Source organism: Mytilus edulis, chromosome 1, assembly GCF_963676685.1.
Source record: "Mytilus edulis chromosome 1, xbMytEdul2.2, whole genome shotgun sequence".
Lineage (NCBI taxonomy): Eukaryota > Metazoa > Mollusca > Bivalvia > Mytilida > Mytilidae > Mytilus > Mytilus edulis.
In genome coordinates, this window is record NC_092344.1 from 7,609,786 (window position 1) to 7,681,874 (window position 72,089).

The following is a 72,089-nucleotide window of genomic DNA, read 5'->3' on the forward strand; positions in this document are numbered from 1 at the left end:
ACCCCATGGGTCTAGGACCTTTGGTTATATAGTAAAAGCTGATTTTGTCTTTTCAGAAACCTAAAACAGGGGTTATGCCCCTTAGAAAAAGGTCAAATCTCTTCAGTCAAAATATAACAAAGTTGCGCATTAATGACTCAAAAATTTTCCACTATTCAACACTTCTGTAAGTATTAAGGTTGCTCAGATTATCCCATAACAAGGTGCTACATCAAAGGGCAAGGTCAACATACAAATTTGACCTTGAGGTATTTTTCAAAATCACATGAATTAATGATGAATGGTGAAGATCCTAGGTGTCTACGTCTTACGGTTTCTAATTTTTGGTGGCCAACCGACACTGGTTAATTTTCATAGGGGCATAACCCTACCAATGAGTCGTTGAATCTTTTGGATTCAAATGTAACGAAGAACCAGCGTCTGATCCTGAACAAATTTCACCCTTCGTTTTTTTTCTACCTATTACGGTTAAGGTGTTGGAACGATAACCAAGTTTTTTGGTTTCGGAGGGATTACTCCGAACCGACAAAATTTTTCGACTCAAAGGGTGAGTTCCAGATAGGTATTCATGACTTTTAGACAAAGTGTGAACATGAAAGCGACATGTCTTACAGTTAAGGCGGATAACTTCGTCAAAGTTTGGCGGAAAAAAATTAATAATAAACAGAAAAAATACAGTAAGGGGTTTCCCTTTTGAAAAAGAAAAGACCTTAATATATAGAGGAACACAATTATTTCATATAAATGAAGGGAAAGATGTCCATAATTTCGCAATAAACTAAACATGCATACTATTATTATCGATATATATTTAAAAAAAAAAAAATTATATTTATTGTTCAGAAATATAATGAAGCTGAGAGAAAAGACACGGAGAAATATTAATTTATAGCTTATCATTATGTTGTCAACATCTGCCTTATGTCCGCGTTCTGAACTGACATGGCTTCGTTTTTATGCATCCTGCACTGCCGGTCGGAAGAAGACCAACAGGGACACTATTTTTATTCACCAGAATCCCCAGTCACCCTTGAGAGTTGATTTTAACTTGCCAATGCTGTACGCAAAATTGAAAGATGACACATTTACTGTTCCTTGACCTTTAAATTTTTCTTTTCAAGGTTATCAGTAAGTACCAAGTCCTTATAGATGAATATTCAGCGACTACATTATCAAAACACCGATGATTGTGACTTTGTTTATGAAAAGGATATGGAGTGGAACGATACTGTATTAAATCTACACGACTCCTTAAATCATTTTGTTTACAGCACAAACCTATGGCAGTTCCTAGAATTAATTTGTCGAGTAACCTCGCCTTGTAACATCCATCAATACATTTAAAAACAAATAAGGTACATTGTAGGTCCCACCTCCTGGAAAAACCCAAATAAACAATTTTTAAAAACACAAAATCGTCATAGCGTTATTCTGACAGGTCACTATATATAATATGTATCAATCTTGTATTGTATACATTTCCTGGAGTTAACCAATACAAGGTAACTTGTCTTTTTTTATCATCAATTTTTATTTTTTAAATTGATAAAATGCATGTCGAATTCTATGTTTCAGTAGAGAATTTTAAGTTTTTGACGTACTTAAACGTAACAAAAATATGTTCATTGTTATCTCCCGTTGACCATTTTAAAACTTCTGAATTAAACAAAAATCGTATATTTTGACGTACGTAATACACCTTAACTTGGTTGTTGTAAAATTGTGTTTGTCGCTCTTTCTCCGTTTAGTTCAAATTTATTTAATATAGCGTATTCCACGAGCGAGACTCAGAGTATACACTTGTCTTATACAAAACGGCCAAATTTTGTTCGCATGGGCCACAGGTATATACTTTGAAATTTTCTGGCTGGAATAATTATAATTTGTGGGCGAAAATTTGAAGGACGTCGAATAATTATTTTTAATGCATTTCTTAGGGGAAAATTGAAAAGGGGGGGGGTGTCACTGCGGCTCTCAATATATACAGTTACAAATGTTTCATGTTTTCGTGCAAAACGAATTTCTGTGGTCAACCAAATTGTTAACATAGCGTTCAAAGAGTATACGGGAAAATGAGTTTTTTTAACATATATATTCTAAAAAGGATAAATTTTATGAAAGATAAAGGACCTTGTACAAGTTCAGTAAATTAGGTAAATTAATATACATGAAAGTTGTGATGTTTTACTAATATTTGGGCATATTAAAATATCATGATTATCTGATTATTAGATCGTTCTGGGAGTTATTTTATTTGATTGCCTTTAAAATGAGTAAGGGCTTTACTTTTTTTTTTGTCTTATTGATAACCCAGCTTTTCTTTTTTTCAATGAATAATCTGTGTCGTGTGTGCCTTAACCTATCAAGAAAAGTAGTTTGAAAACTTGGCCAGTTGAAGGACGCCTCCGTGTGGGGGAGTTTCTCGCTGCATTGAAGACCAATTGATGGCATTCGGCTGTTGTCTGCTCTATGGTTGGGTTGTTTTCTCTTTGGCACATTTTCCATTTCCATTCTCAATTTCATTTTCCTTGGAAAGTTCATTATGGAAAGTGAAAAAAAACCATATCACTGTGTTATACATTTGCCATGTTTCATGTTTAGGATTCCTTAAATGGATGTAGGTTCAAGAGTGCCAACAGGAGTGTTACGAACGGACAGACCGACGGACAGACAGAGGGATTGAAGGTATCATTATGTTACCATTACCCCTCGAAGCATTGCTGGGGGCAGGTAAAAAAAAAAAGAAGGCTGTCTCGTGAAGAGAAAAGTTCGGCGTTTCGACAAAAAATTCCAAGCCGACATGTCAGTTATCAAATACAAGATACGGTATCAAATTACGCAGAATGGGTTATAATATCTCTAACATTTATGTCAACGAAGCATGGATTGATTCTAAGATTGTGGGACCCTTTTCCCACCATCAGCGCATAAACTTTAGAAATTGACTGTCACATGGCATTGTTGTACAAGCTAAGCTGTCAATCAAACCGATACATTAACATGACAGGTGAACCATGTCGAGTAAGATTTTTGGAAATAGTAATCTTTATTTTTTTTCCTGTTGTATTGCCTTAAATTTTGGAACTAAGTTATGCATAAGTGACAATCAAAGCTGCATAAACCAGCATATTTGATTTGTTTAAAATTTCTGTTGTTTTAATTCGGATAGCTATCAGACTAGTCTTATATGCATGATGATTTTATTAGTTGTTAGTGGCCTTGAATTAGCCGTCAGTACTCTTAGATCTGTTCCTAGTGTCTTTATATTGTTGGAATGTACAAGTACCCGGCCACATCCACTTGTATTTTTGTCCATCTGATGAGTTTATATTTTTTCAAGTGATTTTTATAGTTTGTTCTTATGTTTTACTGTTATACCACTGTCCCAGGTTAGGGGAGGGTTGGGATCCCGCTAACTTAAATTGTTTAACCCCGCCACATTATGTATGTATGTACGCGTACGGTGCCTGTTCTTAGCCAGGAGCCTGTAATCCAGTGGTTGTCGTTTGTTTATGTGTTTCATATTTGTTTTTCGTTCATATTTTATTATATAAATAAGACCGTAAGTTTTCGCGTTTGGATTGCTTTACATTTTCATTTCAGGGCCTTTTATAGCTGACTATGCGGTATGGGCTTTGATCATTTTTGAAGGCTGTACAGTGACCTATAGTTGTTAATTTCTGTGTCATTTGGGTCTTTTGTGGAGAGTTGTCTCATTTGCAATCATACCACATCTTCTTTTTCATAAATCTGCTTCATGATCATACAGACTACAAGAAACTTGGATATATAGCAAAATCGTGGTTCTATGGCAGTAGATAAGTAAAAGGGGCGGATCCAGAAATTTCAAAAAGAGGGGTTACAGGATAAAAAGGAAAAAAAACCAGTTGTTGTCTCCTTTTTTGTAATCTTCCCGTAATCTTTCGAATTTTCCGAAGAAAAAAATATCCAATCACAGACCCGCACCCTTGGTACAGCCACTGAGTAAATTATTGTAACTTTTTATCTGTTGTGCATAGTAAGCTTGGATGGTCTGCATGCAGGAAAACTACCGAGTATGACATATAACGATATTTGACTTTCTTCTATTCAACTGAAATTGATGCACAGAATTCCATGACCCTGACCTTTGACATTTTTAGGATTTAAGTTTATTTTCTTTCTGAGTCATTTTTTTTTTATAGATAATACATATCATTAATGTTCATTTATATTTTTTCTCGATGTATCTAACAATTATTGTGTTTCAAGTCATGTAATCATGAGACAAAGGTTTAAGTTATTTAACTTGTTTATTCTAAATTAAACTTGATGCACATAAATGTTTTCGTAGTGACGACGTGAAACTTGCCACTAAATATTAATAATCAGACTGAAATCGAACTGAAAAGTTAAGATTTTTCAGTTTATACAGTTCAATTTTCAGATCACAGTCCTTGCTGTCTGAGTCTGTTTAAGTCTCACTCACCTACATGAGTTGGTATACAAAAAAATTAAAAGGACCCGTCCTTACTCAATTAACCACAAGGACTGTAATTTGAAAAATGGACAAGAAAGATTTTTAAATATTGACAATTTTATCTTTTAAGAACTAAATTTAAACAAATCTTGACTTTATTCTGCAACCGTAGGAACATCTTGTTCTTCATCAGGATCATTTATAAATCCAGCCCTTCTCTTTGCAGGTCAAACACATAACTCAACCTCGCACGACGTTTAACCTTTACACTTGTCAACCAGTCGACCTATTCATTTATCGAATTTTAAACATATCGACCTGGCAAATTGTCGACCTTAACACTTGTAAACATTGTGGACCTTTTTAGAGTCAACCTGTCAACCTTTCTAGTGTCAACTTGTCGGCCTTTTAACTTATGAACTGTAATATATAAACCGATTTACTTCCGAAGTTAAACCGATTTACTTCTCCGATTTCCCGATGGAACTACAGTATCGTTTATCTTACTTGACCTGACCTTATGAGGTATAGTCAGATAGTTCAACAGCTTTCTGAACATATCGAAGCAGACCTATAAATTTTGTATAGTGAGGTCGATAATTCCCTCAGTCCCGAGAAAACGAAAGACGGATAAAAAAGAAAGGAAAATATTGACTTTCAAAAACAAAGAATACCAAAAAACCTTTGTGGTAAATCTTTTTTCTGTAAATGTGTTATATTCTTACTTTTGTACACATTTTACTTTCGTTCAGCTAAGTGCATGTCCATGTTTTTGATAAGGAAGCAACCCTTTTATTTTTAGGGGAGGGGGTACCTGGATAAATTTGTTTTATTTCTAACATTTTTGGAGAAATTTCGATTGAGCCTATTTTGTCATTGCTTGCCTGCGTGATTTTTTCTATATTCCAAACAACATGTTTTGCAGCCATTTTTGTTTTGTTAATCGATCATTTAATTTTTCGGGGGATGGTGGGGGGGGGGGAGATATTGATTCGGAAATTTTGTTTTGAAAATAATAATGGGCAGAAATATCTTCTTTTTAAATTCACAGCACGCCCCCCTCCCCAATATCGAACGGTCCTTGCTTAGTACATTAGAATTAAAAGAATATTATCCGACTGAAATTTGACATGCTGAAACCGGCGAAGGGAGACAACCACAAAATAATTTATGTCTAATAAGTCCGTATAATTGTAAGCCTAAGTCACTTGCGTTTACGTACGTCAGTTTCGTTTGAAACTTAAAATTCTCTATTACAAGACGATTTTAAATGAGTTTAATGTAAAATTTTGTTTTAAAGATTTTAAGAGATTAAAAGTTTACTATAGTGAATTTGCGTCAAGAAAATTTGAATATTAAAACGTCAATCGAATTATAATACAAGATCTAACCAATAAGACTAATATGAGAAAATAAACGTTCGGTTTGAATGTTTCATCTCATGAGTTTTACAATAGCATTAATAGGTGTAAAATTCGTACAGATACAAATCATTCGTTGGCTTCAAAAGGAACTACTACAGTAGTTATAAGTTTTCAATTATCAATAAAATTCAAATTTAATGTAAAAACTGTAACTTGCCTAGCTTGTGTTAAAAGTGTCAACATACAATTTCCTTGCATTTAAAGGGGCACTAGATGTTAAATTCATGTTCACCGATTTTAATCAAATTTTCATATTTATTTAATAACAATGTAAAACATTTATCCAAACTATTAAAAGTCTAAAATAATCAATTTAACATGGCACGGGCATGCTAATACGTAGCTTCATTTCGTGTGTATTTTTGTCCCGACGCCATCTAACTAATTATCGAGTTAACTTCTAAAGTCATCCGATGACCATATAAGCGATGTAAATATAAATATAGATATAAATAAATTAAGAAACTCGTGTTGTTGGATTATTCTAGGTCTACTTAATTTCATATTATAGATGAAAAATGAATGTTTATTATTGTTTTTTTTACCATGTTTACCTGTGAAAGTATGTTTTATGTGGATCGTATCAGTCAATCAAATGGTTTACCTTTGTTTCGGTTTCAATGTTGACATTCTTTTTCTTTAAATAACTTTACACATACAATTCACGTGTTATCCATCTCAAGCTAAGGGGTTAAATTGAAGTTCACATGAATACGGATGCAATGAGGTCGTATTATTCACTTGCAAGTGAATAATTCATAATCAATGTTTTTTAGTTTATTTTGACAAAATTAAAGCATACGGACTGCTAAAAGCGAATTATTGTTTCACTTTCATAAATGATTGAGCAAAACAATTAATATATTAGATTTTTTATATATCTCGTAAATAGTGCCCCTTTAAAAGCGAACTGGTACGCGGAAGTTTGGTAATACTTAACATGTATTTACACTCTGTGTAAAAGGCAGACTTTGCTCTCCTATTTCGTTTTTATTATTTATTTATTTTTTTAATTTGACGAATCTTTCCACAGGACTTCTACAGTGATCCCAAATCATCAAGGGTTCATTTTATATAACTATTAGAATAAAATCGTACTGATTTAAATGCACCCATGCGTATGACCTATTTTGTTTATAACTTTTACCACCTTCTTGTATACAAGTATTCCTTTCTGACCAGGCCCACATATTGCTTTTCTTGCATGCTCAAGTTTTGTTCTTAAAGTTTTACCTTTAGGATGAAGAGTTGTATTATGTCAAATATGTTTTCCCGATTATATGTACTTATAAGTATACGAACGTTTTCTGGTTTTTTTTTCAAATATAATGTTGAATAATAAAAACCTTCGCGCTTAATAGTAAATGTAATTTGAAAAATGAACTTTAAAATGAAAAACATTTAATGCAAATGACACGTGAAAAGAAAAATGCGTAATATCTAATGCATGATGCAAAGATTTCACAAAACTATGGTAATGACCATACCCTAATTTTCCAAATACTCTGATGGACCATCACACATGCACAATTACTAAGTTTAAAGTATATTTTCAAATATATAGATAGACAAGACAAGACAATAAATTATTTGAGTCTCACCTCTTATAAAACATTTACATAATATTACAATTTCCAATACAAAACAAGAGCCACTCTAAAAAAAGTTAAGAGAGACTATAAAAAATGATATATACATTTATATATATATGTCGTGTACATTTTATTATTTTGTACATGTTACTACTTGTACAAATACTTTGTATGAGTAATTACTTGTATGATGCCATTATACAAGTTATTATCTGTAATTACTTGTGAGAAAAAGATAATAACTTGTACAACACAATATCTTTGAGTTGTATATGCTTCTACTTTGTTATATTGAAAAACTCCTTTCTTTGAGTTAGTAAGTCTGGATTGTTTTGTCAATTTTCGGGTATTGTTTTCTTTTATTCTGTTTTCTCGAATTATTTTGTGTTTCTTAATTTTTTCTTATAATACAGTGTATGTATTTTTGAAATCTATATTGTGTTTTTTTTTTTCTTTTCTTTATTTCAATTTCGTATTTTGTACTTAGTGTTGTGTTTTATTGGTTGTTGTATGGGATATAGAAGCACCTGGCCACGTCCACTCTGTGTAGTATTTCTTATTGTATCCTTTGATGAGTTAAGCCCTTTTTAACTGATTTTTATATTTCGTTCTTATGTTGTAATGTTACACCAGTTGCCCAGGAAAAGGGAGGGTTGGGTCAGGCTAACATGTTTAACCCTGCCACGTTATGTATGTACCTGTCCCAAGTCAGGAGCCTGTCATTCAATGGTTGTCGCTTGTCGATGTATTACATATTTTCCGTTCATTTTTGTAGATAAATAAGGCCGTTATATAGTTTTCTCGTTTGAATTGTTTTACATTTGCCATTTCGGGGCCCTTTTAAAGCTGACTATGCTGTATGGGCTTTGTTCGTTGTTGAAGGCTGTGTTTTTTTTTAATTCTGTGTCTTTGGGCTCTTGTGGAGAGTTGTCTCATTGGCAATTATATCACATCATCTGTTTTATATTAGTACTTTTTTTGAAATGTTAGAAAAATTAAGACACACGACGAACGCAGAGTAACAACATAACCTAGCATTAGACATTGAACAAATTTAGCATAACAGCTAGTTGCCACTTAAATAGTGACTACTAGTGCAAAAGTTGTTTTCAAAAATAAACCATGATAAAAAGTTGCATATGTAATATCATATATTGGTATTAAAGGTTTATACCTTAAACATGAAAATGGAAAGTGGAACCCTTACTAGAAACTATGAAAACTGCGATGATTTGAACTTTCCAATTGCCATCTTCCCAATTCTCAGCCAAATTAAAGTATTAACAAAAATACCGACCTATAAGACTGCAATGAATATGAAAGGGAAAGAAGTTCAAAAACTTGAAAAAATGAAATGCTTGAATATATCAACCAAATGAATTAAAAGTAAATATTTTTTAAGGAAGGTATGAAGTTCATGGAGATGTAAAAACGGTATTATGTATGTCTTGAAAACATGTACAACATAGCCTTGTTACAAAACATGGCATTTTGTAAGGCCATAATCTAGAAGCCAGTTTATTGAACCCATTGATTTTAGTTTTAAAATTTAATCTTGTCAGAGGATTAAATGCATTATGAGTAAAAGTGACGATTTTTGACTACTAGTAAACCTAATGAACTGTTTTTAATTGCTGAACTCTTTATTCGTTTCTTCATCAACATTGGTCAGTAAGCCTCCCCTTTCTCCTTATAATCCATATACGATTTTGCAATGTTATCTGCAGAAGTTACTATTTTATTTTCACAATACAATATCGGTATTTGATCTTCAATATGGCTATTATTATACGTCATCTTTTTCAAATGTACTTCGTAACATAAAATGTAATTTCCTTTTCGTGACCTGATACTTAATCATAACACTCATCGTGACATTTGGGGTTATACCATGACATATAAATAAATATTTTAGAAAGAGTTGTAAATTGATAAAAATCTGAAAACTTGTAAAACTAAACTGACACAATATAATACATAAGAACAATATGAAATTAAATATGAAATAAAATATCGCAGAGAAAAAGTTTTGGCCCAACAATGGCCAGTCAGTGTAAATCTGTTGTTTTTTTGCTTTTTTTATATAAAAATGCAATTACAGAATATTTTCATTAGTATTTTAAATCATTAATCTCGAAAGGTATAAATGAAATGTAATCCAAAATGTGTGAGTGTGAAACGGTTATTCCATAAAGGAAATGCAAGCACGGGAATATCGTATCAATTGGGAGATATATTCACCGTATGGAGGTGCTGCTGGAATATTGCTACTTAGAAATGGAAAGTTCACAATTGGAAAGCTGAAATCATCTCTTTTGTCGTAAAGTTTCAGAATTTTTTTTTGTTTGAATCAGAGTGATCCTTGAGAAAGTAGGAAGCTTTGACATCAACTTTTTGGAATTTTGGATCCTCAATGCTCTTCGACTTTGTACTTGTTTGGCTTTATAAATATTTCGATATGAGCGTCACTGATGAGTCTTATGTTGACGAAACGCGCGTCTGGCGTACTAACTTATAATCCTGGTACCTTTGATAGCTAATTGACAAAGTAATCGATGAGTAACACACTTTACATTCAGACTGTTATAATTCTGGTACCTTTGATAACTATTTAAATGATTTGTTTAAATTTCGTGAATTATCATGATGGTTTGACATACATTTTGTAGTTATAGATGAGTTATATATTTTGTTTTTTGTCCATGGATTTATGAGTTTTGAACAGCGGTATACTACTGTTGCCTTTATTTATCAAACACTTTAACCTCCGACTGAATCTGGATGTTTATTTGTAGAAAAAGATTAAGTCTTTTATTAGTTATCTACGGAGAAATGGGAAAACATATTTCAATTTTTGGATCCAGATGATATATTGCTGGCAAAACAAGCTTCTGTTCAAATGACATAAACATTCATTGTAGGTTTGACACAGTTATTTATGTCTAAGCAAAGACAATACCTACAATAACCTTTATTCAGATACCTGATTCGTAATTGCCTATGAGCATCACTATAATAAACCAAATTTAGCCTCATTGAAGATTAAATACCGGATATTCTAGCGTGAAAAAGGACGTTTATGGAATATTAGGGAAAGTGGGGGAGGGGTGAGGCTTACTGACTAACTAATGTTGATGAAAAAACGAATTTAGAGTTCAACAAAGGGAGCGTTGTCAGCAGTCAATCTCCATTTCAAAACTCAAAACTGGACTTAGACACTTCAAACGTTTCATTAGGTCACTAAGGCTATTAGTTGCTTGAAAATTATCAGTGAAAGTGGACGAGCCTGGAAAGATATTGGAAAGTATCATATTTTCCCGGAACTGATTTTCAATGCTTCAGAAGAAGACTGAAATTGATGGGTGGTAAGTTAGAGCCCATGGAGTTATGATATGGTTTTTTTAAAAACAAAAATGACCTCCTTCAGATTTTGCATCTAGTCTTATGTTTGTAGACCTGCTTGTTCAGCGGGTTTCGAGTTAACTCAATCTTGTGTTTGGATTGTTTCATTGTTGCAACATATTAGCTCGACTTTAAATGTCCATTTTTACGTAATGTTTCTGATAAAGCGAGGAGGATTGCAAATTTTGAAAGAAGTGTACTTCTGAAGATCAAAAGAATTTGCATATAGGTTTGTAGGAATCATACCATCTAGTTTGGAGACAACAGTATCAATTAATTGATATTTGCTGCTGGACATTAAGCAACCAACACTAATTAAAAACAGTTCATTAGGTTTACTAAAGTCAAAAATCCTCACTTTCACTCATAATGCATTTACTCTTCTGACAAGATTAAATTTTAAAACTAATATCAATGGGTTCAATAGACTGGTTTCAAGATTATGGCACTAAAAAATGCCAAATTACAAGGCTATGTTGTACATGTTTTCAAGACACACATAATATTAGATGTCTTCATCTGACGAAAACCTTTTGTACGACTTATTTTTACATATCCATGAACTTCATACCTTCCTTAATTTTTTTTTACTTTTAATTCATTTGGTTGATATATTCAAGCATTTCATTATTTCAAGTTTTATGAACTGCCTTCCTTTTATAATTTTTACTTGGAGTTCGGTATTTTTGTTAATACTTTAGTTTGGCTGAGAATTGGGAAGTTGGCAATTGGGAGGTTCAAATCATCGCAGTTGTCATAGTTTCTAGTAAGGGTTCTGCTTTTCCTTTTTGCAAAATTCAGATTTCTAAAAATGTAAACCTATCATATCCCTCTGGTATCTTTCTCCTCTCTTTCATATTTTGCGTCCGTAAAAATATTACATTATCCCATATATTAGTTGGCTTTTGCCTGTTTTGCTATAAAAGTACATATGTATATGTCATGATACACCTCTAACTGTTCACGTTGTATGTTTTGTTTAGGTATCAAGTCACGAAAAGGAAATTATTGTTCATGTGACGAAGTACATTTGAAAAAAATTATAAATTATATAATTTTCTAGGAACCAGAACATTAATTATTCAAAGAAAATCTTAAGATTACAAAACGGAATAAACAACTTGAATGGTAGTTATATAATATGATGAAATTATCTGGTTATACCCATAAGAAAGTTTATTATGAATTACAATATACGTTGAACCACAAACGTCAAAATCAATCGCGTAGTGGAATTAACTATTTGTGGATTCTTATAAATTCTATTTATAACTTTTGGACTAGTTTAAATCTCGGTCTATTTCTGAAATTTATTCTTACATACTTTTGATTTTTTAACCCTGTATGCTAACATTGTCTATTTTTTTAACCCTGTATGCTAACATTGCCTAGGTAAATGTAAAATTGTTTGTATGCACATTGAACGACAAATCTATGTGACGTATACAATTTTCTGACGTCAGACACACAAATCATGAATGTGTTTGTAGATGGATGTTTTTGTGTTCTGTTAAATTGTTCCTTTTGGAATTGTTATACGATGATGACTGATGTACCCATATTTTTACTATTTCATTTACCGTGTCTGTTTAGTAAACGCATCAATGTAAATATAACGGAATTTGATGAGACTGTCATCAAAGTGAGAGGGTTAGCGCTATAAAACAAGGTTTACTCCACCATTTTCTACATTTGAAAATTCCTGTACCAAGTGAGGAACATGACAGTTCTTGTCCATTCGTTTTGATGCGTTTTGTTATTTGATTTTGCCATGTGATTATGGACTTTCCGAATTGATTTTCCTCTGAGTTCAGTATTTTTGTGATTTTACTTTTTAAAAACAGTACTAAACATGGTAAGCTTGAAATGTGTCGACTATATCAGTAAGTACACACTTCACTAATATTATATCATTGGTATATGTATAAAACTAAAGATCAATATTTTAAATCAAATAAAAAACAGATATAACAAAGCTCTGTTCATTACCGGTTGATAGGTTAAATAAAATTTTGGAGGATAGCAACACAATTTCATATAACAGTCCAAAGTATGAAATAGTTCAAATTATTATGGCATATTGTTATTCTTAACTATTTTCAAAAATTGATCGCCCTGAAGATCATAAAAAACATTTTATTAAAATAAAGTATGTCAATAAAGGTTTTGATTTTGTAAATATTGCCGGTATATTTAACGACCATTCTGTTTGACAATACTGAGCTACTCTTATTTGTTATATTTACAAGAAATCTACCCGGACATTTGTGTTATAATATAACCAATTGTGTAAAGATGCTAATATCAGTGAAAATACACCTACTTCATGTAATTGTAGTAATTCCGCATACATTTATGGACCCATTTCCCATGTTATAACAGGAGATCTTAACATAGTTCAAGACCGAGAGTTAAAATCATTCCTCAGTAAAGGACCTAAATATCGTCCCCCGTCAGTTATTAATTGGAATGAGTGTCGTAATATCATCCACGACTCACTCCGTACTTACTGTTTGAAATGGATAGAACGGGAAAAGGCTGACAAAAAATCTTTGGACTCTTTCTGTAATTCAGTAATGAATATAGTTGATATACGTATTCAACATTTTAAAGAACATTTTGTTATTAACAATAACCACAATAAACCTATTTCTCGTATCAAACATAAACTAAAAGAACTAGCCAAGGAATTTGTTTTTGTCCCGGCCGATAAAGCTGCTAATAATATTACTATTGTTTGACGTAAATTTTACATTGAGGTTCTGAAAAAAGAAATTACCAATTCACCAACATTCCAACTGACTCCATTTTCAGAAATCGACATCTGTAACAAACATAAACTTGTAGCTACCGCTTTACAAGCAGAACCGAATACAATGAAAGTTTCTACTATGTATTGGCTTCCGAAGCTACACAAAACACCTTACAAATATAGATTTATTTCGTCTTCAAGCCATTGTTCCACTACTAAATTGTCTATTCTTCTTACCAGTACACTTGGTACAATCAAAAACCTGATAATAAATTGTTCAAATAAGGCCTTCGAAAATAGTGGAATTAATTACTTTTGGAGTGTCAAGAACTCGTTGGAAGTACTTGATAAATTGCATGCTTATATTGGTGATTTTGAATCTGTTCAAAGTTTTGATTTTCCTACCCTGTATACCACATTGCCTCACATTCTCATTAAGAAAAAAAATCACCCACCTAATTAAATGGTCATTTAAAAAGTCAGAATGTGAATATATATGTTCAAACTCTTTTAGGTCATTTTTTAGTTTCAATAAACAAAAAAACTATGTCAATTGGACATGCTTTGATACTATATATGCCCTTGAATTTTTACTAGATAACATTTTTGTTCGCTTTGGAGATTCCGTATTTCGTCAGGTTATTGGAATTCCAATAGGGACTTACTGTGCACCACTTATTGCGGACCTGTTTTTGTATTGCTATGAGTTACAATTTATGACAAAAATCAGCAAAGACCCATCGAAACAACATCTCATAAACAAATTTAATAATACTTTTAGATATTTGGATGACATTTTGGCTCTCAATAATGACGACTTCAGTATGTACACTAAAGAAATTTATCCTGTTGAACTTATTTTAAATAAAGCTAATACTAACAATGACCACTGCCCTTTCCTTGATCTTGATATCTATATCACTAACGGAAAGCTTAATACTAAAATTTATGATAAAAGAGATGATTTTTCATTTCCTATCGTTAATTATCCATTTTTAGATGGTGACGTTCCATTGTCACCATCTTACGGTGTTTATATATCTCAACTTGTACGATTCGCTCGTGTATGTAACAATGTTTTAGATTTTAACGAGAGAAATTTATGTATTACTGAAAAATTATTACACCAGGGTTTTCGATATCACAAACTAGTCAAAACATTTACTAAATTTTATCATCGGTATAAGGACATCATTCGTAAATATAGCTCAACATGCAGACTTCTTATACGTTCAGGTATTTCACATCCAATTTTTTATGGAAATATTCTTTATAAAGCACAAAAATGTCAGTATTCACTTCAGAAACTAACAAAACCTTTAAATAGACTTATCAAGAAGGGATATAGTTACGATACTGTTGTCAAGTCACTAAAGATTGCTTATTTTGGCGTTAATTTTGATTCACTTATAGAGTCTTTGCATCGGAACTAAACACATTTATTAAAAAAACAGTTGTTGGCATGACACGGGTTATATTCTTCTCATATATGTTATGATAGTATGATACTAACCCCTAACGGGAAGGATTGTGCCTGATATTCATATGATGAAATCATAATCTTTCAATCAGTTTAATTGAAGTTTGGAGCTGGCATGTCAGTTAACTGCTAGTAGTCTGTTGTTAGTTGTGTTTTATTGTCATTTTGTTTATTTTCTTTGGTTACATCTTCTGACATGAGACTCGGACTTCTCTTGAATTGAATTTTTAAATGTGCGTATTGTTATGCATTTACTTTTCTACATTGGCTAGAGGTATAGGGGGAGGGTTGAGATCTCCTAAACATGTTTAACCCCGCCGCATTTTTGCGCCTGTCCCAAGTCAGGAGCCTCTGACCTTTGTTAGTCATGTATTTTTTTAATCTTAGTTTCTTGTGTACAATTCGGAAATTAGTATGGCGTTCATTATCACTGAACTAGTATATATTTGTTTAGGGGCCAGCTGAAGGACGCCTCCGGGTGCGGGAATGTCTCGCTTCATTGAAGACCTATTGGTGACCTTCTGCTGTTGTTTTTTCTATGGTCGGGTTGTTGTCTCTTTGACACATTCCCCATTTCCACTCTCAATTTTATAACAATTGTCGTCTGTGCAACATAAATCAAAGGACATTTTAGTTATCAGAATAAAGAACCATTGAAGATTTTCCATGTATAAGTATGCTGCTGCCTATAACGAATATTTTCGCTGCCCAATTCTTTCCATTTTTACCCTCAATCATATGAGCTTTGATGTGATTCAATACGGGTTATGTTATGCAAATTGAAAATGATGTATTCTAGAATATGTTTTTATTCTTTCAGAATAAACTGCGATACAAATTCGAATTCATCAAGAATGTGTAGAGTATTATTGTTATTTAGTTTAGTCGTATGTGCTTGTTATGCCACGTTTCCAAGACTTGTTGGCAGAACTTTAAGAGTGTCAAATGGTGGACGCTGGGGTAAATGGCAAGCACCAAGTTTTTGTCCAGATGGACAATTTGCCAGTGGTTATAAGTTAAAGGTATGATATAATGTTTTACAGAGCTGTTTCAAAAGAGCTAAATATTTGTTCATTCTGATGTTTCCTCGTCTTATTATGCCCAACCTACGATAGAAGAGGGGAATTATGTTTTCTGATCTGTGCGTCCGTCCGTCTGTTCGTTCATCCCTCCGTTCGTCCGTTCGCCCCGCTTCAGGTTAAAGTTTTTGGTCAAGGTAGTTTTTAATGAAGCTGAAATCCAATCGACTTGAAACTTAGTACACATGTATCTTATGATATAATCTTTCTAATTTAAATGACAAATTAGACTTTAGACCCCAATTTCGGGGTCCACTGAACATAGAAAATGAAAGTGCAAGTTTCAGGTTAAAGTTTTTGGTCAAGGTAGTTTTTAATGAAGCTGAAGTCCAATCGACTTGAAACTTAGTACACATGTTGCTTATGACATAATCTTTCATATTTTAAAGCCAAGCAGACTTTAGACCCCAATTTCACGGTCCACTGAACATAGAAAATGAAAGTGTAAGTTTCAGGTTAAAGTTTTTGGTCAAGGTAGTTTTTGATGAAGTTGAAGTCCAATCAACTTGAAACTTAGTACACATGTTTCCTATAATATGATCTTTCTAATTTTGATTCCAAATTATATTTTTTACCCAATTTCACGGTCCATTAAACATTGAAAATGATAGTGCGAGTGGGGCATTCGTGTACTTTGGACACATTCTTGTTTTATTTATTAGTTTCTTGTCATACTTGAGAAAACTTTATGATACGAAAAGATGAACAATTTAACAAAAAGAAATTATTTTTCATGAAACGTACAAAATGGCTTGATTTAGTTTGATACTTTGCTGATTTTTAATAGTTTGTAAGGTTTAACTAGCTATTCAACAAAGTTCAATATCTCGTTTTCTTTGTAAAATTCCTGTTCCAAGTCAGCAATATGACAGCTGTTTATAATTTATTTCACCGATTGATAGCGTTGATGTTTACAGTTTTTATTGACTACCCCTTTTTGACTTTTTGTTTTATTTCTTTAGAGCACCACTGAGGAATGAAATCGGCGTCTTCATTTTACAATGTAGATATCTTTAACGAGAACCGCAAGATACTGAAGAGATATTCAACTCATTAGTCAAAAACAAACTGATAATGTCATGGCAATATAAAAAAACACCGATCAAACTTCAAACAACAGTATACAAAACCAGGGCAAGCAGATATGCCTCATATGTGGCACTCGTCGTGTTCATGATAAAATGTTACTTAAACCTTTGTGAACTCGGTAGGTTATGGTGTAAAAAAGACGAACTTCTTGGTGCTTTAGAAATGATCATATAATGTGTCAGTTATATTGTGTCAATTATAGATGATTCACCGCCGGGCGTATCAGCAAAGGTGATTTCAATTAATTCTTTACATCTCTTACAGTCAAAATAAGCATACGGCTGCAGACATTTATGATGTACTTATATTTACTAATGATGGTTAAAAAAAGAAATAATATCAGTTTTGTCAACACAGATGATAAACCATTCAAAATTTCAGACAGGAGACCAGTACTAGTATATCTATTCTCTGTTGCACCACTGAATAACTCAAAAGCAGTAATTCTCAGATTCTCAGACAATAACGAGTCACATGCTCGATTATAATCTTGGGAAAAACTGTAAAATAATATCATCATCACAATCATAAAAAAACTAAGTAAAAATATTATGGATATCTATAACAATAATTAAAATAATAACATTAATAAGAATAAAAATAAATTGCAATGTTGAAACAGATTGAACCAGTACAAGGTTTCCTTCCCTGGCAGGACGATACTTATTTGAATGGTATAGAATTGGTGTGTGGTACCAGATATAATACTTCCGGGAACGGATATAACGTATCATCTGGGTATGGCCGTTTGGGAAATTGGAAAGGATTGATAACATGTGGAAGTGCAGGAAAATTCTTAACCGCCTTCTCTCTCCAAGTTCAAAGTAACCAGGTATTTATTCCAAAAAATAAAGAAACATTATAGCAATTCTTTCGAACAACATTATAAGCTTCGATAAAAAGAAATTGAAAGAAACACTCTTTTTTTTTTCTTTTTTTTTTAAATATTTCACAAATGACACAAAGAAGAACGATGAAGAGAAAAAGTAAGTCATAGAAGAAAAAAAACAATCGGCAGAAAGATAAACATCACATAATAAAACACTACCTAGATGACAAAAGACATTGACAAGTGTCTGAAGGAACTTTAATGGAACGCAAATGTGTCTCTAAAAATCAAAATACAATGAATCTATCGTAAGAATAGAGCTTTTTAAAAAAAGTAGTGAGCTTGTTATTTTAGTAAATAAGATGCATAAAGCATTTAAAAAATTGATTTCTGTCAAAACTGATTGCACTGCTTTAGCCCCTTCCAGTCGTTTTTTACCTTTATAATAACATTACATATGCCGTGGTTAATAGTTAAGAAATAATGCATGGCAGCCGTAGATTTGTTTTCATTTAACAATGGGTTAGGCATTGATATTCGATTATTTTACCCTGAGCGTTATTTCGATTCTGATAGGACAAATACGATAATTTGGCTAACCGTGAAAGACATATACATACGATACTGTTTTTGGCTGTTCTTTTCTACCTAATTTTGATAATTTTAGTAATATTTTATAAATCGATCATTTTTTTTTATCGTATTTTTCACTTATACATTTTTTCCATTGTAGTTTTATTCGTTCTGAAATTCGTTTTAAAACACTCAATATTCACTTTTGATTTTTTGTTTACAGAAACATACTTGTGATTTCACCATGTTTAGTTGACATGCCAAGACAACAACATCATTTCACGGAATTTTTGTTTTATGAAATTTTTCCATGAGAATTAAGTAAAAATGGATTGATTTGTTTATTTTGCTGTAGAACAGAGATAAATGTATTGTATCTGAATCTTGGTCTACTTAAACTGGGGGTTTTGATGTCGAAAGTTGAGAATATCTGGTAATAAAATAAGTTGTTCGTAACGCAGAACAGCCGTTTTTTGTGTATTACTGCGTATGCGCTAAATGTAGATATATTGTGATTATACTGGTTGACGAGGATAGGTTATAATGTACAGATAACAGATGTAACAAAGACGAAATATCTTTTAAAAGATAATGCATTAGGGAATTCAGAGGGAGGCTACTGATGATTAGCTTTCCATTCAGGTATTTTCTTGGTTGAAATCAAGTTAACTGGATTTCAGCGGAAAATCTTCATCGATCAAAGGTTGAATCTCCAAATTCTAGCTTCTCTTATTTTATAAGTTACTTAAGTTGACTAGGATGTAAATCCTTTATTTTTCTAAGTTCTTTGTATTGTAGTTTTATGTTTGCAAAAGGTATAGTTTCATTTGAACTTAGTTAAAAGAGGATCGACGCTGCCACCCCTTTTTACTTTGCGCATGTAAACTGAATTATTGTCAAGAAAAAACAATATTAAAAAACTGTAAGAGGGGCTTACTTTTAAACCGGTTAGGGAAACAGTTAACGTGTTATCTGCTGCCAAAGTAAATGTCCCGCCCCATTTATTTTGGAAGAGAGAGGATGTGACATGCGGACGATATAATATGAGTTTGAACAATTTATTTTACAAATATATTCACTAATAACCGTGTATGTATTTTGGTCATTTTACCATTATTTACAGTCTTATTTTCGTTTACTCAGCACGTCCAGACTTTTTATTTCATAATGTTTGCTCAATGTAATAACATTATGATATAAGTTCACCGATAGAATTTGCACGGGCTTAGTTCGTTTGTGTGTGTGTGTTGCATTGTCGTCGTGTTTTTGTTTCTGTTGTTTCGTTGTCTTCCTTTTATAGTTGATGTGTTCCAATCAGTTTAAGTTTGTAACCAGGATTTGTTTCCTCTCAAACTATTTATGACTTTCGAACAACTGTATACTTCTGTTGCATTTATTAATCCAGAACTATTTTAGAGGATACATTGATTTTATATCAAGTCTTAAAAAAGATCATTTTCTATACAATTGGAAAAGTCCAGGCAAATGATTTCTTCACATAATAATAAAAGTTTGATTTACACAGTATGCAAGCTAGAAATGCTACATGATTATCAAGCACATTAGTGTACATAATCAGCTCACTGACGCAGAGGTGTTTTTACAGGTGTATTCGGAAGAGGCTTGAATTTATTTGAAGTCGAATGTTGAAGTAACCAATGACAAAGATCGTTACTTTACGAGTTGATCTTGTAAAGTTTGTTTCGTTGAATTTTTTATTGGGCCTTTTGCTTAACTTGGATAAAGTCTAGTGTAACTAAAAATACATTTGAATAAATTAAAAAACAAAGTATTATGGTACTAGTAAGGTACAATTGTATGCCTTAAGATTATGGACTTTTCTGTACCGACCTTTTTTACTTCTTTAAAGTTCAAAGCGTTAATTTAGAAATATTATAGTAAGAATACATGTATTGATATTTTAAGTGCTAAACATTTTAACACTTTTTTCAGGGAAATGGAGATGACACTGCAGCCAACTCTGTAAAATTTCAGTGTCGAAATTTAAACAGTGTAAGCCGTTCTCACAGCATTGGTGATCACGGTTTTTGGGGTAGTTACGGTGCTTGGAGTTTGTCATGTGCAAAAGGAAGTGCTATCTGTGGGCTGAGAACTAAACTACAGAGACCCCAAGGAGGCTTCAGTGATGACACAGCTTTAAATAATGTTGAGTTCTATTGTTGTGGAAGTGATTAACATTTATTTTTACACTATGCTTAAAATTTACTTATTGTTACCGGCTGCAAGTATAAAAAGTTTTACTTGAACTACAACAGTTTTGTAAGTGATTAACATTTATTTGTACACTTTGCTTAAAAGATACTCATTGTAACCGGCTGCAAATATAAAAAAGTTACTTGAACTGCAACAGTTTTGTAAAGTATTTTTTGAACAAGAAATTTTTTTTAATTTTTTCTTTCTAATTTCGGAGCCCATTTTTTAAATTCCTATCTTAGTTTATAACTGTATTATTCTGATATTCAAATCTCATTATTCAATTACAATCATTTTGACAAACAAAGGCAAAGGGTATTATCTACGCTAAGAGCAAGACCGGCTACGTCTACTTGATTAACTTAAAAAGGAGAAAAACCGGCTGCGTCGATTTGATAAACCAAACAATGCTATTGAATAGAGGAGTTACATTCATTTTGATGTCTTACCCTCGGTTTTGTTTTATTACCTGGATTTTGTTTTTGTTTATTCGAATTTGGACTATTGACAAGCGGTATATTACTGTTGCCTTTATTTCATTTGTTGAAAGAAGTCTCCATCAGTTGACATTTAAGTGAATTGTTTATGCGAAAAGTGCCATTAAATTAGAATTAGGATAGAATTGAGGATAAGGCTTGTAATACTGATTTAACATTTTTTTCTTCTTTTTTTTTTAACAACATAATAATTTTATTCATCAAATATTGCTTGTTACAAAAACTATCAAGATTCCAAGCTTTTCTTGATGTACCCTGTTACACTCCACTGACTATCCAGGGAATAATCAGCTGATTAGATATACATTTATACATTTTATTAGCTATATAGGTACAGTTACTGTAAAATAACATTACTATAAAACATTTGTTAATAACAATGAAAGTTACAATATCTATTAATATAAAAATGTGGTCGTAACTAGATAATTAGTTTTATTATCAAACTTTGTCGGTGTTTCTTCTTAATCAAACTGTAAACCAAATACATCGTATACTAGTAGATGTAGTTGACCCAAACTAAAATCTAATAAATGAACTGGGTGATTAATAATCTTTACCATAACACACAAATACAAAGGGGAAAAAACATGAATTTACAACTACAAATTCACAGTCAGCAAAACAGTCATAGTCGGGAACAAATGCGAGATTCCTGTTTTCCCATGTGAATTCCATTTTCTGTTGTGTGGTTTTTCAAATAATGGTTTTCATTACCTTAGATGTTTTGGGCAAAACTTTTAGGAATTTTGGTCCTCAATGCTCTTCAACTTCGTACTTTATTTGGCCTTTTCCACTTTTGGGGATTCGAGCGTCACTGATGAGTTTTTGTAGACAAAACGCGCGTCTTGCATAAATATTTTGCATATATAAAAAGTGTACAAAATTTTATTCTGGTATCTAAGATGAGTTTATTTATGCAAAAACTAATCCAAGTAAATTATGATTTAGAACGGCTGACATGGACAATGCAACATTTTGTAGTTTGAATCACGAATCGGTTTACCGAAACGATGTGCCGGAGTTTTAAATGTATTGCCGATTATTATACTTTGGCTGAGTGTGAACTAGTATGGCGAGTGGTTCATACATAGTAGGAGACAATAATTTTCGACTCATCCGATTGATGACGTTTTTGAGTTAATACGATTCACTCAGCTTTTTGTTCCCTTGATTTGTCTCTTTCTTATCGATTTCAATATCTAATTATCGATTTCAATATCTAATTATCGGTAGAATTTTTGCTGTGTTAAGACTAATTGGTGGCCTCAGACTGTTTTCTGCTCTTTGGTTAGGTTGTTATCCCTTCAGTTGACACATTCCCCGTTTCCATTCTCAATTTTATTCTTTCGCTTTAATTTTCTCTGTTAATAGTTTACCGTTCTTTAGTAACGTTGACCTTAGAATATTTTTCTATTCTGATTAAAAAGTGGTATTAACGATAGTTCACATCTAGGTGTGAATTTAAAGTGAATAGAAATCATATCTTTTTTTATTAGATCAAGGTTCTATGAAAAAATGTTTGTAGAAATATGGTCAATGTGGAAATTTTAACCCTAACCCAAAAAGAGAAAGACAATTCAATAGAAGGAAAAGATATATTAATCTAATATTGGTATAACTTTCAAAAAGTTGTCTGATAAGAAAGATTTTAAATCTTTCATTGTAACTTTAAATTCAAAATCAAACTTAAGGTTTGTTTACAAAGTTAAAAATACATATTCTAAAATAGATCTCAAACGTATGACAGATAATCTATTCCGTTACGTCAATAAACAATAAACCAGATTGCTTATTACAATTTTGTTTTGTCACTGTAAGTGATCATGATGTAATTGCGTATAAGCAAAAGTAGCTTTAAAAGTAGGAACTCAGTACAAAACCTCTTAAAAGTATAAGAGAAATCACACAAAAGTAAAGATGAAAATATAAAATTTATTAAGATATGGATACTATAAAATTTGCATTACTGTTTTTGCATAAGATGTTGTAGAATCGCTGGTAAAGTCTATCGGAATGACTTAAAAATTTAGTTATTCAAAATATAAACCATATTTGACAGTAGCTAATCTCTCACTAAATAGTTCAAAGTTTGGTTACTATGTTGATCACATTGATCTCATCTCACTTGAGATAAAGGATATAACAGTTACAATTATTTCTGGCTAACCTGTAAAATGGCAATGAGAGTCGGTTGAAAACAAGCTTTACGCGACAAACGAGATGATTTCAGCTTCCCAATTGTGAACTTTCTATTTCTATAAGGCAACATTCCAGTAGAGCCAGCATACAGAATATTTATTTCTTAATTGATACGATATACCTCGGTTTGTATTTCATGTCATGATTTCCTTAATAGAGGGTTGCTGCTCAAATGGATGCTATTAAACCAAGAGTTCCAACTGGTGAAGTTGAAATCATCACTTCATACATTTTACGGACACTATCACGAAGTTGTTGAACGCTATGGAATATCCGTTTCACAGATGAATGTTTGTTGATATTGATGAATTTAGCCTCACTATAGGCAGGCAAGGGGCGAATAACATTGTAATGTATTGCATTACGTTACAATTACGTTGAAAAAACCATGCATTAGATTACAATTACATGTATTTATCAAAGTAACGCATTACATTACGATTACTTTTGCAAAGTAATGCTTTGAATTACACATTTCATTGGTAAATATTTTGTCAAGTGGAAATAAAAGTCAAACATTTTGAAAACAATATGAGGTCACAAATAATTATCGCATCTGCTGTAAATGTTCCATGAATTAAGTTGTAGTCTCCGTATACATGTAAAAAGTTTATTCAATATGTGATACGAATATTACATTTTTTTAAAATATCATAAGTGTTTCAAAGATTTTTTTCTTCATGCGAATTCTACATTTTCAGGTATACATCTCTGTGTTTTTTCTAATAGAAATGAAGTTTAATACGTATTTTAATTTAATGTTACTTTTACTTTTTAAAATGTACATTTGTTGTTTTTTTTTTAATTTCAATCAATATTTTTACTCAATCTTTTTCTTCTTAATTATATAATAAACAAAGAGCTAAATGACTAAGTGTCAAAATGGTGAAAGGATTGATTGTAAAACAAACTAATTACTGTTTTATGACAATGTTTAATTATCTGTTATTTAATCATAAGAAAGTATCCATTGATCTTTTGACAACAATCAAATACAGTAAAGCTTTTCAAATATCAAACTTTTTATATAGGAAAATAAATGATATTGTATGAAATAAAATGAATTTAAAAACTCTATGATATACAGGATTTTGTTATTCATTGAAAGTTACAATGTGGTAATTCTAGATAGTATTTTTATCTTTTTTTAAAGTTCTACTTGGGCCAAAGTTTAATCTCCAAATTTCCTCTAGTGATTTATGTAAAGGGTGAAATATGAATAGATGTTAAACATGTAACTCTCCAACAATATATTAAAGATATATAGTATGTACAACAAATAATGCCATATATAATAAACTCATCATAGATACCAAGACTAAATTTTATATATACGCCAGACGCGCGTTTCGTCTACAAAAGACTCATCAGTGACGCTGGAATCCAAAAAAGTTAAAAAGGACGAATAATGTACGAAGTTGAAGAGCATTGAGGACCAAAATACCTAAAACTTTTGACAAATACAGCTAAGGTAATCTATGCCTGAGGTAGAAAAGCCTTAGTATTTAAAAAAAATCAAACTTTTGTAATTGGGTAATATTTTGAAAAGCTTCATTGTTGGAAAATTTGGAATAATGCTATGGTGTTTTTAAAAAGTCAAACATACATATTCAAAAGTAAATTCAAAATTTAAAAAAGGTAATGGATAAAAAAAAAAAAAAAAAGGCGACAATAGTATACCGATGTGTTATAGTCATAATTCAATTCATCAACAATAGATCCTGGTAACAAACTAAAACCGAGAAGAAAGCAACGGCTATCTTTCTGTTTCGTTAATACCCAACCAATATACTGGCTTATTGGAATTGATTTGCAGTTGATTAAGTATGAAAATATACCATCTTATCCTCTAACAACAGAATGGAAATAAGTACAAAATCATTGTATCCCCCGCTCCAAAAAAAATGAATAACATTCAATTATGTATACAAATATCTCATGGAGCTGAAATTCGTCTGTAACTTCAGTTTGAATTTAGTTAACGAGAAAGCGTGACAGGTCAAACATATTGCAATGACCAAATATCAAAATACAAACCCTATAAACAGAAGCTAACTAGTTCCGAGTCTTAATTCTTAAACATAAATAAAAGCCATAGACAAATAAAATACCATAAAAAGTCATATAATTTTATTCGTATTATTTGTATATTGTAAATAAGTGCCTCGTTAAATGTTAGCGTATCTAGGCGTTTTATTCTTTTTATAGTTATGAATAATTTGGTTCTACTCTTCAAAGTTGAGAACGTTTTAATTGTTATTCGACACCTCTGCTGCTACAGAAAAATACTAAATGAAAATATCCACAGAAAAAAAAACCAAATACATTGTTACCATGAAAAATGTTTTAGAATCCGGACAGTTGAATATAAGAGGGATGAAAGATACAAAAGGGACAGTCAAACTCATAAATTCATGACTCATGTATCCTCATAAACTCATGAATCATTTATCCTCATAAACTCATGAATAATTTATCCTCGAACAAAAATTATTTTGGCAGGTTAATCAACAACTAATATGCTGGAATACCTCTTTAGTATCCTCCACTTTTCTTTTTTTTCCGGTTGATTTTCAAAAAGTAAAGGTTCTACTTAATAAAGTCAGTATCTCGACAACGGGCACACTGACCCATATTTATTTTTTTTGCTTTATTTGTTTCGTTATTTAAATACTAAAAGCTTGTTATTTTGAAACAGAGTAGTGAACATCCTTAAATCAGTTAGGGAAACAGGTAACGTGTTATCTGTTACCAAACTATGTATCTCGCTCCATTTATTTTGGAAGAGAGAGGATGTGACTTGCGGACGATTTAATATGAGTTTGAACAATTTATTGTACAAATATATTTACTTATAACCGTGTATGTATTTTGGTCATATTACCATTATTTACGGTCATATTTTCGTTTCCTCAACACGTCGATACTTTTTATTTCATAATGTTTGCTAAATGTAATAGTATTATGATGTAAGTTCACAGATAGAATTTGCTCGGGCGTAGTTCGTTTATGTGTGTGTTGCATTGTCGTTGTGTTTTTTGTTGCACTCCATTGTTTCTGTTGTTTCGTTGTTTTCCTTTTATAGTTGATGTGTTCCCCTCGGTTTTAATTTTGTAATCCAGATTTGTTTTCTCTCAATCTGTTTATGACTTTCGAACAGTTTATACTGTTGCCTTTATTAATCCAGAACTATTTTAGAGAATAAATTGATTATACAGCAAGCCTTAAAAAATTAAGATCCTTTTCTATACAATTGGAAAATTCAAGACAAAGGATTTCTTCACATCATGATATAAATTTGATTTACACAGTATGCAAGCTAGAACTGCTTCAGCATGATCAAGCAAAATCGTGTACACAATCAGTCCACTGACGCAGAAGTATTTTCTTTTTTTACAGAAGTACTCAGAAGAGGCATGCATTTATTTGAAGTCGAATGTAACCAATGACAAAGATCGTTACGCTAATTAATTACTTGAACTACAACAGTTTTGTAAAGTTTGTTTGGCTGAATTTTTTGTTGGGCCTTTCGCTAAACTTTGATAAAGTCTAATGTAGCTAAAAATACATTAAAATAAATTAAAAAACAATGTATTATGGTACCAGTAAGGTACAATTGTATGCCTTTAGATCATGGACTGTTTTGTACCAACTTTTTTACTTCTTTTAATTTCAAAGCGCTAATTTGAAAATATTATAGTAAGAATACATTGTATCAATATTTCAAGGACTAAACATTTTAACACTTTTTTCAGGGAAATGGAGATGACACTGCAGCCAACTATGTAAAATTTGAGTGTCGAAATCTAAACAGTGTAAGCCGTTCTCACATCATTGGTGATGACGGTTTTTGGGGTAGTTATGGTGCTTTTAGTTGGTCATGTGCAAAAGGAAGTGCTATCCGTGGGCTGAGAACGAAACTGGAGATACCTCAAGGCAACGGGGATGACACAGCTTTAAATGATGTTGAGTTCTATTGTTGTGGAAGTGATTAACATTTATGTGTACACTATGCTTAAAATTTACTTATTGTAACCGGCTGCAAATATAAAAAGTTTTACTTGAACTACAACAGTTTTGTGAAGTATTTTTTTAACAAGAAATTTTTATATATTTATTTTGAGATTTTTTTCTAATTTCAGAGCTCATTTTCCTATTTCCTATCTCCATTTAGGCAACTGTATTATTCTGATGTTCAAATCTCATTATTCAATTACAACCATTTTGACAAACAAAGACAAAGGGTATTAACAACGCTAAGAGCAAGACCGGCTGCGTCTACTTGATTAACTTAAAAAGGAGAAAAACCGGCTGCGTCGATTTGATAAACCACAAAAAATGCTATTGAATAGAGAAGTAACATTCATTTTGATGTTTTTCCTGGGTTTAAGTTTGTTACATGGATTTGTTTTTGTTTAATCGAATGTTGACTATTAAACAGCGGTATATTACTGTTGCCGATTTCATTTGTTGAAAGATGAAAACTGCATTTGCGAAATGTACATTTCAGTTCATTAAATAAAAAAAATCATTGGTCAATTAAACTTACAGAAAATCTGCCGAAATTTAAATTAATTCACACATTATCAAAAAACTAATGTGATATATGGCTAATATCTATGTTGTGATGTTATGCTATTGTTTCAGAAAAAGGGAGAAGGTTTGGTACCATTAAAACGTTTAATCCCGCTGCAAATGTTTGCACCTGTCCTAAGTCAGGAATCTGATGTACAGTAGTTGTCGTTTGTTTATGTTATTTATACGTGTTTCTCGTTTCTCGTTTTTTAGCTCACCTGGCCCGAAGGGCCAAGTGAGCTTTTCTCACCACTTGGCGTCCGTCGTCCGTCGTCCGTCGTCGTCGTCCGTCGTCGTCGTCGTTAACAATTTACATTTTGAACTTCTTCTAGAGAACCACTGAATGGAATGGAACCAAACGTGGCATGAATGTTCCTTATGAGGTGCTGACCAAGTGTTGTTACTTTGTAGCCGATCCATCATCCAAGATGGCCGCCAGCGGGGGACTTAGTTTAACATAGGACCCTATGGGAAATGCATACAAATGACTTCTTCTAGAGAACCACTAAATGGAATGAAACCAAACATAGCATGAATGTTACTTATGGAGTGCTGACCAAATGTTGTTACTTTGTAGCCGATCCATTATCCAAGATGGCCACCAGCAGGGACTTAGTTTAACATAGGACCCTATTGGAAATGCATACAAATGACTTCTTCTAGTGAACCACTGAATGGAATGAAACCAAACATGGCATGAATGTTCCTTATGTGGTGCTGACCAAGTGTTGTTACTTTGTAGCCGATCCATCATCAAAGATGGCCACCAGCAGGGGACTTAGTTTAACATAGGACCCTATGAGAAATGCATACAAATGACTTCTTTTAGAGAACCACTGAATAGAATAAAACCAAACATAGCATGAATGTTCCTTATGGGGTGCTGACCAAGTGTTGTTACTTTGTAGCCGATCCATCATCCAAGATGGCCGCCAGCGGGGGACTTAGTTTAACATAGGACCCTATGGGAAATGCATACAAATGACTTCTTTTAGAGAACCACTGAATGGAATAAAACCAAACATAGCATAAATGTTTCTTATGAGGTGCTGACCAATTGTTGTTACTTTGTTGCTGATCCATCATCCAATATGGCCGCCAGCCGGGGACTTAGTTTAACATAGGACCCTATGGGAAATGCATACAAATGACTTCTTTTAGAGAACCACTGAATGGAATAAAACCAAACATAGCATGAATGTTCCTTATGGGATGCTGACCAAGTGTTGTTACTTTGTAGCCGATCCATCATCCAAGATGGCCGCCAGCGGGGGACTTAGTTTAACATAGGACTCTATGGGAAATGCATACAAATGACTTCTTCTAGAGAACCACTAAATGTAATAAAACCAAACATAGCATGAATGTTCCTTATGGAGTGCTGACCAAGTGTTGTTACTTTGTAGCTGATCCATTATCCAAGAAGGCCGCCAGCGGGGGACTGAGTTTAATATAGGACCCTATTGGAAATGCATACAAATCACTTCTTCTAATGAACCACTGAATGGAATGAAACCAAACATGGCATGAATGTTCCTTATGTGGTGCTGACCAAGTGTTGTTACTTTGTAGCTGATCCATCATCCAAGATGGCCGCCAGCGTGGGACTTAGTTTAACATAGGACCCTATGGGAAATGCATACAAATGACTTCTTTTAGAAAACCACTGAATGGAATGAAATCAAACATGGCATGAATGTTCCTAATGTGGTGCTGACCAAGTGTTGTTACTTTGTAGCCGATCCATTATCCAAGATTGCCGCCAGCGGGGGACTTAGTTTAACATAGGACCCTATGGGAAATGCATACAAATGACTTCTTTTAGAGAACCACTGAATGGAATAAAACCAAACATTGCATGAATGTTCCTTATGAGGTGCTGACCAAGTGTTGTTACTTTGTAGCCGATCCATCATCCAAGATGGCCGCCAGCAGGGGACTTAGTTTAACATAGGACCCTATGGGAAATGCATACAAATGACTTCTTTTAGAGAACCACTGAATTGAATAAAACCAAACATGGCATGAATGTTCCTTATGAGGTTCTGACCAAGTGTTGTTACTTTGTAGCCGATCCGTCATCCAAGATGGCCGCCAGTGGGGGACTTTTGAATGAAATTAAACATGTTCCTTTCCTTATAAATGAGGTTGTGTTGTCACTTTTAGCCAAATTTTATATTTTTTTATATGATTTCAAAAACCCAAGTAGAATCAGGTGAGCGATACAGGCTCTTGAGAGCCTCTAGTTGATATAGATTAGACTGTTGGTTTTCCCGTTTGAATGGTTTTACACTAGTAATTTTGTGCCCCTTTATAGCTTGATGTTCGGTGTGAGCCAAGGCTCCGTGTTGAAGGCCATACATTGACCTATAATGGTTTACTTTTTTAAATTCTTATTTGGATGGAGAGTTGTCTCATTGGCACTCATACCACATCTTCTTATATCTACTAATAATCTTGGTGAATTGATTGATATTTGTATGTTGTTATTGAAGTTTATTTGACAGGTTGATGATAAATCTGATTAAACGAAGAAAAATTTAAACTTCAATAATTTATCCCAAAATTGTTCGGGTCTCAGTGGCCGAGTTGTTTATCTACTGAATCACTATCCTGTCAACATTGAGGTTACGAGTTCGAACCCCGTACGTAGTGTCAAGGATTGTCATATTTTCTATTGAAGTTTGGTGGTTCTCTCTGGGTACTCTGGTTTCCTCCACAAATTAAAGATGGCCACCACGAATTGCTTATTGTGATGTTATTAGCGTTAAACTCCTTACTAAATTTGTTATAAAAAAATTGTTAGCAATCATAGTTCATCAAAGGTCTTCAACAATGAACAAAACTCATACTGCAAAGCACATCTAAAAGGTCATACAATAACAAAATGTAAAACAATTTAAACGAGAAAAACAACGGATTGATGCAAAACAAATCACAACTTAATATACATATGATGTACAGAAATAAACGACAACCACCTAGATACAGGCGACTGACCTGGGGACTTTCCGTTTTAAAATTTCCCTGGTGTTCACTATTTTTGTTGTTTTACTTTCATCAGTAGGATGAGGTTTAAAAACGTCATAAAAAATAGGAAAATTATGACATTGCACAGTGTGAAATTATTAGCGTTGGTAACTCATAGCAAGATATATAAAGCAAGAATTTTTATCTATACTATTAAACGAGAAGACCTCATTTTGTGTGTCGCTTCTCTTCCTTCCACAATAAATTAATCATCATGCCTCTGTGTCCTATAGGTACCATGTATTGTCGCATTTGTCATCCATTCTAATGACTATTCTGTTTTGGGTTATTTTGGGAGAAAAATGAAAAAAACTGCGTCCGGATATTTTTCCGTCATTGGACGAAATTTTAAGTCAGACTAGACATCGGGTTTGCGTTTTTTTCTGTACTTTGTACATATGTTATATTTCCTATTTTGCAAATTGGAAATTTCAGATGTTATAGATATATTTTGAAATTTCCAATTTGCAAAATATGAAATATATGAAATATAACACATACCAAAGACTATGAATAACGTGTATTTGCTATCTGCTATCATTTTCAAGTTTACTATCCACGGCGGTCACTGAGTTTATTAAATAGAGAGGGTCTATATAATATGTCAATGACCGAAGTGGATCGATTAGATAAATGAGAGTTGATAGTAAAAAGCAATACACTTTGTTTATAGTAATGCATGTTCATAATATACGGATAAACGCTAACATTACTGAAATCAATAGAAAACAAGAATGTGTCCAAAGTACACGGATGCCCCACTCGCACTATCCTTTACCATGTTCCATGGACCGTGAAATTGGGTAATAATCTAATTTGGCATTAAAATTAGAAAGATTATACTATGGGGAACATATGTACTAAGTTTCTAGTTGATTGGACTTCAATTTTATCCAAAACTACCTTGACCAAAAACTTTAACCTGAAACTCCCACTTCATTTTCTATGTTCAGTGGACCCTGAAATTGGGGTCAAAAGTTTAATTTGGCTTTATAATTAGAAAGATCATATCATAAGCAACAAGTGTACTACGTTTCAAGTTGATTGGACTTCAGCTTCATCAAAAACTACCTTGACCAAAAACTTTAACTTGAAACTCCCACTTTCATTTTCTATGTTCAATGGACCGTGAAATTGGGGTCAAAAGTTTAATTTGGCTTTAAAATTAGAAAGATCATATCATAAGCAACAAGTGTACTAAGTTTCAAGTTGATTGGACTTCAGCTTCATCAAAAACTACCTTGACCATAAACTTTAACCTGATGAAACTCCCACTTTCAGTTTCTATGGGCAGTGGACCGTGAAATTGGGGTCAAAAGTCTAAGTTGGTTACTATCGTGGGTGGGGCATAAAAATATATAGCAGTTTTGGAGGGAAAAAATTAGGAGCCAGGCTAGAAAAACAATTGTCCTGTCCCAAAGTACCTATAATTTTTGATACCTTTTCTGAAATTCTTCAGTCATAAAATCTTTTAAAAAAATTCATCGGGTCACTAAGTATATCAAAAAGAGAGGGTCAGTCTATATACCAATGACCTTCGTGGATTGATTAGTTAACTGAGAATTGATAGTAAAAAGCAAACACACTTTATTTATAGTAATGTATGTTCATAACATACTAAACGTATGTTCATATTAAAATAAATAGAAAACAAAAAATTGGAAATTTTGGGAAAAAAGGAGAAGGGGTTGAAAAACAATTGTAATGTCCCCAAGTACCTATATAACTTTAATTACCTTAATTTTCCTGAAATTCTTCAGTCATTAATGTTTTACAAAAATTCATCCTAAAACACTTTACAAACTTTCAACCACGTTCAGGATGCATTTTTGTGTCTGTCATAAGTCAGGAGTCTCTAGCTTTTGTTCAGGGGCCAGCTGAAATCCGCCTCCGGCTGCTGGATGTTCTCGCTCTGTTGAAGACCAATTGGTGGCCTTCGGCTGTTTATTTTACTCTTTGATTGGATTGATGTCTCTTTGACACATTCCAAATTTCTATTCTTTTATTTTACTGTTCCATGTCATGTATCCTGCAATTCAGTGGTTGTCGTTTTTTGCTGTATATCATATATGTATCTTATTTTCTTTTGTACAAATATGAGGCTGTTGGTTTTTTTTTTTCTTTTGAATTGTGTTACATTTCGTTATTTTGTTTTTCTCATTTTTGAAGACCTTCGATTGCCGACAGAATTATTTGACACATTTGCATATACCGATTGCTTGATTGGCGTTTAACGACACTTTCAACAAAACTAGTATTTCTGGCAGCCACCCTTTATCGGTGGCCACAAAATTCTATGAAGAAAAAATCATCAACCTTCGACAAGAAAATTGACAATCTTTGTCAATTAAGAATGAAGTCTAACGCACCTCTCACGTATTGGGTTCGAACTTCAAACCTAGTGTTTGTGGTCATGTTGTTTTAGGTCCCGTAAATTTTAGATACGATTCATGTAAATGCTTATCAATTTTACATTAAAATAAGATCTCAAAATAGTGTTTTCATCGGTATAAACATAGATATTATTTTCAATTAATACTAGAACACACCCGCGAAATCGCGGGGAAATAAAGTGTATGTAAACTGTAAAAAAAATTATAACTGGAGAATCCCAGGAGAGGTATCAAAAGTCAAAGGTACTTGTGGACTGGGCAAAATTTTTGTTGCCCTCCCCCTTTTTTCCAAATACCGATTTTTATTCTTTCGGGTTTTTCTGTATACTATGGACATACATATATATATATATATATATATATATTATACTAAAATAACTGTTTAAAATGGTCACTGATATATTAAAAGTCACCCCAGTAAACTATAGGAATTATAGTAAATTATAGCAAATTTATACAATGTATTCATAGTATATATGTATGTAGTATACAGAAATATTTCAGTGACCGCCGTGGATAGAAAACTATTGGAATTGATAACATATATAAATAGCAAATACACTTTATCTATAGTATACATGGTATATGTATGGTCATAGTATACAGAAAAACGCAAAAAATAATTGTTCTGTCCCAAGTACTTATGCAAATTATGTTTAATTTCAAAACAGGCCTAAAGGGCAGCGGAAGTCTTTTATATTTCTCAAAAAGTCAGTCCAATGACGGAAACAATATATGAACGACTATATTTTCGTTTCCTCCCAAAATAACCCAAACTGAAATACTTTAAGCAAGGATGATAATTGCTAGAACACACCCGCAAAATCGCAGGCATCCTGAGCGTGGTTGAAAGTGTGTAAAGTGTTTTAGCATGAATTTTTGTAAAACATTAATGACTGAAGAATTTCAGGAAAACTAAGGTAATTAAAGTTATATAGGTACTTGGGGACATTACAATTGTTTTTCAACCCCTTCTCCTTTTTTCCCAAAATTTCCAATTTTTTGTTTTCTATTTATTTCAATATGAACATACGTTTAGTATGTTATGAACATACATTACTATAAATAAAGTGTGTTTGCTTTTTACTATCAATTCTCAGTTAACTAATCAATCCACGAAGGTCATTGGTATATTATATAGACTGACCCTCTCTTTTTGATATACTTAGTGACCCGATGAATTTTTTTAAAAGATTTTATGACTGAAGAATTTCAGAAAAGGTATCAAAAGTTATAGGTACTTTGGGACAGGACAATTGTTTTTCTAGCCTGGCTCCTAATTTTTCCCTCCAAAACTGCTATATATTTTTATGCCCCACCTACGATAGTAACCAAATTAGACTTTTGACCCCAATTTCACGGTCCACTGCCCATAGAAACTGAAAGTGGGAGTTTCAGGTTAAAGTTTATGGTCAAGGTAGTTTTTGATGAAGCTGAAGTCCAATCAACTTGAAACTTAGTACACTTGTTGCTTATGATATGATCTTTCTAATTTTAAAGCCAAATTAAACTTTTGACCCCAATTTCACGGTCCACTGAACATAGAAAATGAAAGTGGGAGTTTCAGGTTAAAGTTTTTGGTCAAGGTAGTTTTGGATAAAATTGAAGTCCAATCAACTAGAAACTTAGTACATATGTTCCCTATAGTATAATCTTTCTAATTTTAATGCCAAATTAGATTATTACCCAATTTCACGGTCCATGGAACATGGTAAAGGATAGTGCGAGTGGGGCATCCGTGTACTTTGGACACATTCTTGTTTTCTATTGATTTCAGTAATGTTAGCGTTTATCCGTATATTATGAACATGCATTACTATAAACAAAGTTTATTGCTTTTTACTATCAACTCTCATTTAACTAATCGATCCACTTCGGTCATTGACATATTATATAGACCCTCTCTATTTAATAAACTCAGTGACCGCCGTGGATAGTAAACTTGAAAATGATAGCAGATAGCAAATACACGTTATTCATAGTCTTTGGTATGTGTTATATTTCATATTTTGCAAATTGGAAATTTCAAAATATATCTATAACATCTGAAATTTCCAATTTGCAAAATAGGAAATATAACATATGTACAAAGTACAGAAAAAAACGCAAACCCGATGTCTAGTCTTTTGACCCCAATTTCACGGTCCACTGCCCATAGAAACTGAAAGTGGGAGTTTCATCAGGTTAAAGTTTATGGTCAAGGTAGTTTTTGATGAAGCTGAAGTCCAATCAACTTGAAACTTAGTACACTTGTTGCTTATGATATAATCTTTCTAATTTTAAAGCCAAATTAAACTTTTGACCCCAATTTCACGGTCCATTGAACATAGAAAATGAAAGTGGGAGTTTCAAGTTAAAGTTTTTGGTCAAGGTAGTTTTTGATGAAGCTGAAGTCCAATCAACTTGAAACTTAGTACACTTGTTGCTTATGATATGATCTTTCTAATTATAAAGCCAAAGTAAACTTTTGACCCCAATTTCAGGGTCCACTGAACATAGAAAATGAAGTGGGAGTTTCAGGTTAAAGTTTTTGGTCAAGGTAGTTTTGGATAAAATTGAAGTCCAATCAACTAGAAACTTAGTACATATGTTCCCCATAGTATAATCTTTCTAATTTTAATGCCAAATTAGATTATTACCCAATTTCACGGTCCATGGAACATGGTAAAGGATAGTGCGAGTGGGGCATCCGTGTACTTTGGACACATTCTTGTTTTCTATTGATTTCAGTAATGTTAGCGTTTATCCGTATATTATGAACATTCATTACTATAAACAAAGTGTATTTGCTTTTTACTATCAACTCTCATTTTACTAATCGATCCACTTCGGTCATTGACATATTATATAGACCCTCTCTATTTAATAAACTCAGTGACCGCCGTGGATAGTAAACTTGAAAATGATAGCAGATAGCAAATACACGTTATTCATAGTCTTTGGTATGTGTTATATTTCATATTTTGCAAATTGGAAATTTCAAAATATATCTATAACATCTGAAATTTCCAATTTGCAAAATAGGAAATATAACATATGTACAAAGTACAGAAAAAAACGCAAACCCGATGTCTAGTCTGACTTAAAATTTCGTCCAATGACGGAAAAATATCCGGACGCAGTTTTTTTCATTTTTCTCCCAAAATAACCCAAAACAGAATAGTCATTAGAATGGATGACAAATGCGACAATACATGGTACCTATAGGACACAGAGGCATGATGATTAATTTATTGTGGAAGGAAGAGAAGCGACACACAAAATGAGGTCTTCTCGTTTAATAGTATAGATAAAAATACTTGCTTTATATATCTTGCTATGAGTTACCAACGCTAATAATTTCACACTGTGCAATGTCATAATTTTCCTATTTTTTATGACGTTTTTAAACCTCATCCTACTGATGAAAGTAAAACAACAAAAATAGTGAACACCAGGGAAATTTTAAAACGGAAAGTCCCCAGGTCAGTCGCCTGTATCTAGGTGGTTGTCGTTTATTTCTGTACATCATATGTATATTAAGTTGTGATTTGTTTTGCATCAATCCGTTGTTTTTCTCGTTTAAATTGTTTTACATTTTGTTATTGTATGACCTTTTAGATGTGCTTTGCAGTATGAGTTTTGTTCATTGTTGAAGACCTTTGATGAACTATGATTGCTAACAATTTTTTTATAACAAATTTAGTAAGGAGTTTAACGCTAATAACATCACAATAAGCAATTCGTGGTGGCCATCTTTAATTTGTGGAGGAAACCAGAGTACCCAGAGAGAACCACCAAACTTCAATAGAAAATATGACAATCCTTGACACTACGTACGGGGTTCGAACTCGTAACCTCAATGTTGACAGGATAGTGATTCAGTAGACAAACAACTCGGCCACTGAGACCCGAACAATTTTGGGATAAATTATTGAAGTTTAAATTTTTCTTCGTTTAATCAGATTTATCATCAACCTGTCAAATAAACTTCAATAACAACATACAAATATCAATCAATTCACCAAGATTATTAGTATATATAAGAAGATGTGGTATGAGTGCCAATGAGACAACTCTCCATCCAAATAAGAATTTAAAAAAGTAAACCATTATAGGTCAATGTATGGCCTTCAACACGGAGCCTTGGCTCACACCGAACATCAAGCTATAAAGGGGCACAAAATTACTAGTGTAAAACCATTCAAACGGGAAAACCAACAGTCTTATCTATATAAACTAGAGGCTCTCAAGAGCCTGTATCGCTCACCTGATTCTACTTGGGTTTTTGAAATCATATAAAAAAAATATAAAATTTGGCTAAAAGTGACAACACAACCTCATTTATAAGGAAAGGAACATGTTTAATTTCATTCAAAAGTCCCCCACTGGCGGCCATCTTGGATGACGGATCGGCTACAAAGTAACAACACTTGGTCAGAACCTCATAAGGAACATTCATGCCATGTTTGGTTTTATTCCATTCAGTGGTTCTCTAAAAGAAGTCATTTGTATGCATTTCCCATAGGGTCCTATGTTAAACTAAGTCCCCTGCTGGCGGCCATCTTGGATGATGGATCGGCTACAAAGTAACAACACTTGGTCAGCACCTCATCAGGAACATTCATGCAATGTTTTGTTTTATTCCATTCAGTGGTTCTCTAAAAGAAGTCATTTGTATGCATTTCCCATAGGGTCCTATGTTAAACTAAGTCCCCCGCTGGCGGCAATCTTGGATAATGGATCGGCTACAAAGTAACAACACTTGGTCAGCACCACATTAGGAACATTCATGCCATGTTTGATTTCATTCCATTCAGTGGTTCTCTAAAAGAAGTCATTTGTATGCATTTCCCATAGGGTCCTAAGTTAAACTAAGTCCCACGCTGGCGGCCATCTTGGATGATGGATCAGCTACAAAGTAACAACACTTGGTCAGCACCACATAAGGAACATTCATGCCATGTTTGGTTTCATTCCATTCAGTGGTTCACTAGAAGCAGTGATTTGTATGCATTTCCAATAGGGTCCTATATTAAACTAAGTCCCCCGCTGGCGGCCTTCTTGGATAATGGATCAGCTACAAAGTAACAACACTTGGTCAGCACTCCATAAGGAACATTCATGCTATGTTTGGTTTTATTACATTTAGTGGTTCTCTAGAAGAAGTCATTTGTATGCATTTCCCATAGGGTCCTATGTTAAACTAAGTCCCCCGCTGGCGGCCATCTTGGATGATGGATCGGCTACAAAGTAACAACACTTGGTCAGCACCCCATAAGGAACATTCATGCTATGTTTGGTTTTATTCCATTCAGTGGTTCTCTAAAAGAAGTCATTTGTATGCATTTCTCATAGGGTCCTATGTTAAACTAAGTCCCCTGCTGGCGGCCATCTTTGATGATGGATCGGCTACAAAGTAACAACACTTGGTCAGCACCACATAAGGAACATTCATGCCATGTTTGGTTTCATTCCATTCAGTGGTTCACTAGAAGGAGTCATTTGTATGCATTTCCAATAGGGTCCTATGTTAAACTAAGTCCCTGCTGGTGGCCATCTTGGATAATGGATCGGCTACAAAGTAACAACATTTGGTCAGCACTCCATAAGGAACATTCATGCTATGTTTGGTTTCATTCCATTTAGTGGTTCTCTAGAAGAAGTCATTTGTATGCATTTCCCATAGGGTCCTATGTTAAACTAAGTCCCCCGCTGGCGGCCATCTTGGATGATGGATCGGCTACAAAGTAACAACACTTGGTCAGCACCCCATAAGGATAATTCATGCTATGTTTGGTTTTATTCCATTCACTGGTTCTCTAAAAGAAGTCATTTGTATGCATTTCCCATAGGGTCCTATGTTAAACTAAGTCCCCGGCTGGCGGCCATATTGGATGATGGATCGTCAACAAAGTAACAACACTTGGTCAGCACCTCATAAGGAACATTCATGCCATGTTTGGTTTCATTCCATTCAATGGTTCTCTAAAAGAAGTCATTTGTATGTATTTCCCATAGCTTCCTATGTTAAACTAAGTCCCCCGCTGGCGGCCATCTTGGATGATGGATCAGCTACAAAGTAACAACACTTGGTCAGCACCTCATAAGGAACATTCATGCCACGTTTGGTTCCATTCCATTCAGTGGTTCTCTAGAAGACGTTCAAAATGTAAATTGTTAACGACGACGGACGACGGACGACGGACGCCAAGTGGTGAGAAAAGCTCACTTGGCCCTTCGGGCCAGGTGAGCTAAAAAACGAGAAACGAGAAACACGTATAAATAACATAAACAAACGACAACTACTGTACATCAGATTCCTGACTTAGGACAGGTGCAAACATTTGCAGCGGGATTAAACGTTTTAATGGTACCAAACCTTCTCCCTTTTTCTGAAACAATAGCATAACATCACAACATAGATATTAGCCATATATCACATTAGTTTTTTTATAATGTGTGAATTAATTTAAATTTCGGCAGATTTTCTGTAAGTTTAATTGACCAATGATTTTTTTTATTTAATGAACTGAAATGTACATTTCGCAAATGCAGTTTTCATCTTTCAACAAATGAAATCGGCAACAGTAATATACCGCTGTTTAATAGTCAACATTCGATTAAACAAAAACAAATCCGTGTAACAAACTTAAACCCAGGAAAAACATCAAAATGAATGTTACTTCTCTATTCAATAGCATTTTTTGTGGTTTATCAAATCGACGCAGCCGGTTTTTCTCCTTTTTAAGTTAATCAAGTAGACGCAGCCGGTCTTGCTCTTAGCGTTGTTAATACCCTTTGTCTTTGTTTGTCAAAATGGTTGTAATTGAATAATGAGATTTGAACATCAGAATAATACAGTTGCCTAAATGGAGATAGGAAATAGGAAAATGAGCTCTGAAATTAGAAAAAAATCTCAAAATAAATATATAAAAATTTCTTGTTAAAAAAATACTTCACAAAACTGTTGTAGTTCAAGTAAAACTTTTTATATTTGCAGCCGGTTACAATAAGTAAATTTTAAGCATAGTGTACACATAAATGTTAATCACTTCCACAACAATAGAACTCAACATCATTTAAAGCTGTGTCATCCCCGTTGCCTTGAGGTATCTCCAGTTTCGTTCTCAGCCCACAGATAGCACTTCCTTTTGCACATGACCAACTAAAAGCACCATAACTACCCCAAAAACCGTCATCACCAATGATGTGAGAACGGCTTACACTGTTTAGATTTCGACACTCAAATTTTACATAGTTGGCTGCAGTGTCATCTCCATTTCCCTGAAAAAAGTGTTAAAATGTTTAGTCCTTGAAATATTGATACAATGTATTCTTACTATAATATTTTCAAATTAGCGCTTTGAAATTAAAAGAAGTAAAAAAGTTGGTACAAAACAGTCCATGATCTAAAGGCATACAATTGTACCTTACTGGTACCATAATACATTGTTTTTTAATTTATTTTAATGTATTTTTAGCTACATTAGACTTTATCAAAGTTTAGCGAAAGGCCCAACAAAAAATTCAGCCAAACAAACTTTACAAAACTGTTGTAGTTCAAGTAATTAATTAGCGTAACGATCTTTGTCATTGGTTACATTCGACTTCAAATAAATGCATGCCTCTTCTGAGTACTTCTGTAAAAAAAGAAAATACTTCTGCGTCAGTGGGCTGATTGTGTACACGATTTTGCTTGATCATGCTGAAGCAGTTCTAGCTTGCATACTGTGTAAATCAAATTTATATCATTATGTGAAGAAATCCTTTGTCTTGAATTTTCCAATTGTATAGAAAAGGAACTTAATTTTTTAAGGCTTGCTGTATAATCAATTTATTCTCTAAAATAGTTCTGGATTAATAAAGGCAACAGTATAAACTGTTCAAAAGTCATAAACAGATTGAGAGAAAACAAATCTGGATTACAAAATTAAAACCGAGGGGAACACATCAACTATAAAAGGAAAACAACGAAACAACAGAAACAATGGAGTGCAACAAAAAACACAACGACAATGCAACACACACATAAACGAACTACGCCCGAGCAAATTCTATCTGTGAACTTACATCATAATACTATTACATTTAGCAAACATTATGAAATAAAAAGTATCGACGTGTTGAGGAAACGAAAATATGACCGTAAATAATGGTAATATGACCAAAATACATACACGGTTATAAGTAAATATATTTGTACAATAAATTGTTCAAACTCATATTAAATCGTCCGCAAGTCACATCCTCTCTCTTCCAAAATAAATGGAGCGAGATACATAGTTTGGTAACAGATAACACGTTACCTGTTTCCCTAACTGATTTAAGGATGTTCACTACTCTGTTTCAAAATAACAAGCTTTTAGTATTTAAATAACGAAACAAATAAAGCAAAAAAAATAAATATGGGTCAGTGTGCCCGTTGTCGAGATACAAGCCATTGACAATTTGGCGCTAATTAATCATTTCTAGACGTTTCATCAATTTAACATTGACGCCTTATTTCTTTCAAAAACGGATGAAAAAATAACAAGGATTTTATAAGATATTTCAAACTATGTGTAATCAAAGAATGGAAAGATAAGTAGAGGTTAATGGGCAAATTGGTTTAATGGTACTACATGGATAAAATAAGGGGAATCCGCATATCTGGCAAAAACTCAAAAACATGAGGTGCGAATTTCCTTAAAAGTAACCCCTCTAACAGTTTTTGAATATTTTTTATTCTTGACAATAATTCAGTTGTCATGCGCAAAGCAAAAAATGTAGCAATATCAAACATCTATGAACTATGTTCAAATGAAACTAAACCACGGCATATTGAATGATATTCTTAAAGGCGAAAACGACTAGGAAGGGACTAAAGCAGGCCCCTCATATAGACAGAAAAAGCTCTATGTATCTTATTTCACAGAATAACAAGCCCGCTAATTTTTTTTAGTAAGCTCCATTCTTACCATAGATTCATTGTATTCTGATTTTTAGAGACACATTTGTGTTCCATTAAAGTCCTTTCAGACACTTGTCAATGTCTTTTGTTATTTAGGTAGTGTTTTATTATGTGATGTTTGTTTTTCTGTCGATTGTTTTTTTTTCTTTTATAACTTACTTTTTTTATTATCCCATTGGCATATTCTCCCTCATTTGTCATAAATACACGTGCATAATTGTGAAATTATTAGAAAAATAATAAGAGTTTTTCTTTCAATTTCTTTTCATCGAAGCTTATAATGCTGTTCGAAAGAATAGCTGTAATGTATCTTATTTTTTGGAATAGAATACCTGGTTACTTTCAACTTGGAGAGAGAAGGCGGTTAAGAATTGTCCCGCACTTCCACATGTTATCAATCCTTTCCAATTTCCCCAAGGGCTATACCCAGATGATACGGTATATCCGTTTCCGGAAGTAGTATATCTGGTACCACACACCAATTCTATACCATTCAGAGAAGTATCGTCCTCCCAGGAAAGCGAACCTTGTCTTCGTTCAATCTGTTTCAACATTGCAATTTATGTTTATTCTCATTAATGTTATTATTTTAATTATTGTTATAGATATCCATAATATTTTTACTTAGTTTTTTTATGATTGTGATGATGATATTATTTTACAGTTTTTCCCAAGATTATAACCGAGCATGTGACTCGTTATTGTTCTGAGAATTACTGCTTTTGAGTGATTCATTGGTGCAACAGAGAATAGATATACTAGTACTGGTCTCCTGTCTGAAATTTGAATGATTTATCATTTGTGTTGACAAAACTGATATTATTTCTTTTTTTAATAATCATTAGTAAATATAAGTACACCATAAATGTTAGAAGCCGTATGCTTATTTTGACTGTGAGAGATGTAATGAATTATTTGAAATCACCTTTGCTGATACGCCCGGCGTTGAAACATCTACAATTGACACAATATAACTGACATATCATATGATCATTTCTAAAGCACCAAGAAGTTCGTCTTTTTTACATCATAACCTTCCGAGTACACAAAGGTTTAAGTAACATTTGATTATGAACCAAGTATCAAATAACATTTTGTTTTTTCCATCTAATGTGACCTACCGAATAGACTTATCACTTGTGCATACATGTGCAATGCGACGAGTGACGTGCCTATTACGAATCAGTATCTGCTTGCCGTTCCGGAGCGCTTGCGATCACACTCAGTCCTAGGAGGGTTTCAAGTTGCTCAGTCTTAAATTTCTATAACGGGTTTCTATAATAGGTTTCGGGGACTTTTACAGCTGACTATACAGTAGGGGCTTTACTCATTGTCGAAGGTCATACGATGACCTATAGTTGTTAGTTTCGTTGTCATTTTGGTCTCTTGTGGAGAGTTGTGTCAGTGGAAATCATACCACATCTTCTTTTCTATATTTGTATACTGTTATTTGAAGTTTGATCGGTTTTTTTATTGCCATGGCATTATTAGTTTGCTTTCGACTAATGAGTTTAATATATTTTTAGTATCTTGCGGTTCTCATTAAATATATCTACATTGTAAGATGAAGACGCCGATTTGATTACTCAGTGGTGCTCTAAAGAAATACAACAAAAACTCTAAGGCAAATTCAAAAGGGATAGTCAATAAAGGCTGTAAAACTCTATCAATCAACGGAATAAATTAAAAACAGCTGTCATATTGCTGACTTGGAGCAGGAATTTTACATAGAAAACGAGATTTTGAAGTTAGTTGAATAGCTAGTTAAACCTCACACTTGTTATTCCTATTTCTGTTATATTGTTAAAATTGGGTGGGCAATTTTAACAAACTATTGAAAATCAGAAAAGTATCAAACCAAATCAAGCCATTTTGTACGTTGCATGGATAATATTTTGTTTTGCAAAATTGTTCATCTTTTCGTAAAGTTTTCTAAAGTAAGTACAGGAAATAAATAAATAAAATAAGACGAGGAAGCATCAGAATTCACAAATTTTTAGCTCTTTTGAAACAGCACTGTAAAACATTATATCATACCTTTACTCTATAACCACTGGCAAATTGTCCATCTGGACAAAAACTTGGTGTTTGCCATGTACCCCAGCGTCCACCATTTGACACTCTTAAAGTGCTGCCAATACGTCTTGGAAACGTGGCATAACAAGCACATACGACTAAACTAAATAACAATAATACTCTACACATTCTTGATGAATTCGAATTTGTATCGCAGTTTATTCTGAAAGCATAAAAACATATTCTAAAATACCTCATTTTCGATTAACATAACATAACCCGTATTGAATCACATCAAAGCTCATCTAATTGAGGGTAAAAATGAAAAGAATTGGCCGGCGAAAACAATCGTTATAGGCAGCAGCATACTTATACATGGAAAACCTTCAATGGTTCTTTATTCTTATTGGGAAAGGTCCTCTTATTTCTATTGAACAGAATTATTCATCTTTAGTGAAATATATATATATATATATAACAATGAAATAACATTAGTGAATTGTGTACTTACTGATATAAAAGTCGATATCGCTTACCTTGTTTAGTACTGTTAAACCGTCTTATGGTTATAACCAGATATCATTCCTCATATTATATAACTAACATTCAAGTTGTTTTTTCCGTTTTGTGATCTTAAGATTTTCTTTGAATAATTAATGTTCTAGTTCCTTGATAATTATATAATTTGTCATTTTTTTTAAATGTACTTCGTCACATAAACTATAATTTCCTTTTCGTGACTTGATACTTAAACAAAACATACAACGTGAACAGTTAGGGGTGTATCATGACATATACATATGTACTTTTATAGCAAAACAGGCAAAAGCCAACCAATATGGGATAATGTTATATTTTTACGGACGCAAAATATGAAAGAGGGGAGAAAAATACCAGAGGGATATGATAGGTTTACATTTGTAAAAATCTGAATTTTGCAAAAAGCATGTGTTTAAGTCTGAGTAATAAATTATTTGTTTAAAGTGAAACGATTTCAAATATAATGATTTGTACAAGTTATTATCTTTGTCTCAGTAAAAATTGTACTAGTAATTACTTGTACAATTGTATTTGTACAAGTAATAACTTGTATGATGGCTTCATACAAGTAATTACTTGTATAAAATGATCGTACAAGTAATAACCTGTACAAAATAATAACATGTACACGACATATATATACACACATAAAATATAAAACATAAAACAAATTAAAAGTATACAAATTTTAAGAATATAATAAACAATTTCTTTTCAGTAGAATATCATAGCAGATTTTGGCAGTATAAAAATAAACATTTTCATCACTAAATAAAAATAAAAATACAAGATATGTAAGATTTAAATCTTGGCAAATTCTGAAGAGACATGCCACCAAGCGTAAGTTGTTAGTTGTTTGATACCGTATAAAACGTGTAAGTTATGATTAGATAATTCGAAAATTTTGTATTTTATGCAAAGAATAAACCACTTGGTCCTCATCTGCTATGTTACTTTAGTAAACAGACAGTCCAGCAGGATTGGGTTTCACACATATATATTGATACATACGTATACTACAAATGCAAAATACTATAAAAAAAAAAAAAAGCCTTAAGTGATAATTTGAGTAATAGAAAACTTATTTGGTATATTCAATTATATATGATCTGTATTGTAGATTGTTAATAACGATGGCCATTATAACTCTTCAAGGACTTTTGATCTTAGGAGTGATTATTGCAAATGGTAAGTTTACTACTATGTTGTGTTATATTTACTATTGTTTGTCTGTTTATCTTTTTCATTTTAAGCCATCGCGTTGTCAGTTTATTTTCGATTTATGAGTTTGACTGTCCCTCGGGTATCTTCCTCTTTTACAAACTATTTGAATATATAGGTTTTTATTCATGATGAAGGGAAATCCAGAGAAGCGCTTCAGAAGCATGAAATTTAAAAGTAAGATTTTCAACATCATGGATTTCTCTTTATGTAAGCCAGCGAAAAATCGGTTTACATTTATCTTTTGTAATAAGCCATGCGTCATAAATAGATCTATTAGCTTGTTTTGACGATATCCGATGTTTCTTTTTATTAATTTGATATCTTTTCTAAGACATTGGTTGATTTTATTTCTTCTTATGAAAACGACGACATCGACGACATTGATATACAACTAATAATCCTTATGTCATAGCAATATGATGAATGTATTTGTTTTATATTTCAGTCTCTGCCGATGTCATTGTTTGTGAAGAATAATTAGCATACATAAAATGTTCATATCCTTCTAAGATTAAAGTCTCAAGTGCAATATATGGACGGACCAATGGTAGAAGCATATGCCCTCATCCTTCTATACGTACAACTGATTGCAGATCATCAACTTCTGTCAATAAAGTAAAAGCAATGTGCAATGGTAAACGAATATGTCGTGTAAAGGCTGATAATAGACAGTTTGGTGATCCCTGCAGTGGAACCTACAAATATTTAGAACTCGTAGCTTGAATCAGAATTATGGAATTCCCGTATCAGCTTGAATTAGAATTTTGGAATTCCCGTATCGGGCACTTGTTAATTTGCTGTCGACTAGAAAGCAGGTGTTACACAAAATAGTTAAACTTTTTAAAAGAAAAAGAAAAGATGCCAAACAAGAGAAATGCCATAGGATCGCCATCAAGGGCCATGCATGGCAAAGAAGAGAAGAGCGGCTAGCAGAACAGGAGGACAGAGAGGGCAGAACGAAGAAATCCCCCAAAAGAAGGACGGAGCTGGCCGGAAAAGAACTGCCAAGAAAACACAAGGGGTCGGACACGTGGTGGCAGAAGAACCTGTGGAAACTACTGATTTCTCATCAGGTAATGAGTCGTAGGAGGATGCAAGAGTGTTCCCCGCTTTAAGGCACGACCCGTTACACCAAAACTTTGAAATTGCAAATAATTCTATTGATTTCACTCCGTCACAAGAATCTAGCATTCATGACACAGTGGGAGAACACGTGTCTTTTAAAATTAAGGAAAATATTTGAGAGGGAAAGTTTATTGAGCTTCATTCTCTTTTGAGAACGAATAAAGCAATGGAAGAGGTAGACGAGGGCGATTTGAAATTAAAAAGGGGGAACATTTGCATTGAAAACAGATCGTCGAGTGTTTATTTGTCCATAAATGAATGGACTTCAGCATTCATGGTTTTTATGAGTGTCTACATTGAAAAATACAGTACACGGGCACAGGAATTGTTAAAATATATGCGTGATATAAGATTAGCGGCAACGAGGTCAGAAAACTGGGCCACCTATGATGAGCAATTTAAGCTAAAAATAGAAAAGAATCCAAATTTATCTTGGGGAAATATACACGGTGAATATTGGCTATTACACATCACATCTCCCACAGTACAAAACAGTGTGTCAGTGCAATCACAGGGTTATAGACCAAATACACAACACCCGCTAATTAATTTGATGATTATAAATTCCTAACTGTCAGTATTAATCATAAGCCAATTAAACTATAAATAATGTAAACATAACAATCTTTCCCCTTTTAATTTAGAAGATCAAGAGAAACAAGATTAATCTCTAGTGAATGAAAGTAATACATTCAATTTGCACTCAATATTGAACTAAATAGCTACAAGCATTACTGTCTAAATGTCCAATTATGAAATCCTAAACCTACAGTTATATCACTACACTAACTTAACCACAAATATTTACAGTCACATGTCTACAATAAGTCTCTTTGGTGCCTTTCTTACTCTTTCTGTGCGGTGTCTCTTCCATACTAAATCTCCAACTTGGACTTGATAAGTTACTGTTTCGAGTTTATGAACGATAACTCCTTGTTTCCACTTGTTATTGTCTCTATAGTCTCTTTAAGATTTGGACTCCCTCCCTACTGGATGCAAAAAGAATTATTTATTTTTTTCACCATCTCCTCATTTTATCATTAGTCACTGTGGAGCTAATGATTTGACAGATTAGAATTGACAGGGAAGGGTTTAATTGAAAATGTAAAATAGTCTACCCTAGGTTACCAGGCTTTATTTAAAAAGGTTATTATAATATGGTCTTCAAGGCTACAGTGCGATACTGGCATTTTGCACCTTTGAATGCGGGTGCAATAATAGAACAGAACAGAAAAAGAGGAATTTAGTGGTCAAAAACTTTGTTATAGAAAACGGGGGTAAAGCTATATTACATGAGAACATTATAGCGAGTGAAGTGTCTTTATACAGAACAGATGGAACTCATTTGTCACAAACTGGAAATCAGATTTTCTTAAATAATTTACAAGGGGGGAGGGGGTGTTTGAGTCTATCCTACGCACAACAAAATCAACTTTTCAAAGATTTAATAATGAAACTTTTGTGGAGGTGAGAACCCATGTCAGATTTGGTAGCTGACTTGGGCTCACATGTGGCGGTCCAGGGAGACTGGTAGTGATTGGGACCTGACAAGTTCTAAAATTTACAGGTTTGGAAAATGTGGTTAGTGGTAACGGTGGGGTCTACAGATGGGTGACTCTGGGACCTCCTCCACCTCATATTATAGAGGGGAGGCCTACACCTGCCAACAGGTGGGGCACTAATAACTGGAGCAATGGTAATACAAGTGTTTTCCCCGGTCACTCCCCATGGTAGGTGGTGGTGTAACCATGTTCAACTACCAGGGGTTTTATGACACTATGTCAACATAGGTCAGCTGATAGCCATTGTGTATAGGTAATCGGTAGTCACCCGCAGGTGGAAGCTGCTAGTCACCCTGGCGCCTCAACAAAATTTTATCGAATACTCTGTAGCCAAAGTAATGCAAAAAAGTAAAAATGTATATTCTAGTAATGAAAATGTAAATACAAGTTGGTGTAATAAAATGTATGTTTAATTTAAAGGATTGTTTTGTATAAGTTGTAAATGAAATACAGAGGATGGAACCTCTACACAAATGAGTTTAATATACAGAAAATCTGTAGTATTTTAATTTTGGTATTTGTGAAATATAATTAACAACAGACAAACAGAGACAACTCTAGATTAATTTTTAACATAGTTTAGAAAATACGTCAAAAACTCTTTGTTCTTCATCTCATTGTTATTCGTTCAGAACTGATATGGGGTCTTCTTATATATGTATTGCATTTAATAGAGATTATAAAAAATTTATATTTTCAATAATCTGGTTTAATTCAATCAAATATGTGTGTGATTGCGTGGGTGTTGCAGCCTGTAGCTCATTGCCATATTCGGCATGGCCACAGAGGACGCTCGCAGCTTGAATCAGAATTTTGGAATTCCCGTATCAGCTTGAATTAGAATTTTGGAATTCCCGTATCGGGGACTTGTTAATTTGCTGTCGACTAGAAAGCAGGTGTTACACAAACTAGTTAAACTATTTAAAACCCGCCCACCCTCCCTATGACAATAGTTGCTGCTGTTTTTGTTTTATATTTTCAGGCACTTGTTTGCTGTATTTGATTGGAATATTATGGTTACCAGTATCCAAACAGGACTTTCTAGTATTGGAACAATACAGGATAATTTCGAATAAACTTGCGTTTCTATGAATTGGACATTTCCGTTATTAAGCACTTTATTAACATATTATGGACTATTGTGATTTAAGCATCCAGAATTAATTTTAGTTTTTAGTAATTAACAATTTTATTAATGGGAAAGAAAACAAGACATTTTTAAGAAATTAATTATCTTCTACTATCCTTAGGCGCAGAGTCAATTTTGAATGGGGGGAGGTCCAGGGAGACTGGTAGTGATTGGGGGATTATTTCACTCGGCCCTTGCTCTGGGCCCGACAAGTTCTTAAATTTGCAGGTTTGGAAAATGTGGTTAGTGGTAACGGTGGGGTCTACAGATGGGTGACTGGAAATCGCTTGAATACCTGGACGTGTCACCTCACACCCCTCACAATACCTTTGGAAGTAATACCTTTAGCCATGCTGGTGATCAGATGAGGGAAGATCAGAATTTATTTGAAAAAAGTTTATTACTTTAAAGAATTATGAACAAATTAGATTTTCGAAAACAATTTTCACGGAACACTTATTTACGATTTCAACTTTGACTTTTTACCAATATCAACAGTTTAAAAACAACAGACCATAATAATTTTAAAAAATAAGAATATTTTCCGTATCAAGTTAGTTAGTCGGATAAAACAACCGTACGATTGACAAGATATCGACACGCAATTACGACTACATCGGTTACTATAGTTTTGTTCCTTTGTGGTTTATAGACGTATCGTTGTTATTAATCGGGAAAGAAGACAAAATGGCCGAACGCAGAGAATTGATACTCTAAATTTAAAATCGATGGTGATCGCTTATCTAGCGGAATAAAACTTTAACATCTATGAATTTGAGCATTTTTATACAGAATGAACATAATATAAATTTTTGATTTTTTTGTTTGCGAAGTTTCCCTTTAATATGATATCATGCGTCATAAATAGATCTATTAGATTGTTTTGACGATATCTGATTTTTGTTTTTTATTAATTTAATATGATTTATTAAATTGTTTTGACGATATCCGATGTTTCTTTATATTAATTTGATATCTTTTGTAATAAGCCATGCGTCATAAATAGATCTATTAGATTGTTTTGACGATATCCGATGTTTCTTTTTATTAATTTGATATCTTTTGTAATAAGCCATGCGTCATAAATAGATCTATTAGATTGTTTTGACGATATCCGATGTTTCTTTATATTAATTTGATATCTTTGTAATAAGCCATGCGTCATAAATAGATCTATTAGATTGTTTTGACGACATCTGATGTTTCTTTATATTAATTTTATATCTTTTCTAAGACATTGATTGATATTATTTTTCTTATGAAATCGACGGTTATACCACTAATAATCATTATGTCTTTGCAATATGATGAATGTATTTGTTTTATATTTCAGTCTCTGCCAATGTCATTGTTTGTGAAGGTAAATTAGCATACATAAAATGTTCATATCCTTCTAAGATTAAAGTCTCAAGTGCAACATATGGACGGACCACTGATAAAAGCATATTCCCACATCCTGCTATACATACAACTGATTGTAGATCATCAACTTCTGACAGTAAAGTAAAAGCAATGTGCAATGGTAAAAGAATATGTCGAGTAAAGGCTGGTAATGGACAGTTTGGGGATCCCTGCAGTGGAACCCACAAATATTTAGAAGTTAAATATAAATGTGTTTGATTCTGTGTATTAAATAATGCTTTCAAAACACGAATGTATAAAGAAATGTGTGATATTTTGTGTTATCTATCTATTTTCTGGTTTCAATTTACAAAAATGTGTACGTCATATGTATGTTTGATTGTGTATTAATAAAAAAAAACTCATAAAAGATATAAGGCTTAATTTTTTGTACGCACGATGTGCTTTTCTCTACTTACGACTCACCGGTGATGCTTACACTCATCATTAAGGTATCTAGTTAACAAAATGTATCAGATAACCCTGCATACCAACCTACATGTCTATCATTGTTAAGAATAGAACATAGGCATAAAGATAAAGTTTTGTCTATTATTTTTAGAACCGTTATAAATATAGTAAATCAAAAGGAAAAATATGTTCAGAATAATGAGCTCTACCAATTGTCCATGTATATACATCAAAACTGATAGAAACATTCTTAAAGAAGTTATTGCCCATAAATGACAAAGGAGTAGGTCCGGTAAGACCCCTTTTTGGCCCCAAAATATAACAGTTTTACAAAATTGTTAAAATGTAAACTTTTAGTTATTTATTGGACAGTTGAATGCTTCTGCTACATAAATATGGGCTGTTTTTGACAATACAATGCACATATATCGGGTTGTAGCACCATTAAGTCATGCTAAATTACTGAAATCTTCAAAATTCTATCATTTTAGTTAAATTTTAGACGGTTTCCTTGTAAAACGAAAGTGGCCGCATTCGTGTTCATCCTTAATATTGAAATGTAAGTTGTATTTTATGATAATACATAACATATATAAAGGTTGTGGATGAACACGGATGCGGCCACTTTCATTTTTGACAAAAACCATCTGAAAAGTGACGTTTTTTGGCATATTTGAGAGATTTTTCATATTTGAGCTTGAATCGGATCGTTTTAATGACTAAATCAGTTAAAATCTTTCACTTATACTAATTAAATCAAGTGAAATAGACACTTCTTTCGTCAGATGAAACTGAAATTTGAGGCCAAAATGAGTCCTTACCGGACCTACTCCTTTTACGATTTTGATTTTCATGTTTGCCTTCTAACATTGAAATTATGATAACAGAAAAGTTAAAAAAAGAATAATCGTACTTAGAAGGCATGTTATACTACAACAAATGGAAAAAAGTTAAATGTAATCACTAAAAGCGAATCTAAAATACTGTGTTTTAAAATTTTTCTCAAAAAGTTCAAATTCATGTCTTAGATGCCTAGGAAAATTGTTCCAGAGGCTCGCAATAGCTTTGTCTCATTATGATAGATAAATAAGCACTCTAAATCACAAAAATTATCAGCAAGGCAAGATAAATTAATAAGTCACAGACTTAAAGATCATGAATACAAGATCAACAAAATAGAGATTTTTGTCATAATCTATTCTTGTTTACAATATTGGAGAGTGTTCTTTGTTTGAAATACCCATATACCAAGGTGAGCGACACAGGCTCTTGAGAACCTCTTGTTGGCGCTTTATGACATCCAAAAAAGGTAAATAACCACATAAATTATTCAATGTTTTGTTTGGATTGGGTATGTAATATGAAAGACTTTTAGAGTTTAGAGTATGACACTTTTTTGAAGAATTGAATGCCAAAAAATGTATCATTTTGTTTATTTTCTTTTGTTACCTATTCTGACATCCGACACGGACTTCTCTTAAACTGAGTTTTACTATGCGTATTGCTGTGCGTCTGTTTTTCTACATTGGCTAGAGGGTTGAGATCTCAAAAACATGTTTATCCAGGCCGCATTTTTGCGCCTGTCCCAGGTCAGGAGCCTCTGATATTTGTTAGTCTTGTATGATTTTTAATTTTAGTTTCTTGTGTATAATTCGAAGTTTAGTATGACGTCCAATATCACTGAACTAGTAACATATTTGTTTAGGGGCCAGCTGAAGGACGCCTCCGGGTGCGGGAGTTTCTCGATGCATTGACGGCCCATTGGTACCTTCGGTTTTTGTCTGCTCTATGGTCGGGTTGTTGTCATTTTAACACATTCCTCATTTCCCTTTTCAATTCTATACAAAGATTTCTGCATATTTTGATGTATTCTTAAATACAGTCAATAGATGTAAAAACGGTTTAAGGTCGGATTTCGTATTATTCTATTATTTCATTAAAGTCACATGACTAAATTGCCTCTATTGCTTTTAGATGCTAACTATATAGGAAATAAACTCATCATAATTATACACCAGGATTGAAATTTTGTAGTTTTGCCAGACGCACGTTTCGTCTACAAAAGACTCATCTATGACGTTCGGATCAAAAGTTTAAAAGGCCAAACAAAGTATGAATTTGAAGAGCATTGAGGACCAAACAGTTTTAAAGATAGTTTAACTAACAAAATTTATTTGTTTACATTTTATGTGAACCAATTACAGGAGGTTTTATAATGAGTGACTGTATTCGATCATCTCATTTAGCAGAAAATGATGTATGCAAAATTATAATCTGTGAATTTTCCTGTTTCCTTGATCTTCACTCTACTGATCGGACGTTAAATTATAGCAGATGCGTTAAAATGCTTATTATCAATATAAAACAGTAGAAGTTGGAAAATCTTAATTTCCGATCCGCTATCATTGACATACACTTATAAATATAAACCAGTAGGAGTTGGACAATCTTAATTTCTTCTCCGCTATCCTTGAAATCAACTTATCAATATAAACCAGTAATTGGAAAATCTTATTTTTTTCTCCGCTATCACTGACAGCAACTTATCAATATAAATCAGTAGGAGTTGGAACATCTTAATTCCTTCTCCGCTTTCCTTGACATACACTTATCAATATAAACCAATAGGAGTTGGAAAATCTTAATTTCTTCTCCACTATCATTGACATCAACTTATTAATATAAACCAGTAGAAGTTGGAAAATCTTAATTTCTTCTCCGCTATCATTGAAATCAACTTATCAATATAAACCAGTAAAAGTTGGAAAATCTTAATTTCTTCTCCCCTATCCTTGAAATCAACTTATCAATATAAACCAGTAGGAGTTTGAAAATCTTAATTTCTTCTCCGCTATTGTTGACATCAAATTATCAATATAAACCAGTAGGAGTTGGAAATCTTTATTTCTCCTCCGCTATCATTGAAATCAACTTATCAATATAAACCAGTATGAGTTGGAAAATCTTACTTCCTTCTCCGCTATCCTTGAAATCAATTTATCAATATAAACCAGTAGTAGTTGGAAAATCGTAATTTCTTCTCCGCTATTCTTGAAATCAACTTATCAATATAAACAAGTAGGAGTTGGAAAATCTCAATTTCTTCTCCACTAGCCTTGAAATCGATTGATCAATATAACCAGTAGGAGTTGGAAAATCTTAATTTCTTCTCCGTTCTCCTTGAAATCAACTTATCAATATAAACCAGTATGAGTTGGAAAACCTTAATTTCTTCTCCGCTGTCCTTGAAATCAACTTATCAATATAAACCAGTAGCAGTTGGAAAATCTTACTTCCTTCTCCGCTATCCTTGAAATCAATTTATCAATATAAACCAGTAGTAGTTGGAAAATCGTAATTTCTTCTCCGCTATTCTTGAAATCAACTTATCAATATAAACCAGTAGGAGTTGGAAAATCTTAATTTCTTCTCCACTAGCCTTGAAATCGATTGATCAATATAACCAGTAGGAGTTGGAAAATCTTAATTTCTTCTCCGTTCTCCTTGAAATCAACTTATCAATATAAACCAGTATGAGTTGGAAAACCTTAATTTCTTCTCCGCTGTCCTTGAAATCAACTTATCAATATAAACCAGTAGGAGTTGAAAAATCTTAATTTATTCTCCGCTATCGTTGACATCAACTTATCAATATAAACCAGTAGCAGTTGGAAAATCTTTATGTCTTCTCCGTTCTCCTTGAAATCAACTTATCAATATAAACCAGTAGGAGTTGGAAAATCTTAATTCCTTCTCCGTTCTCCTTGAAATCAACTTATCAATATAAACCAGTAGGAGTTGGAAAATCGTAATTCCTTCTCCGTTCTCCTTGAAATCAACTTATCAATATAAACCAGAAGGAGTTTGAAAATCTTAATTTCTTCTCCGCTGTCCTTGAAATCAACTTATCAATATAAACCAGTGGGAGTTGGAAAATCTTAATTCCTTCTCCGTTCTCCTTGAAATCAACTTATCAATATAAACCAGTAGGAGTTGGAAAATCTTAATTTCTTCTCCACTATCGTTGACATCAACTTATCAATATAAACCAGTAGCAGTTGGAAAATCTTAATTCCTTCTCCGCTGTCCTTGAAATCAACTTATCAATATAAACCAGAAGCAGTTGGAAAATCTGAATTCCTTCTCCGCTATCCGTGAAATCAACTTATCAATATAAACCAGTAGCAGTTGGAAAATCTTAATTCCTTCTCCGCTGTCCTTGAAATCAACTTATCAATATAAACCAGTAGGAGTTGGAAAATCTTAATTCCTTCTCCGCTGTCCTTGAAATCAACTTATCAATATAAACCAGTAGAAGTTGGAAAATCTTAATTCCTTCTCCGCTGTCCTTGAAATCAACTTATCAATATAAACCAGTAGGAGTTGGAAAATCTTAATATCCTCTCCGCTATCATTGACATCAACTTATCATTATAAACCAGTAGCAGTTGGAAAATCTTAATTCCTTCTCCGCTGTCCTTGAAATCAACTTATCAATATAAACCAGAAGCAGTTGGAAAATCTGAATTTCTTCTCCGCTATCCGAGAAATCAACTTATCAATATAACCCAGTAGCAGTTGGAAAATCTTAATTCCTTCTCCGCTATCCTTGAAATCCACTTATCAATATAAACTAGGAGGAGTTGGAAAATCTTAACTTCTTCTCCGCTATCCTTGAAATCCACTTATCAATATAAACTAGGAGGAGTTGGAAAATCTTTATTTCTTCTCCGCTATCATTGAAATCAACTTAACAATATAAACCAATAGGAGTTGGAAAATCTTAATTTCTTCTCCGCTATCATTGACATCAACTTATCAATATAAACCAGTAGGAGATGGAAATTCTTAATTCATTCTCCGTTATACTTGACATACACTTATCAATATAAACCAGTAGGAGTTGGAAAATTTTAACTTTGTGTTTATGTTAGATGTATTCCTATTTGTATCCATCAGATGAGTTGAGCCTTTATCAACTAATTTTTATAGTTCGTTCTTATGTTGTGTTGTTACACGACTGTCTCAGGTAATTAGAGTATTGGGATCCCGCTACAATGTTTAACCCCGCCATATTGTATGTATGTGGCTGTCCCATGTCAGGAGGCTGTAATTCAGTGGTTGTCGTTTGTTATTGTGTTACATAACATATTATTTTTTTTAACATAAATTAGGCCGTTAGATTTCTCGTTTGAATTGTTTTATATGTGTCATTTGAGGGCCCTGACTATGCGGTATGTTCATTGTTGAGGGTCGAATGGTGACCTATATCTGTTACTTTCTGTTTCACATGGTTTCTTGAGTAGAGTTTTCTCATTGGCAATAATACCACATCTTCTATTTTGTTTCTATAGAACAATTTGGTAAATTCGATTCAGCGAGAAGGGATTAAAGAAATATCAACGTTTGAAAATGTACAACTATAAAAAGGGAACCACAGTCATATTGTCTCTATTTTCGTTAAACGTTTGCATAGATTTTCCCGCGTGAAATTAAATATCAAAGTATAGAAAAGGATAACTAATTGCTGTATTATTGATCATGATTTTATCATCTAAAGCAAAATATCATGACGTAACAGTAAGACTTATCATTCTAAATCTTCAGTCAGACCTTTAAAAGAAGCATTTTATTACATTGTCTGTTTGTATAAAAGTATGTTGAAGTTTGTTGTAGAGTAGAAAAATCTCACCTGTCAATCACACATAAAACACTATCAAAAATAATTATTAATTCAAAGAAATTATATGCAATTTTATGAAAACAATAACAAATACGCTGTTTCACAGAAAACAAGAATGACGTTTAATTAATGTCTAGTAAAGTACAATGTTATGACGTATAAAATGTAAATGTTGTCGTTGATTGATTACTTAAATTATGTTTTATAAGTTAATCAACATAATAATGACAATAATAAACAAGAATGTGTCCCCAGTACACGGATGCCCCATCCGTACTATCATTTTCTATGTTCAGTGGACCGTGATAATGGGATAAAATCACTAATTTGGCATTAAAACCAGAAAGATCATATCATAGAGAACCTGTGTACTAAGTTTCAAGTTGGTTGGACTTCAACTTCATCAAAAACAATCTCGACCAAAAACCTTAACCTGAAGCGGGACAGACGGACGAACGGACGAACGAACAAACGGACGGACGAACGGAGGCACAGATCAGAAAACATAATGGCCATTAATTGGGCATTAAAACACACACATTACCTTTATTGGCAAAATATTCAGTCCATAAAAATGTTGAACTTCGTACTTTTAAATACAAGCTCTATCATGTTTATTGACGAGTGAGTGTAGATAAAAAGTGCGCCAGGTTTACAACATTATAAACCTGGTATGTTGAATGAGTGTTGTTTTATTAAAAAATACCAAGAGAATATTATAAGTTAAATGTTATAATGATATGTATATCCATATCAATCGTACCTTTCGCTACAAATTAGAATGTTGAGACATAATTCTGAATAGTTTGTTAAAATGAAACCGAAAACAAAACAAAGTACACTTGAAAAGAAATTGTGAGGAAATAAATCTTACTTTCTTTTTGGTAAAACGGACAATCCATATTTTACGAATATTTTACAGTGACTTTGAATTTAAGTTGTAAAGAATTGATTAAATTCATTGTTAAATATACTTAAAAAAGATGGTTTAATTTATAACGGTCACTTTAGATTAATTATAGTAAAGGTTAATATAATATGTACAAACACTGATAAAAAAAAAAATTAAAATTAAAATGTCAATTGTTCTTGAACAATTAGGAGGTCTTTCCTTTTGAAATGTAAAATACATGTTCCAATAGAGATATAACGTATTGAAAAGTTCTTAAACACACAAAAAACTGTTAAAAAATGATAAAAGTCAACAAATTCGCTTTTCAGGAGATGACCTTGACTTTTGACCTTGTGACCTTTGTAAAGATCATCAGTCCACAATGCCATTGCAAAAGACCCCATGGATCTAAGACCTTTGGTTCAAGAGGTAAAGCTAGTTTTACCTTTTCAGACCCGGTAACGGGGGTTATGCTCCTTAAGAATATGTCAAATCTCTTCGGTCAAAATGTAAGAAAGTTGTGCCAGAGTGACCTAAACAATTTTCAGTGTTTACTATTTCTGTAAGATTACCTCTTTCCACTTTGATACAGTGTTCGTACATTCCAAGTCCCAATTTTAGTTGGATACTTAGGTGAGAACAACTTCATCGGCCTTCGCGTCATATGTTGTCCTTGTGGTTTTGATTTTGTGTTTACCTCTATCTCAAGCCGTTGATGAGTAAGAGGGTTTTCTTCTGCAGTCGTTTCTGTAACGTAATATGTTTTACAAGTTAGGGGTGTTGGCCCTAAGCTAAACCTTCTACGTGAAGGGTCGGGTTGTTCTGTAGGGGTTTTCCATCCCATAGACGATTGCTGTTGCTGTCACAAGGCAGTTGGGCATTTAACCCATAGCTGGGGCAAGTTGATGAGAGCCAGGGCGTGTCCACTCGCTGGTGGGCCTGCACTCTGCATCTCTTAGGCCCTTGCTGCTCTGAGATCCCTTGCAAATTAGCCTGAGATACTAGACCCCAGTATCCGTGTATTACCGCGAGGAGGCATTGCAAGAGTCTTGATGGTGTAGAGGCTTTGTACCAGCAGGAGAGGCTGGCGCACTCGGCTCTCTTTTCGTCTTATTTCATAGAGATGGAAAAAATTAAATAGAAATTGTCCGTGAAAAAAGTTCTCCCGGAATATTTTTCATGTGATATTTGTTTCACTGGAACTTTTATCACAGGAACACATTTTGACTCACACAAGTTTTATATTTAAATGTGCATTTTTCGGTTAGTCATAGGTGTGATAAAGGAGAAAAAGAAATTTGCCGAGTCGAGTAAGTTTTAGATTTTAATGTGTATTTTTCGGATATACTCTAACGATGAATAAAGGAGTCATAAGTGTGAAAGGTGAAAATGACAATTAGTCGAGCAAGTTTTAGGCCGTGTTCACACCAAACGCAATGTACAGTAAACTTGTTTACAATTAGTTTAATGAACTGGACATTGGTTTCACATTAAATTTGTTCACATCTATACACCTTGTTTAATTACCTGTACATAAGATTTGTTCACACTTGTAAACTCTATATATATGTCATTTAAATGTTCGTTACGTAGAACCGAATGCAAAGTTTTCGTACAACTTTTCTAGCAGTAAGGGAACGACCATTTGACTTCAAACCGGGGTGGGGGTGGGGGGTGGGGGGATGGTGGGGGGGGGGGGGGTGTTTGTGGAGGGTGTATCGATGAAAATATTCCGAACCCCAATTGGATAAAAAAAAAAAAAAAGTCCTATAGATGATACAAAAATATTCTAAATCAAGAGTTTCCCCATACATTATAGTGTTAAATGTTAAAATTGATTACCCGGAATAAAACGTTTGCGCGGAAAAATTTCTGGCTCAGATAGATTAACAAAATACCCCTCCCCCCCCCTTTTTTTTTAAAGTTAAGTGGTTGCTTCTTTATGAAAGCCATTTTGATGATTTGCACTAGTTTAAAAATAATAAAGATGTCTCGATTAAGCATTAAAAAACGTAGGCTGCAGCAGCGTGCTTACGGGTGAAGAATATATATTTTTATTCTCATAAAGCCAATGCATTACATCGGCACAGAGATTGAAGGAGAAGAAGGAATGATACATTTGGGATCACTATATTCCTATCTTTTCTGTTTGTTTAAAATGGTATTTCTTCTCCAATGAGTATTTGGCAAAGGGAGGGGGTAATGGTTTGTTTTTTTCAGTTTTAAGGGTTATTTAACGGATCCGAGATACATGTACTTGACAAACAATACATTTACCTCACACTTTTTAAGTAATGCATTTATGAGTGAATCGTTGTTTGAGTAAAGACCAGTGGCAAACATTTCTGTGCAAGTCTAGTCGATTCGGAAAGACCTTAATTTTCAAATGAATTATGTGTTCGGCAATGATGCTGATTTGAGTCTTTATAAGGGCTTAATAAAACTACGTTAAGTTAAAAAAAATATATATATATATCAAATTTAGACAAATATTTCTGTAAAGAACTTTAAAGAGAGTCCAAAATAAAAAAGGAAAATCCAAGAATGTCCTCTTTAGAGGTCGAAATTCGCTGTTATTGTGAATATACCTAATTCTGCAATTTCATATGCTAATATTCTGCTTTTGATTGGTATTTTTTGCAAACAAACAGAGTTAGAAGAAATTTCTTCTCTGGCAAAGGAAACAAATGGAGAAAAAAACATCATTAGTATGATTATTTTATTGGATATATACATTAAATTTACATTCATATTTTACAAAACATTAAAATCACAATGAAATGAAGAACAGTAACCTTTAAATTAATAAAATGGAAAGCAATATTCGTTCTCTATAATATTTTTTCATAAAACTTTCCTGTCTTCTTGGAAGAAATTTCTTCCAACAAATTAGAAAATGTATCTCATTCCAATAAAATATACAATTTTAGTTAATAAACTCAACTTGTTCACTTCATTTTCATCCTCTCTCAAGTTGGAAGAAATTTCTTCCAAGTAATATCAAACATTCAAAATTTCTCCCATCAAATATAGAAACATGTAATACATCTACATATTAATTTCAATTTGTTTAACACAGATAGTTCACTTCATTTAATGTTCCTTCTTGGAAGAAATTTCTTCCAACTAATTAAAAAACTCATTTCTAATAAAGTGGGCAATTTTTGTTAATAAACTCAACTTGTTCACTTCATTTTCATCCTCTCTCAAGTTGGAAGAAATTTCTTCAAAGTAATATCAAATCTTTCAAAATTTTTTCCAACAAATATAAAATTAAAACTATATTTACAATTTTTTTCCCATTTGTTAAACACAGAAAGTTCACTTCATTTAATGTTCCTTCTTGGAGGAAATTTCTTCCAACAAATAAGAAAATATAATTCATTACTTATAAAATTTAATGCAATTATAGTTAATATATATCTCAACTTGTTCACTTCATTTTTTATCCGCCTATCCTCAATCAATGCTACAGTCTACGAATCTCCCCCAGTGTATTGCCAGACCCTCCTATTAGAGGTTTCCAGATTTGCGACCGTACCAACCGTAGTACGAAGTGGGAGCCGTCATTTAACTTTTGAAAATTATTGATGCATACACTTAATATCAACACATGTTTTAGGAATCATATGCAGAACTGTTTCGAGAATTTTTAGCTGTAATTTGGGACTAATTTCATGTGGTTTCTTCTTGTATTCGTAGGAAACAATAGTGTGTGCACTCGATTATGCTTTCAAGCAACCGTTGCAAGTAACCGTTGATACGAAAGGTTTATAGTTAAGAGTTATTTCCCCGTGAAACTACATAGATACAAAGAAGCTAAATTACAAAACAAATTTAAAACTTTATAAATTTTGTTTGTAATAACTTTATGTATCATTGTAAAATGTTAAAGTTTTGTATTCATTTTGGTTAGTTTTTAGAAAACATGATCAAATAAAATGAATTTGAACAAAATAAATTGACCTTAATAACAAAAGAAAAATGACAAAACTAATATAAAACCAAATCGTTGTTCAGTCTGTACGCGTGAGGTCTAAAACCCATGTCAATGGATATTGAATCAAGATAATAAAAAAGTCCAGGGAGACATACTTTATAAAAATTAATACTCTGTTACAAAAAACCGAAGGTGTCAAAACGTTTGATTTTCTAATTATTGTACTGATTATCTTTGTCATTATACTTTTAAATAATATTGCCTTGTGATAATTGTGTGTTATATGTAATATATCTGTTGTATATATATGTTGAAGAATTAAATAAAGATAAAAAAAAAATCAGACGTCCGGAAAGAAATTATAAAAAATACAAGGTCGTTTACATCTTCAATTTGAACAATTATGCATAAAGATATGGCTGATATCGTATTTACTTGACATCCTTCCTGTTTGGACAATTATCTTTACCGTCGGGATTAAAGTTTTTCTTTATAAAAAAAACCCCTCATAAAATCAATATGCTATATAAATTTTAGAAACAACACAATTGTTCATATATCTTTTTCGCAGTTAGCCGAGAGAGAAAACTCAGAAAAAACTGAAGCTATCTATTTTAAGTAGTATCGTATTCATGATACTAGTACATATAAACCTGAACAAATTACATAGAAACCTTTACCAACCGATGAAAATAATCCTTAATTTTGAGTCCATAAATCAGTTTTCAATGGTGGAAAAGACATTATATAGCAACATAGTATTTTCCGTACAACATTACGAAGAGTTAGAAATACATATTCATATTGCATTAGACTAAGTGTAAATATAGCGTCAAGTTATTGCCGTTTTCAGTGAACAAAATGCGCTGTGTTGTATGAAGTTTTTTTGGCAATGCTGTACGACAAAAGGATTAATGGATGGATATTGGTTTAACATTACTCCTCGTAGATTATATTATACTACTCCCAGGCATGTGCAATACACAATTTTACTCGCGACAATATTTACAAATATTAATGTAATAACAATATCTAGTGACATAATGATAATAATAAGCGAACACGATGAAGTAACATCGTGATGATAAATATTTCGACTCAAAAAATGGTTTTCGTTAGTGTCATAAAATTTATATTTATTCTTTAAGTAATTAATATAATCAACAATTTTATTAAAAAGTTCAGTGACAAAATATAAGGAAAAAAATAGATCGATGGTTTTACAATGTGTGTTGCGTTTTATGAAAAAATTTTGCTCCAATGATCGAAAAGATAGTTTAATTAATAAAAAAATATTTTAATGAGAAATCAACACAATTTTGAACTCATTTTTGCCATAAGCACGTGTACTAGTTTAGTGAAGCATCTAGAACTTTTCATAAAAGGGGGCGCTCCATGCATGCATTCAGTGATTCCCTATATAATCAACCAAATTTTTGCCACGAAAAGGGAGGGGGGGCAAGCCCCCTCCTCCTGGACCCGTCTATCTAGTCATTAACGACACCAGTAAGGTACAAGTAAGATATTATTAATAAGTAATTTCTAATTATTCCAATTTATATTTGAGTATTAGAAAACATTCTTTATTCTAATCCTTTTCTCAATATATACAGAAACCAAAAACATAGCTATACAAAAACGCAAATCTATTTTTAGAATATAATGGTCGAGGCAACTCAGTTCCAGTAAGGACTGTTTGATTCATTCTCTTGTGCACAAAATAAATTTTATCGTATAAAATCACGTGCAAGGTTTTCTAGAAGCAGAGAAATCGTTATAAAATAAAAGATTAAGGTTTTTATCACTGATATGCAATTTTGTTTCTTTATTCTCATCATGATACATACAATAATCTCATGCATTAAATGAAACCTCCCAAACAACACCAACGGTTGTGTTACGTACCAACCGTACCTGATACGTAGCAAATCTGGAAACCTCTAATATGGGATTGCAGAGTATGAATCCTTCAGTTTGTTGCGTCACCCTCCTATTTCCTTGATGCAGACTATGAATTATCCAGTTGATCATATTTCGTTTGTACACTACATTTACAAAATTCCAAGTTCTTTCACGATGACAGTCTGTCTTGTAATTATTAAAAAAAAACCACACAATATAAAAGTTATTCACAGTGTTCAATTTTTTTTTTATTTTCTTTTATCTAAATAATTTGTAATGGAATTAACAATTGACAATTTCTGCTCCTCGGGTAATAATATTTTACCATTTTAACATGTCCTTTAAATTCGGATATCAAATAATTTTAAATATTTCAAGAACATCATTGCTGTCCAGCTGAAGAGATGAATCTAACATTTTCTTCTTGCACAGCTGGTTGGTCAGCTTGCCAAGTTTTGATATAGCTAATGTCATGGTCTTTTCTCTTATTGTTCCCAAATAAACGGTCAAGTTATTGTATTCTAAACTTAAAGTGCCATTGCCACTGCCACTGCCACTGCCACTGTCACTGCCACCTGCAATAGAAATATATACATAAAATTGAGCAGAGGCGGATTTAGAGGGGGGCCCAGGGGGCCCGGGCCCCGGGGGCCCGGGCCCCCCCTTTTTGGGAAAAAATTTGGTTGCTTATATAGGTAATCACTGAAGCGTGACTGGAGCGGGCCCCCTCTTAGGTCAGTCAGTGGGTCCCCACTTACGAAAATTTCTGGATCCGCCACTGTTGAGAATGGAAATGGGGAATGTGTCAAAGAAACAACAATCCGATTATAGAGCAGACAACAGCAGAAGATCACCAACAGGTCGTCAATGCAGCGAGAAATTCCCGCATTCGGAGGCGTCCTTCAACTGGCCCCTAAACAAATAATTACTAGTTCAGTGACAATGAACGCCATACTAAACTCTAAATTGTACACAAGAAACTAAAATTAAAAATTACAAGAGTAACAAAAGCAAGAGGCTCCTGGCTTGGGACAGGCGCATGAATGCGGCGGGGCTAAACATGTATATGAAATCTCAACCTTCCCCTATACCTCTAGCCAATGCAGGAAAGTAAACGCATAACAATCCAATACGCACATTAAAATTCAGTTCAAGAGAAGTCCGAGAGAATGTCAGATGATGTAACCAAATAACCATGAAAAGAGGTCAAGATCAAATAACACCAGCCATGGCCAGTTAGAGATGTACACCTTTCAATCATTGGATACGCGAAATAGCTCATAGTATCTGAGAAATAGACTTGACAACGAAAAATTAACCATATTCACTGATCCATGAAATGACGTAAAGGTGTAGTGAAAACAGTCTGGCGGGCATGAGGACCTTTAATGTAAACTATGCATAAACCAAATATAGTTATATATTTATAAAATGATATTACTAACAAGAATGCGTCCATAGTACACGGATGCCCCACCCGCAATATATTTTTCGATGTTTAGTTGACCGTGAAATTGGGTAAAACACTTATTTGGCATTTAGAGTAGAGAGATCATAGCATAATCACTAGGGAACGTGTGCACTAAGTTTCAAGTTGAATAGACTTCAACTTCATAAAAAAAACTTAGCTACCTTGAAGCGGGACAGGCGAGCGGACGAAAAACACACACACAGACTCGAAAAAAAAAATAACGTGCGTTAAGTGAAGCATTATAAGAGGGGCACATTAAGTCTTTAACTTTTTTCAAGTAGTCAATGAAACATGAAAACGAGGTCAAGGACAATAGATATCTAAGACTGACAGATGGACACTTTATGACACAAGGCATCTATATATAAAGTGTTAAGGCTTCTACCTTCTGAAATATTAAGTTTTTGATAAGTTTTATTAAACCGCTACCGCCAAAGCCGCCAGATTACTTTATCCATATGTCAAGCTTTCTGGGACAGAAGTTACAGGCTCGATAAAAAATGGTGTGTTTCAAGTGTTAGTGCTCTTGTCATAAGACAAGTTCATCGAAAGCAGCAGGTAATGGTTTGATCCTTGCCCATGTAAAATTAAAAACACGAAAATTGGTATTTGCTGCCTTTCCGCCAATTCGAGGAGACCAACATGGTGTCAAGGCAAGTTATTCGTATCTTCTAACTTCTGTTACCTTGTGAAAAAGCATGTCAAATATCTGGCTCATCATGCCAGTTAAGTATAAAGTATGGCTTATATTTAGATATCATAACAGCTCTTCTATAGAAATATGTAAAAAAAGACTTTGATCAACTTGCTTGCTATGTTTGCTTGGATGTAAACAATAGGTAGGTGGAGTTTCAATAAATACTGGGATTTGATTGGACATGAATTGAATTTAATGTTTACTGCCCAATCAAATTCCAGTATATAGTAAACATACTACCTACCTGTTGTTTACAAACATCCAAAAAAATACAGCAAGCAAATTGATCAATGGTTTGCTTTGCATGCTTTTATAGAAGAGCTCTAACATGTTCTCATTCTTTCATATTCATGCAATATTTGTCAATGAAGTTTACATACTTATCAGTCATCATAAACCTTAGAAGAGAAAAACTGTGACGGAGAGATCTTGCTAAAAAAATACATTTATTGTTCTTCACAAATAGATGTGTGTCCAAATTGACTGACTATCTTATGTAACAATATATATTGAACAGGGTTGGCAAGTATTACGAAGTCCAGAGGGAAATATTATATGTACTCCGAAAACCAGGGTTTTAGTAATAAATACAGAATAATATTAAATATTAATATGAAGAGGAATCAGCGATAATTTAGAAACGCACTGATAAATATACAATTTCTTATATGTACATGTATGTATATGACATAATAATCTTATTTTTGAGAGAATATATCTAAAGAGTATAAACTGGAAAAAGTAAAGATTCAGCAGCTCTTGAGACATACACAAAGACATGTGCGAGGGGGGCGGGCGTACTTGAGGTTCCTCTTGTTTAAAACTCTGTTTTCTTGGTCTTATGCACTGAGCCGTTACATTCTTTCTTAATTTAATCAGGATCATTGATTTAGAAGAATAATTAAGAAAAATTCTTTTACTTAGGCACGACATTTTTTTGTATTTTTCATAATTCTATTACTAAATCAAAGAATGGAAGTATTATATTGACAGGAACTCCAACGAAACACTGGCACATTCGCATCCCCCTGATTTCTTTAAGAAAATTTACGGTTTCGACTAAGTTTTTCTAGTACGTGCTAACTCCTTTGTGGGGTATCTGCGATGCCGCCTTCGCCTGTTCTGTTAACTGAAGCTAGTCTTATCTACATACCAATGTAAATAAACACGGAAACTCCCGTGGTCATTTGTGAATCGCCACATGAATAACGACATCTGTTTTTATTTTATAAACATGTCCAAACGTATTTGATGTTTGGGTATACAAGTATTTTTTTACGTAGTAAAACTATCTACCTAATCAATGCTGCCTAGGTTAGCTTTTCTTTTTATACGATCACTATTATTTACTTATAAGTTTGTCAAATGATTAAAAATATCAACCAAATGAACTCTTCTCGATTTTGCTATATATACGATATGGACTTAATACTTACTATGAATATTCATACATATAGTTTTTGACAATAGGTCCGAGACCACAATTGTCGTCCCTTGATTATATAGTCCCTAGTGTTGACAGTGGGTAACTTGCCATTAATTTTCATACCTCTTCCAAATTTATTTCTCCATGTTTAATGCCTCAAATTGCAAGTAAGGGGGTGGGAAGGGGGGGGGGGGGGGGGGTGAAATTACACTGTAAAAAAATTGGGTTCAGAATTTTAAAGGAAAGTAGTGATTTGGTCCAGCTGAAAAAGGTTGAAAATTAGCACTTCGGAAGCTTTCAAAAGATTTTAAGACGCACTAAACATAAAATTGTCTATATTTTGAGTTAGAGCCGATGAAGTTTTCTATAATTTTGATATAATTTGTCCCAAAAGTAGTACAACACACTGTAAAAATTCCATTGAGAAAGCGCAGGTGGGAATTTTTTTTAATTTTCGTTAATCTTCTAAAAGAAATTTATGCACTACGAAATAATTGTGGTCTCGGACCAATAAACACAATGCACAAAAAACACTGTACAGAATCGTGGGATCGCTGAGTTAAAAATTAAGGTTGTACATTTTTATCGAATTTTACAAGAATATAATATAAGGTTGATAATATTATATGCACGTGATATTAAACCTCTTCATAGCGTGTATCTGGTTACGAGACAGATGAATTGTTACACCTGTTATAATAAAAATCTGAGACTATTATACTCAGTAAAAGCTGAAAAGTTAAAACCCACTTTCAACCTTTAACTTTATTCCGAGATTGCTCGAACTAACGTCTGAAAGATTGTTTTTTTTGGGGGGGGTTGGGGGGTTGGGGGGGGGTATGAATTGTTTCTTCAAAGTTGTTGAATTGTATGAAATATTTGCCATTAGACTTCTGTTAACAATTAAAATTTCTGAAATAAAGGTTCTTCCGATTTTTTTTGTTAAGGGGTCGTTATCGTGTAAAAATTAACATATTGTCATTTAGTGAAATGGTCCCTTGACAATAAAGTAATGTAACACATCCGGTTATTTCGATATATTCCGTAATTACGATCAATTACGAAGTTAAAAAAAATGATTGAAAGATATCTTGATTTATTCGCCTGCTTATTATGATTTTCATTTTCATTCAAAGTGTACGTAGTTAAGGAATAGGTAGAGCCACACTTACATTGAAACGTGTTAATTAAGAAAGAATCGTGTTACGCTCGTAAATGCTTAAGTTGATGCAAAGAGTTCTTACTAAAAACCAAACAATTAAGATGTTTTCGAGTTATCTGAATTGATAAGGGAATGCAAAGAATTCCCTTAAATCCGTAAGAAACTGAAATGTCTTAAGGGTTGGTAATCATTCTAAGTGCCTTTTGTTACACTCTTAGTCACTAAGACAGTATTAAGATACTAAAAGTTAAATTAATTAAAACATGTATTAAATATTAAACAGTTTCAGCGATCAGTGCAATGTTGTCATGGTAGTCAAGAGAAATTCACGGAAAGTTGAAAGTATGACTTAACTTAAAGTAAAATAGTCTGAATGTCCAAGCTTGGACTGACACTTTTATTTATTGTAAGTTCCAGGTCTAAGATTCTAAGCTAGTGATTTTGCCTACTCCAATAATCTAATATTTTCTTTTGAACTTTTCCTTCTCTTTTCAAAATCATTAGATTGATAAATAAGTTCTCGTGTCATAATGAGACAAAAATACAATAGCAGTTCGTAATAATTTTTACGATTATGTGAATGTTTAATATGAAAAACGGCATCATTGACCCCTCGGAGCTTGACTCCTATAATTTATCCATCTATTTAAATTATTGATTTAACGACTATTTGTTTGACTACATGTATATATTCTAAAGCTACGTGTGTTTACATACCTCTACACGTCTAAGTTTCGAAGATTCCTTCAAACATTGTATATTGCTATCTTCAGAGTTTTGATGTTTTACCAAGTGTCCTTCAATTTTCCACGAAACCATATTGTAAATTCTCTAAATTCTTGTGAATGATCAAATAACACAACTGATTAAAGTCTTATAAATCAATTATTCATAACACCAAATCCAGTGGCCAAGTCTCAAGATATCACTCAGCTTGACGCTTAGATTTTATAATTTACGACATGTCAATATGCGACTTTGATGTACATATTCTAACCATGGGTGTACAAATTTTTTTATACACCTATATTCTAATTTAATTAGACGAGTACGGAGATCAGAACAGCAAAAAAATAAAATAGAATTGCTGGGTATCGGGTTAGGTTAATTTATTTTTGTTTAATGCAAACTGCTGTTGATATTTAAGGGTTGTACGAATTATTTATCTGCTTTCAGTAGATATTAACGATATTTAAACGGAATTCATTCCGACGAAATCTTTAAATAACAGTAATTAAAACAAATCGATCATAGTATTACATTGACATTGCAAAATAGTGCTTGGAATCGGAAGCGACAATGTGTCTCCTTTACAAAATTATTCCCCTATTTTTTTTTTTTTTAATTTTTTTTTTGATAACTGAAGTAATAGATATAAACATGTATAGCCTGGGGTCCTGGCTAATCTTGTCCTTACGACGCGCAGCTAGATATCGGGCCGGGATACCAGGCTATAAACATGTAATGAGAGAAAGTCTAGATAAAAGCCAAAATGCATTTTTTCAAGGTCGTCGGATCTTTAGGAAAACACGTACAAGATTTCATCTGTCTAGGAGCTTATAAAAAATAAACAGATACCGGATACATAATTGCGTGCGGCCAAGCAGCTGACAAGCTTTTAGTACAATGCCGAACGTCTGATAGCAAAAGTATTCTTTCAAATAAAAATAATGGCTCGCCTTTACTTTTCAAACTTCGCTTCAAAAAATTTGCAAAATTATTTTTTATTATATTAAAAATTTCAAATCGTTCGCTCGCTCGCCCCAATTTTTGGAGTCGAAAAATTCCGTAGAAGTTCAACATGAAATTTAATATTTGTGACCTTATCTATAATTTGTAGACATGTCTTTTTATGAAATAGATGATCGTAACAAACTCATGAATATGATTTACTTGTGGCCAAACCATTAATTACTTGTGAGTAAATTAATTATTTTTGAATATATATAGACAAAAGATCCAGAATTTGTTGTTTATAATACGGCCATCGTGCATGCAAACAAATGGAAGTTTTTAATGACCTTGACTGGCTAAACAGCCCTTGCACGGTCGGTTAATCCGTGCATGCATGACACTTATACGAGCATGTTTGACTTGCATCTTTAAGTTTCTTTATACCAATTAAAGAAATTTCATATTTCTTCTATTGTCATATAGCCAGTCAGATTTTGATTCGTTTATTCAACGGAAAACATCAACGTAATGTGTATAAATGAAATTCATGAGTTTGGTTATGCCGTATGGACAGTTTTACTTAGATGATAAGGATTTGATTTTGTCAGATTTGTCAAGTATGACAAGGAGATGAAGACATATATTACTTAATAATTATTTTAATAACGATGGGAAATGCATGCCCTTTTTTGTTACATATTAACAGAACTAATATGTTAATTGACCCTAAGCTAGTCTTATCATCAAACGCATCACACAGTGCGCAAAACACATCACACTGGGTGCACAACATGCGTCCTAACTGTATTTGTTTCATTTAATAGTCGGGTGGTATGAAACAGTCCATTTGTAAGCAATATTTAATTATTAACACATCATATGTTTGAACAGAAATATTTAAAATTTAAAATTTGTGTTAAAAATCGGATGTTTCTTTTTATTGAGGAGAATATTATCATCGTTTCTGGACGTGGCTATGAACGCACCATATACTGACTCGGTGAGTAGAAATTTCAAAAACAATTGGATACAAATAATATCTAAAGTATTGTTTATTTTGTATGTGTACGTAACATCTGGGAACCATATATCTAACATATAAATACAGTGTATGTTCCTGGTAACATTTATCACATTTCAACTGAATGCGATATATGGTCGTTATAGTTTTAATTCTCGACTAAGAAGCATCAGATCGATTCATGTCATTCATGTCGGATTATATTTTTTAATTAAATTATTTTTAAAAAAACATGTTCACCGTGTTTTAGGCCCTGAGGGCTCCCCTTTTTTATACCTGTTACCTAGTTTT

The 72,089-nt window shown here is 33.0% G+C and overlaps 3 protein-coding genes and 1 long non-coding RNA gene across 5 annotated transcripts; 3 read left to right on the plus strand and 1 right to left on the minus strand.

Moving 5' to 3' along the window:
- Positions 1–1,454: 1,454 nt before the first annotated feature.
- LOC139523008 (uncharacterized) lies at positions 1,455–46,990 on the plus strand. Its single transcript, XR_011664545.1, has 3 exons — positions 1,455–1,502; positions 46,199–46,266; positions 46,748–46,990. It is a non-coding gene; the product is annotated as an uncharacterized lncRNA (long non-coding RNA).
- Positions 15,934–27,709, plus strand: LOC139522982 (vitelline membrane outer layer protein 1-like). 2 transcript variants are annotated; one of them, XM_071316689.1, is made up of 3 exons: positions 15,934–16,131; positions 17,900–18,109; positions 27,348–27,709. In XM_071316689.1, the coding sequence occupies exons 1-3, from the start codon at positions 15,964–15,966 to the stop codon at positions 27,585–27,587; spliced, it is 618 nt and encodes a 205-aa protein (XP_071172790.1). In that variant the 5' UTR covers positions 15,934–15,963; the 3' UTR covers positions 27,588–27,709. The 2 variants fall into 2 exon arrangements, with proteins under 2 accessions (XP_071172790.1, XP_071172780.1); XM_071316679.1 differs by lacking the exon at positions 27,348–27,709 and adding an exon at positions 20,633–21,047.
- LOC139522998 (vitelline membrane outer layer protein 1-like) lies at positions 40,540–45,101 on the minus strand. The gene is made up of 4 exons (XM_071316715.1): positions 45,050–45,101; positions 44,560–44,761; positions 42,855–43,064; positions 40,540–40,856 (listed from the first exon to the last, which is right to left on the minus strand). Exons 2-4 carry the CDS (start codon positions 44,725–44,727, stop codon positions 40,617–40,619), a joined length of 618 nt encoding a protein of 205 aa, XP_071172816.1. The 5' UTR covers positions 44,728–44,761; positions 45,050–45,101; the 3' UTR covers positions 40,540–40,616.
- Positions 46,991–47,206: 216 nt separating the features above from the next.
- On the plus strand, positions 47,207–51,738 carry LOC139506790 (L-rhamnose-binding lectin ELEL-1-like). The gene is made up of 2 exons (XM_071295552.1): positions 47,207–47,375; positions 51,452–51,738. Exons 1-2 carry the CDS (start codon positions 47,207–47,209, stop codon positions 51,736–51,738), a joined length of 456 nt encoding a protein of 151 aa, XP_071151653.1.
- Positions 51,739–72,089: the final 20,351 nt, after the last annotated feature.

What these genes read in the sequence shown, in the direction of transcription:
- LOC139522982 (XM_071316679.1), top strand. Translation starts at nt 15,964, where the DNA reads ATGTGTAGAGTATTATTGTTATTTAGTTTAGTCGTATGTGCTTGTTAT. An exon ending in CCAGTGGTTATAAGTTAAAG is followed by an intron (nt 16,132 to 17,899) that starts GTATGATATAAT and finishes ATGTTGAAACAG; the next exon opens with ATTGAACCAGTACAAGGTTT. An exon ending in TCCAAGTTCAAAGTAACCAG is followed by an intron (nt 18,110 to 20,632) that starts GTATTTATTCCA and finishes CACTTTTTTCAG; the next exon opens with GGAAATGGAGATGACACTGC.
- LOC139522998 (XM_071316715.1), bottom strand. Translation starts at nt 44,727, where the DNA reads ATGTGTAGAGTATTATTGTTATTTAGTTTAGTCGTATGTGCTTGTTAT. An exon ending in CCAGTGGTTATAGAGTAAAG is followed by an intron (nt 43,065 to 44,559) that starts GTATGATATAAT and finishes ATGTTGAAACAG; the next exon opens with ATTGAACGAAGACAAGGTTC. An exon ending in TCCAAGTTGAAAGTAACCAG is followed by an intron (nt 40,857 to 42,854) that starts GTATTCTATTCC and finishes CACTTTTTTCAG; the next exon opens with GGAAATGGAGATGACACTGC.
- LOC139506790 (XM_071295552.1), top strand. Translation starts at nt 47,207, where the DNA reads ATGGCAAAGAAGAGAAGAGCGGCTAGCAGAACAGGAGGACAGAGAGGG. An exon ending in AACTACTGATTTCTCATCAG is followed by an intron (nt 47,376 to 51,451) that starts GTAATGAGTCGT and finishes TTTATATTTCAG; the next exon opens with TCTCTGCCAATGTCATTGTT.